This window comes from Chiloscyllium punctatum, chromosome 6 (genome assembly GCF_047496795.1).
Source record: "Chiloscyllium punctatum isolate Juve2018m chromosome 6, sChiPun1.3, whole genome shotgun sequence".
Lineage (NCBI taxonomy): Eukaryota > Metazoa > Chordata > Chondrichthyes > Orectolobiformes > Hemiscylliidae > Chiloscyllium > Chiloscyllium punctatum.
Window position 1 is genome coordinate 34,912,512 of NC_092744.1, and position 72,089 is coordinate 34,984,600.

General features: G+C 40.8%; 2 protein-coding genes across 4 annotated transcripts in view; both read left to right on the forward strand.

The window, feature by feature from the left end:
• The first annotated feature begins 3,375 nt into the window (after window positions 1-3,375).
• Window positions 3,376-57,319, forward strand: chrnd (cholinergic receptor, nicotinic, delta (muscle)). 2 transcript variants are annotated; one of them, XM_072572406.1, is made up of 12 exons: window positions 3,376-3,498; window positions 7,455-7,600; window positions 12,221-12,265; window positions 14,971-15,080; window positions 27,649-27,804; window positions 31,210-31,319; window positions 33,767-33,967; window positions 39,758-39,869; window positions 41,666-41,780; window positions 47,958-48,174; window positions 48,800-48,924; window positions 54,274-57,319. In XM_072572406.1, exons 1-12 carry the CDS (start codon window positions 3,423-3,425, stop codon window positions 54,454-54,456), a joined length of 1,596 nt encoding a protein of 531 aa, XP_072428507.1. In that variant the 5' UTR covers window positions 3,376-3,422; the 3' UTR covers window positions 54,457-57,319. The 2 variants fall into 2 exon arrangements, with proteins under 2 accessions (XP_072428507.1, XP_072428508.1); XM_072572407.1 differs by lacking the exons at window positions 3,376-3,498; window positions 14,971-15,080 and having other exon boundaries at window positions 7,460-7,600.
• A 12,020-nt stretch (window positions 57,320-69,339) lies between these two features.
• LOC140478866 (phospholipid scramblase family member 5) overlaps window positions 69,340-72,089 on the forward strand; it is a 15,035-nt gene continuing 12,285 nt past the window's right edge. For both annotated transcript variants that reach the window (XM_072572409.1, XM_072572408.1), the window contains exons 1-3: window positions 69,340-69,445; window positions 69,958-70,227; window positions 71,988-72,062. In XM_072572409.1, coding sequence (XP_072428510.1) covers window positions 69,421-69,445; window positions 69,958-70,227; window positions 71,988-72,062 — 370 coding nt within the window. In that variant the 5' untranslated portion in view covers window positions 69,340-69,420. The remainder of the gene's footprint in view (window positions 69,446-69,957; window positions 70,228-71,987; window positions 72,063-72,089) is intronic.

Genomic DNA, 72,089 nt, shown 5'->3' on the forward strand with positions numbered 1-72,089 from the left:
TTCTCCCTGTATTCCACGAGGTCTAACCTTGCTACCCAGTCTCCCTAGTTGCTAATGGTAAAATTATTGGTAAGTGTAGATGAGCAGAGAGATCTCAGCCTCCATGTACATAGATCCCTGAAATTTGCCATCCAGGTTGATAGGGTTTTTAAGAAGGCATACAGCGTGTTAGTTTTTATTAGTAGAGGGATTGAGTTTCGGAGCCACGAAGTCATGCTGCAGCTGTACAAATTCTGGTGCAGTCACACTTGGAGTATTGCATACAGTTCTGGTCACCACATTTAGGAAGGATGTGGAAGCTTTGGAAAGGGTTCAGCGGAGATTTACTGGGATGTTGCCTGGTATGAAGGGAAGATCTTATGAGGAAAGGCTGAGGGATATGAGGCTGTTTTCGACAGAGAGAAGGTTGAGAAGTGACTTAATTGAGATGTATAAGATAATCAGAGGGTTAGATAGGGTGAACAGAGAGTCTTTTTTCTCGGATGGTGATGGCTAGCACAAGGGGTCTTAACTTTAAATTGAGGGATAGATATAGGACAGATGTCAGAGATAGTTTCTTTACTCAGAGAGTAGTAGGGGCATGTAACACACTGCCTGTAACAGTAGTAGACTCGCCAACTTTCAGGGCATTTAAATGGTCATTGGATAAACATATAGATGAAAATGGAATAGTGTAGGATAAATAGGCTTCAGACATGGTTGACATGGCCAATGCAACATTGAGGACTGAAGGGCCTATACTGTGCTGTAATGTTCTGTGTTCTCTCATGAGGAACCTTGTCGAATGCCTTACTGAAGCAAATCAGTTAGCACCATCCAGACCTTCGGCAAAATCTTCAGCTGTGTTCCCTTATATTACAATCAACAAGTACACTTGTGCACTCTCTAATTACTGATTTACTGGAATATAAAAATGCAATGATTTGCTATTTTCCCAATGTAAATGTCATAAGCAGGCATATTCTTTAGTGGTACTGTCTGAATATTTATTTAGAGTGCACATTACATTTAACCAAACCTAAGTGAGACTGCTTTCCACTTTTAGCTACTTCACCTGAAACTCAAGCATAAGTGGTTAGGCCTAGATCCCTGGGATTGCATTCCTGCCAACAACTGGCGAGGTTGAAGTTCATGCATACAAAGAGAATAACTGTCTCCTTCCCCATCATCCCACACTATTTCTGTTAGTCAGAAAAGTCAGCTGTTAAAGCAGAGAACCATTGGCAGGATCATCCGTGGTTTTTTCCTGCAGTCCAGCTTCCTGAGAAGATTGTCCCAAGATTTGACAATCCCCACAATGATTATCATTCTCGCAGGAATGCGGATGACTCCCACTTAATTTAGACAGTCATTTGCTACTATTCTCCTACTATTATCAAATTAAACTATCATTTAGCCCCTTTCATTCAGAAATGCTTTCATAGCCATCCCCTGAAGCTAAGTATGTTGCACCTGTATGGTCCTGGGGAAATCAGAGTCAGGAAATTGTCTGCGTAATGATTCCCCAGGATTAGGGCATTTACATTTACATTATCTCCAAGGATGATCTCATTCTACCATTATACCCAGGGTAACAAGTAATTATGGGGGAGGAGTGGCCAGAGTATCTGTGAGCATTACAACTGACCTATATAAAGGGGATGTGTTTTCTTTGTTCAGGAACCTTTTTTGACTTGACATTGCACGTCTGTGAGGTGGGTCAAGGGCAGGTGGGTCAATGGCGGGTGGTTGTCAGGCTTTATTAAACTGTTTGCAGAAGTTGGTGTGTGTGAGTTGCATCTTGTGTGTGAAACCTCAGGCATTGTGTGTTCACTGCAAAATGATTAGAGCCTAAAACGTTGGGACTATTCATGCAGGAGTTCAGGAATTGCATTAATTAAGTTGCTCCTTAACCTTTGGGAACTTAACTAAAATCAAAGGAAAGCTAACTTAGTTAAACTTACACATTTTCAGAGTCTCCAGACCTATAAAGGATCAAGGCTGATCAGTATCAATTCCCCACCTGGCAATTTCCTCATCTCAATTCATCACATGGATAGTTTCTGATTTTAATTCATTACACACTGACCTCTGATCTCAGCCATGCTGACCAAGTGTCAGACAAACAACAGGTTAAAAACTTATCCAAGCAACAACCTGGAGTGTAATCTTGCACTCACCAATTGGGGAAGATAAATGAACGTGGGATATTTAATCTCAGCATATAGTGGTGCTTGCCAGAGATACATATTGGGAAAAGTAGGTACAACCTATGATTTTCTGTTTACAAAAAGCACTGTAGAAAGTTCTGGACATGTGCATAGAACCTTTTTCCTCCTGACAAGAGATACCCCATAATGAAAAGAGCTAAATTAAAAGTAATACAATAAAGTTATGCAAAAGAACACAATAGAAGGGATGCATCTTCAAAATTTGTAACAATATGTGACTATTCTGTGCACTGGCTGCTGAAATCTAAACAAAATAAAGTTAAAATTGCAGGCTTTTCCTTGCCATCCAAACTTTAAGAAAGATTTTCTGTTTTAAAGTTCGGTAGTTAAGGTATGAAGTCAAACTAGAAATTATAGCAATGCTTGAAAATGCAACTTTGTTTGATTTGCGATGAAAAACCTGACATCTTCAGTGCAAAGGGAGAGGAGGTGCTGAAGGAGATTTTCAACTAACCTTCAAACTCTATTTCTTACCATCTGTTGTGATTGATTATGAGATATTTGCAAACAGTTCAGATCTAAATATTGAAATAGCATGTTTTGCCATGCTGCAATAATGGCTGTGTTTTCAACTGTATACACCCCAGATTCTGGAATTTCCACTCTAACTCTCTCCTCTCCATCCCTCTGACATATTTTAAGATGGTTTTAAAACCTTTTCTCTTTTTCCAAACTTTTGGTCATCTGTCCAAATATCACTGTATGTGATTTGGTGTCAGATTTTGTTCCTATGAAGTACCTTGCAATGTTTAATTATATTAACAATGTTAAAAGAATATTAGTTTTTGTTGAGTCAAATCAAATGAAGCTTTGTTTCATAGCTTCTTATAAAAAGTTGCTTTTACATTTTGTGGAGAATATTACATCCCTTAGTTATTTTTGAAGTTGTTCTTATTACTTTGAGGAACTCACAAAGATGACAAAATTGCAGTATGGATTTCTTAGTGTCATGAGCAAGTTACTGGTAGTCTGTTCCCATAAACCATGAAGTGAATGCCGGAATTGATTTGTGTAATCGGAGATGGCCTTCAGACAAAATATGCATCACAACAGATACCAGACACATGCTGTGAGATTTGAGATCTCTTGCATGGAAGTGAGTCTATTCTAATTCTAGCCATGCCAGCTGTTTCTGTCTGTTTCACCCTGAACTAGATTTCAGATTCTTTGTGCCCTTGCTGTTACAAACTGCCAAACGCACAAGTAGCGTTGATGTTCAGAATCATTCTTAACCAAATGTGGAACATTCACACCATTCATCTTCTCATTATCTGTCTGTTTTATACAGGTAAGCTAAGCCTTGTTACTGAAGAAAGTTTCTATTCAGGTTTTCAGTGATAATGATAAACATTTGAATTTACTTAGCATTGTTCTCTGACCTGGACATTAAAAATACTTTTAAAAAATCTATTTAAATAGAAATGTACTTTTAATCATAAGAGCTTATGGGTAATCAAGCTAGAAGTTTTTCTACTAAATGATCTGGCCAGAAACTTAGATAAATAGTTGAAACTGCATTTTTAAAAACTGGAACTTGTGATATTGGTAGAATGACACAACACACAAAATCTGGTGAATCTAAGTCTTGCTCCAATCCACTCCAGTAGTCCTTAGACGTCTAATAGTTATAACATTAATGACATCTACATTTCATTAATGTTCAGGAGTTGATGTTAACCAACTTGAGAAGTCCAGTCAAGCATTCACCTAGTGCCTTCCTAAGTATACTTCTCAACAACCTGAAAAGGCATAACTGCAGAGAAGTCACAAAAAAGGAAATTGTGTGCCCCAGCTGGTTTTTTAAAGCACGAGTTTAGGATGATCTTAGCTTTCTGTTAAACTGTGTTTATTTATTAAGTAATGAATACTATTTTTTGAAAGTGATCACAAAACAAATTCATATATTTAGGATGTAAATATTATATATACATTTATAAATAATAGACAGAAAATGAACATAAAGGTAAGATTCTAACAGCAGGAATGATGAGTCAGGGAAATAAACTAAATACAACCAATCAAGTCAATATAAATCCCTGAAGATTCTTGAGACAAGTGCAGCAGGAAAAGATTCCAGCTGACCAGAAATATCAATACACTATCCAGAAATTTTTACCCTGTGGAGAGCATTGAAGTACAGGCAGCTGAACTTAGCTATCTGCATAAAAGTAAATATTGAAATTGGAAGATTAAAAACAGATCTTATTTCTGTATCAAAGGCATCAAAAGGGTCTTACAACAGGCCATTCCAATCAGAAAGGTGTTGTGAAACTTGAAAGCGTTCAGAAAAGATTTACAGGCATGTTGCCAGGGTTGGGGGATTTGAGCTATGGGGAGAGGCTGAAAAGGCTGGGTCTGTTTTCCCTGGAGTGTCAGAGGCTGAGGGTTTATAGAGGTTTACAAAATTATGAGGGACATGGAGAAGTTGGACCAAAGGGTCTGTTTCCATGCTGTACATCTCTATGATAATGTCTTATCAGACCACTGTTGGAATGCAGCATTTCAGAGGTCAGTGCAGGCAGGACCCTAACAACATTGCAGCATTAGCTAGAACTAAGAATGGGCCAAAACCATGACAGGAGCTCAGAGACAGGCTGTGAACAGCAGGCCAGGACAGGCAAGCAGCAGGAGCATGCCAATAGATTGGAATAGGATGGAGTGTTGCAACAGAAGTGAATCATTATGTAGATCAGTTCCTTGAAAAGAGACTGGAGCTTAGTAACAGGTAGGTGTCATACAGACCAGAACTGACAACATGCTGGGAATGGTGATAGTTTGGAGCCTGGTAAAAGAGTGGAATCCAACAACTGGCCAGAGGAGATAGTTGGGTATTATATTAATGTGTTGTTGAAACATTTTTAGGTTTATCTATGCTGTTTCTCAATTACGAAAATGATAAACAGCAAGAAAAATACAACAAAGATCCAACACAATGACGGCATTGCTGAAGGTCCTAAATCAACTTCAAGCAGAATGCTTGTGTTTGTATGACATCTCATGGTGACTCAAATATAGAAACAATGGTAATCAATATTGGAAGAAAACACATTTTGCTGGTTCCCTAATGTATTGTCACCTCGAGTTTCCTTGGGTTGGTGATGTCATTTCCTGTGGTGACATCATTTCCCATGGTGATGTCATTTACTTTTCTTTTCCTTAGGGGGTGGTAAATGGGTTCCAAGGCAATGTGTTTGTTGATAGAGTTCTGATTAGAATGTCATGTTTCTTGGAATTCTTGTGCGTGTCTCTGTTTGCCTTGTCCTAGGATGGATGCAGTGTCCTTTCTCATCCATATGTAAGGATACTAGTGAGAGTGGGTCATGTCATTTTGTGGCTAGTTGATGTTCATGAATCCTGGTGGCTAGTTTTCTGCCTGTTTATCCAATATAGTGTTTGTTACAGTTCCTGCAAGTTATTTTGCAAATGGCACTCATTTTGCTTGTTGTCTGTATAGGGTCTTTCAAGTTCATTAGCTGCTGTTTTAGTGTGTTGGTGGGCTACCATGATGTCAAGGAGTCTGAGTAGTCTGGCAGTCATTTCTGAGATGTCTTTACTGTAGGGGAGAGTGGCTAGGATTTCTGGATATGTTCTGTCCAGAGACACACACATGAGAATTCCTAGAAGCATGGCATTTCTATCAACAAACACATTGACTTGAATCCCATTTACCACCCCTCAAAAAGAACAGGAAATGACACTATAGGAAATGATGTCACCACAGGAAGGGACATCACCAACCCTAGGAAACTCAAACATATAAATAGAAAGCGGGTTATGCCACCAGTACTTTATCACTGAAGATGTTACCTAGTATGGTAACAAAATGTCTGAAAATGAACATTCCACCTCAGTGAGCATCCAGAACCTCAACTTGAGCTACAAATCTTCTCAAAACTTGCTAATAATCAAAGTTGCCAATCAGCAGCAAATATTTAGGGCAATGCAGTGTTGCTAGTGGCGTGGGGTTTATGCTGCATCAGAACCTGGGTTATTTCTAGGAGATGGCACACAGTAATCAGTAATCCTTTCAAGGGGTGTAAACATTACTGGCTCATCCAGCATGTGTTGTCCAGACTTAATTGCTCTTGAGAAGGAGGTGCACACATGTATAGCAAAGTAAATCTTGTGACTGGATCAGACAACGAACCATAACCACACAGCATTGAAGATTTGTCCATCATTTTGTACCCACATAAACAGTCGTTCTCTACAAGGCAGAGGTAGCTTATTTTCTCAAAATGGACACTTGCAGATTAACATTTTGATCTTTCACCCTTCCCTGGTCTGCTTGCCTCTCTTGGCCAGGCAGATGTCCCTCTTGACCAGCTTCCTTGGTCTATGCCCATTATAATCCAGCCTGTTTCCATTAGTCATCCACCATGCTCTATGCAACCCAGACTACTGCCAACTGATTTCAATCACTGGTGAGCTAGCCTTTTAATAAGCAAGTATGATGAGCAAATTAATGCAAAAGAGCTTTGCATTGCTTATCATTATAAGGGTAGGTATGTTATTCCTTGTAATACATTATACTTTGTCCTGCTGTTTAAGTTTGAACTATATCCCATTAAAGTTTTAATTGTTGTTAAGTAAACATGTCTCAGTTCAATCAATAATTATCTGAAAGCATAAGGTTAATTAGAGCTGAATTGTTGCTGAATCTGGAAATTAGAGCCCAATATGAAATATGTTGGTGTTGTCTTTTTTTAAATGGGGGATTCCTAGTAGTTTCCTTTTAAGTCAAGCTACAGATGTTGTAAATATCATGTTTGGATATTTAAACTGTTGGGATGCATCCCAAATACAAAGGGGTCAGGTGGTGCAGTGGTAGTATCCCTACCTCTGGGCCTAGGTTCAAGTCCTACCTGTTCCAGGTGTGTACATTAGCACCTCCAAACAGGGTGGGTTAGAAGATTAGATTACTTACACAGTGTGGAAATAGGCCCTTTGGCCCAACAAGTCCACACTGACTCGCTGAAGTGCAACCCACCCAGACCCATTCCCCTAACGATATGGGCAATTTAGCATGGCCAATTCACCTAACCTGCACATTTTTGAACTGTGGGAGGAACCCAGAGGAAACCCACGCAGACACGGGGAGAATGTGCAAACTCCACATAGTCGCCTTAGGTGGGAATTGAATCCAGGTCTCTGGCGGTGTGTGGCAGTAGTGCTAACTTGCCACCCACCTGTGCCACTCATTTACATTCAAAGTTATTTGTTTCTTTCCCTTTTAATCTGCAGGTTGTTCTGGTAGGAATGACGAAGAGAGGTTGATTCATGATCTTTTTGAAGTCAGAAACTATAATAAAGATGTACGTCCAGTCCAGCAGAAGGATGAAGTGGTGAAGATTTCATTGGGCTTAACACTCTCCAATCTAATTTCATTGGTAAGTTAACACTAATTGAGGGGCATTGGCCCTTGAATACACACACACACACAATATATGTAAAAATAGTAAATTACTTCACTGAATTGGCAATATGATATTTCATTACATATTTGCATGATAAAGTGCTAATTTTTAAAAAGCAAGCTATTAGCACTCAAACAGTTTGCTAGTAATCTTCCACACATTGATTTCTCTCAATAGAATTCAAGATAACAAATAATATTAAATGAATATCTGGTACAATTAACCAGAATCTGTACCAGAGTAGAATAAAAGCTGGGCACAAAGGATGTTGTTCTGCATGGAAGCTTTTGAAAGAATATTATTTAATTTTTTTCGACTGTAAGTATGTTGGTCCATTGGCCTTTATTCCAAGAAGTTTGGATATCAGAGTAAAGATGTCTTACTTCAATTATGTCATCTTAGATAGACCACACCTTGAGTATTGTGTGCTGTTTTGGTCCCCTTGCCTACTAAAGGATATTGTTAAGTAGCAGGTGGTCAACCCCTCTTCTGATAACAAAAACTGAAGCACTCAGAGGGGCTCGGCTTGCCTCGATCTGGTAAAAGAAGTGTGAAATGTGGTATAACCTACCTGTTGCCCCCTCACCCCATTCTGTTACAAAAGAGTGGTTAAATGAAGTGAAATCCTTTCACTCACTATAATCAGCAAATGACTCCAATAGTGAACAAATTAACAGACCCACTAACAAACCAAACAATTCCTCTCTAACTACCAACTATTCCCAATTAAAACAATTCTAGTGGTATGCTGTTCCTATAAAATACAATAAAAATTTAGTCTCTCAAACTTTACAGCCAGGTTATGTCTTCTGGACCTTTGTGTTTTCTCCATTGATCTTTTAGGAATGCATCTCTCCACCAAATTCTGGTGTCAGGAATATGAGCTAAGAATGCTGTTGTACGTTCAATCAGATGATGGTTACTCTGAGAGCTGAAGGAGCTAATCACTTTGGATAGCAGATTGCTCTCTGATTTTCCAAATGTCCTCATCTCTTAGACTCTCGATGACCTATTAATTTCTTTAAATTCAAATTGGTTCTAGGTAGTTAAACCATCAGATTTAAATTTAATTGGTTTTTGATATTTAAGTTGACTGGCTAAATTAAAAAGAATTGTTGTCTTGGTAAAAGTGCTGCTTAGCTGTTCAATACATATGTTTCAATTGGAACAGTCTCTGTGCACCTGCACTTTAAATCGCTGTTCAGACATCCAATTTAGCTCTAAGCACTGAAAAAAAAATCTTTTAAAGGGACCACACAATGCTTTCCCCTATTTTACAATTTTACATACCAACTTCACAACAATATATTTGCCACTGTGTGAGTATAATGAAGATTCACTAAACTTTACTCCTGAGATAGAAGGATAGTCTTATGAGGAAATATTAAATAAATTGGGTCTTTATACTTTGGAGTTTAGAAGTAGAAGAGATGATCTCCTTCCAATATAAAATACATCTTACAGGAGTTTGTAGGGGAGTTTCAGGAAAGATATTTCTTCTGATGGGCGGGGTGGTCAGAACCAACATACACCGTCTCAGAGTAAGGGGCTACTTAGAATGGGCAAGCAGTAAATGTAGAACAGTTTATCAATACTTTGTGGAAAGCATACATGTGCCTTCTACTTGTTTCATTGGGTTTTCTTTCTATGACAGACTCTGTAAAATTTGCTTTTCTTCTTCACACCTCTTTCTAAGTCAATAATAATGACAGCAATAAAAGGTCCTGCAAGTGTAATGCATTCAGTTGATTTCTGGGATGAGATAATTGGACAATGAAGAGAGATTGCATAAACAGGGCCTGTACTTTCTGGAGTTTGAAGAATGAGAGGTGATTTTTCTGAAAGATAGGAGACTTTAAGACAATTTGACAGAGTAAATGTTGAGAGACTGTTGTAATCACAGATCAGTCTCAAGGTAAGAAGATGATCATTCAGATGGAGATGAGGAGAAATACCTTCACTCAAAGGTTTGTAAATGTTTAGAATTCTTGATTTCAATTGGTTTTGAATGGTTTTGATGAGGCTAAAGCTGAGACTTGTAGAATTTTAGACTCAAAGGGCATCATGGGATTTGGGCATCAAGAGAGAAAGCAGAGATCAAGGATCAACTGTGATTTTATTCAATGGTCAACAAGTCTCAAGGGTCCTATATTTAAAATTTTTAATTACAGAGTGCTGAAACTGAGTACTATTGCCAGTACCCACCAAACAACGGATAACATTCTATGACACTAGACTTCCCATAAAATTCTATTTCATGTACTTATATTGAGTTTGTTCTCCTTTGTTTATGAATCTGTCACTTTTTTTTTACAGCAGAGATTCCCTACAAGGTAGACAAGCAGAAGGCTGGAAGAACACAGCAAGCCAGGCAGCATCAGGAGGTAGAGTAGTCAATGTTTCAGTCCTGAAGAAGGGCTACACCTGAAATGTTGACTTCCCCACCTCCTAATGCTATCTTGTTTGCTGTGTTCTTCCAGCCTCCTGCTTGTCTACCTTGGATTCCAGCCTCTGCAGTTTCTTTGTCTCGAACTAGGTTCCCCACAGTGCAGCTAGAGGCTATTCAGCTCATTGCGTCTGCACTGACCCTGCAGCATCCCATCCTAGCCCATTAACTCCACATTTACTGTGGCAAAACTACCTAGCCTGCACATCCCTGGACACTACAGAGCAACTTAGCATAGCCAACCCACTTAATCTGCCCATCTTTGGATTCTGGGAAGAAACTAGAGTACCCATGGAAACCCACATAATCACAGGAAGAATGTGCAAACTCCACACAGACAGTCAGCCAAAGCTGGAACTGAAGCCAGGTCCCTGGTGCTGTGAAGCAGCAGCCCTAACCACTATGCTACCCTGGTACCCATGCTTTGAGCCTACTTTGTTTGGGTCAATATGCGTGGAGATGACCGTGTCGAATTGGGGTGGACAAGCTCAGAAGTCACATGACATCAGGTTATAATCCAACAGGTATATTTGAAATCCCAAGCTTTTGAAGTGCTGCCCCTTTGTATTTGTCACCTGACTTAAGACCTGGGTCAGTGTGAGCAGATATTCTAGCTATGGTAATTAGTTGACTTTACAAAAATACACAACATTAGATATCATGTAACCTTGTTGGTCTTGGTAAAATGCTATAAAGTTGAGAGAGACAGAAATTGTCCCACTGTAGAATACAGTTCTTTCAGCATTATAAGGCATTTACCATTTTTCAGTTTAACTGCCTGCTTATGATTATGATATGTTTAGTGAATTCTATTTCTCATGCAATCATTCTACAGCTCCATACTAGAACTTGCATTTCTATAGCACATATACCACATAAACCAATCCAAGGTAATTCACAGGATCATTATAAAGTAGCTTTTCATTTTAGCCACATGAGGAAATGTTATGACAAATCATCAAAAGGAGGTAAGCTTTAAGAAACATCGTAAAAGGATGAAGCAGGATTGAGAAACTTAGGAAGAAATTCCTGAGCTTATGGTCTAAACAATGTATAGACACCAATTAAGTCAGATCGCCATTGAGTATGAGAGGTCAGGATTGAAGGAATATCTATATCATAAGGGGTTCGAGGGCAGGAGAATATTACAGAAGTAGGGAGGAGTGAGGCCTTTGGGGGAAATTGAAGCATGAAAATGCAAATTTTAAAAGTGAGTTATTGCTTGGGTAAGTGAGCACAGAGCTGACAAGTGTTTGTACAAATTAGGATCCAATTAGAAAACTGGATGGCCTTACTTTCAAGAAGGTTTGAAGATGGGGAGGAGCCAGCAGTGAGCTGCAACAGCCAGGTGCATGTTCTGACTTTCATGTCAGGAATTGCCACCACATAACTTCTCTCCTCTCCATGGGAAAATAGAAAATTACATGTAATGAAGTGTAATTAGATACTAATGAGATGTAAATGCAGGTAAATTGGCTTCTTGCCACATACTACTGAGATGCTCATCTTGTTGTTCAAATCTTAACTGGAAAATCAGGCTTTTCTCTTGAGATTGAAAATCTAATTTTTCTGATGTGGCCACATCTTTCCAGTTGATTCATTATTGCCCAAATAGTCCAGGAACTAGGAAAATTCAGCCAAGTCCCAAATATTGAAGGAAGAGGGACTGATAACCAGGCCAAGAGTTGCATACAGTTTGAGAAGCACGAGGAGGATTATTTTATTGTTGTCACAATCATGTTATTTACTGCTTACATAAAAGCTTCTTCAGTTTTGTGGCAGGAACAGAAAATTGATTAGAGGATGAAGTTCTAGGAATGATGACCATGGTTTGGGAGACAACAGCAAGTTCAGTGACTTTAGAGAAGTTTGAAGATGAATTAGTAGTTTGCAAGGATGGAGTGATCAAAGTCAATATAAATATACATCTATCAAAGCACAAAAAACTATTGATGCTGATTGGCAAAGAAAATATCTCCTACATTGGAAAGGTTTTGTTTAAACCAAATAGAGTTTTGAGCAGCAACTGGAACTGGCAATGTGAAGTGCTAACATATGAAACTTGTTTTGGTGTTTTAAACTGAAAAATTATATATTTTTAATACATATCACCTCAAATGTATTTCTGTGTTCTCAATTCCTTATAGAAAGAAGTTGATGAGACACTGACTACAAATGTATGGATTGATCATGTGAGTAAAGGAATCAAGCATGTAGCATACATTTGAATTCTCTTTTTATTATGTTTATCTGGATATTAGATTTGCTTTAATATTGTCAGTTGTACCTAGGTACAGTGAAAAGTGGATAATGTCGCCACGTTCTGGTACCATCTTGGAGTACAGAATAAATTACTGAATAGGTTGTATAATATTGAATAAATTAATATTAAATTGATATTACTAATACTGAAACAGCTTCAAAGGTTCATCTTTCCCTCTCCATAGACTTCACCCTCTCTGCTCCTCCAGACAATCCCCAAAATTGAACATGTTCAAAAATGGCTGACTAAATTCACTAATCAAATTTTTTCCAAATTTTCGCATTGATGTCAGTGTATGAAATTTAATGATGTATATTTTTGTGAAAATATTAATATATTTGAGTAAGTAGTTAAATGTTATCATTAAAATACAAGAAAGGGAAATATTACAAAAATAACATTTTTATATTACAACTGGACAATGTGATTTCATCTCATTGATCTTTGAATGAAACCATAATGTAAGGATTATGTTCCAATCCTTATTTCCTGGGCAGCAATTAATTATTTCCTAATTAACATGTAGTTACAAAATCCCCCCAGCACAATACATTTTTCCAACTATATAAAGACGTCAACATTTAGGTGTCAACATAAATGTTAATTCTTCATTCAATAGTGTTAAGAGTTTGAGTGTGAAACTGGACTTGTTGTTTGGGTGCTACATGTACCATTTGGAGAGAAACATAGTGACTGACATCCATGCATTCATATTCTTACCAGAAACTATGCCAGATGCAGGGAAAGTGTAGTCAACATCCACCAGAAGTATACTGAGCAAATAGAACATGATGTTGTAACCTTGCATGGTTGAAAAAAATGTTAAGCAGCAAGGTCTATCAACACTACCAAATCCCCTCCTCCCCCACCGTCAGGCCTCATGACAAGGGGTCTTCTCAGCCTGGCGTAGCGGCCTCCAGTGGCAGCCTTTTGGCTTAAGACCATAAGACATAGGAGTGGAAGTAAGGCCATTTGGCCCAACGAGTCCACTCCGCCATTTAATCATGGCTGATGGGCATTTCAACTCCACTTACCCGCATTCTCCCAGTAGCCCTTAATTCCTTGTGTCATCAAGAATTTATCAATCTCTGCCTTGAAGACATTTAGCGTCCCGGCCTCCACTGCACTCCGCGGCAATGAAATCCACTGGCCCACCATTCTCTGGCTTGGTGCAGTGGCCTCCTGTCCTGGCATAGCAGACTCCAGGCTTGGAGTAGCAGACTCCGGGCCTGGTGTCACGGCTTCCCAGCTTGATGTGGTGGTCTTCTGGTGGTATGTGGTGGTCTCTCTGCCTGGCCTGGTCTCAGTATGGGCTCCTGGTCTTGGGCGATTCCAGAGCAATCGCCCAGCCTCATGAATGTCGAGGTGAAGCCTGGTGTGGTCTAGAGCCAAGGCCCAGTGCAGCCTAGAGGCTAGATTCTAGTATGGTCTGGGTTGGAAGATCATTGTTCGGAAGTTTCATTTCTGCAATGCTGGACTTTTTATTTCTCTAAGATTTTTCAAGGGGATTTTTCTAAGATCTTGTAACGGAAGAAGCTGTAACTAGATACAATTGTACCTAAAATGGTGCTGTCAGTGACGCCATATAAACTTGTCTCTATACTTATTTGAGTATATGTGACAATAAAGCTAAGTCAATTCAATTTATCCACAAGATTAGAGTGGTGCTGGAAAAGCACAGCAGGTCAGGCAGCATCCGAGGAGCAGGAAAATCGAAGTTACTATCAAAAGGTCTTCCTGATGAAAGGCTTTTACCTGAAACATCAATTTTCCTGTTCTTCAGATGTTGCCTGACCTGCTGTGCTTTTCTCGCACCACTCTAATCTTGACTCTAATTTCCAGCATCTGCAGTACCCACTTCTGCCTACTCAATTTATCCCCAACTTACCCCAATGTTCTCGAGAAGGAATTATCCTTTACTTACAGGTTAATTGCTAGTTGATTTCTTTTGGCTGTTGCTATGGTTGTTCAACATTTGGTGTTTTCCAAAATTTCAAAAGTCTCGCCAGTGTGGTGTGTCCAGTGTTGAAAGATTCTATCCCAAACAGACCATGCTATACTCAAAGTGATTGCTGCATGTCCCTGGTTAATTGCAACAGAGAAGCAGTTTGTCCCATATTTCACAGTTTTAAATTTTGTGCATAAACACTAAGCTGTACTCCCTTCTCCCGATTTTCAGTGAGGCCACAAATCCCCACTAACCAAAAGTGCTAAGAGATGTTGAATAGGCCCCATCAAGTTGCTGGGCCGGGTATGAGATGTCAAGGGGAAGACTAATTGAGTTATATGGCCTAGGATTATTTCTTTAATGGCCAAAAACTACCAGCCCACTCAGCTAAAGCTTAGCATAGGTCTCTGTCCACAGTGTTGTAGCTAAAAGACTGATGTGGTTGGATAAGCACTCCAGTAGACATTAATTGCAATTTAAGGACCTCAATAAGCTCAAGGACAGGCCGACTGTTCAATAGCTCCACCCCCATAATAGAGTGGTAAATCAGTCAGGAGTGGACAGACCACACACTTTATCGTACAAACTGGCAGGGACTGTAAAATTCTACTCAATTATCCGATTTTTCACTCTAGCTCCCAATTCAGTTGATGATCAGGTCCACTTTCATTTGTTTTTTGTTCTAGGGATGGTATGATAAACGACTCACTTGGAATGTGTCAGAATATAGTGGAATTGAAATAATCCGTCTACCCCCCTATTTGGTGTGGATACCGGACATTGTCCTAGAAAACAAGTACGTTACTTTGTTACATCGCTCTTTTTTGGGAGAAGTGGATGGTTCCTGCTATCAGCTATCGTATATGTTACACTGCGAAATACAGAGCTACATTTATAGAGAATTTTTTTTTCTATTGTTTAGACCATATCTGGACTACTGTGTACAATACTGGTCACTGCGCGTATACAAGGATGTTATTGCATTGGAAGCAATTTAGAGAATGTTTATTAGACTAATACCTGGAATGAGCAGATTGCTTTGAGGAAAGGATAGACAAGCTGGACCTGTATCCTCTGAAGTTTTGAATAGTCAGAGGTGACTTAATTGACATATATAGGATCCTGACAGGACTTCACTGGGTTGATGTTGAAAGGACGTTTCCTCTTGTGTGAGAATCTAGAGCTGAGAGTCATAATTTAAAAATTAAATGTTGACCATTTAAGATAGAGACGAGGGCTTATTTTTTCCTCACAGAGGGTTATGAGTCTTCACAATTCCCCTCCTCAAAAGACCGTATTGTAGAATCTTCAAATATTTTTTAAGGCACATCCAGATAGATTCTTGACTACCAAGGGGATGAAAGATAATTGGGGATATGCAGGAAGGTAGGATTGAGGTTAAAGTCTGATCAGCCATCATCTTATTGAATAGTGAAGGAAGCTCAGAGTCAAATGGCCTGCTCCTATTCCTTGTTCACATGTTCTTAAGACTTCAGCATCACCAGCACAGCCTTCCATGTAAGATAGGGCTTTATAGAATAATGCAAGTCAGCTGTCTGAAATTCTCAATCAGCTGATTTCCATTGGAAGTGAAGTTGTGGGCCGTGGTTTTGGTGATGGGTCTCAGCAAATTTCACCATGCTCCATTGAGGGATTAAACAGAGGCTCTTCTGTCCTCCCAGAGCATTGTTTGGAAAAACCGTGTCGGAGTTTTCCTTATGTCTTTTTCAACAGCTTAGTCAGAAGCAACACCTATAAAACAGATGATCCAAACAATATTGCATGATATTGATGTTACCTTCCTAGGGGAGAATGAACCTCTTGGTTTCCTGCAGTTCTACAGTGATTACAATTCAGAAATACATCTTTGGATATAAAGCTCTTTCAGGAAACTATAAGGTCGTGGAAGCTGCTACATAACTGCAAAATGTCTTTCTTCTTGCTTGCCTCCCTCATGCTATTAGGCTGTTCAAAGACCATCTTGGTACCTTCTGCACTAAGTATGAAAGTATGAAGGAGTTTGTTTTCAGACCATCTGGTCTCGTCTCACAAGGCAGAAGCACTCTGCAGTCCTCTTTAAAGAACATGCTCATCTCCAGGAATATTGCAAGCCTGTTCTCACAGATGAGTCACTATCACCAGCCTTTGAAGCTTTGGTGGAAAGTTAAACATCTCTTAAAAGATTATAAGAAATACGAACTAAACTAGATCAGACAGCTTCTGGAGCTGAGGTCATGGCTCATCTTTGACCTACATTTCACTTTCATACCTGATCGTCCAAGCCTTAAAATCCCAAAACGTATTAAACTGAGCATTGAATATATACACTGAACTTACACAGGTCTTTTAGGAGTAGACTAGCCAAAGATTCACAGCCTTCTTAGTAAAGATATTTCTCCTCATCATGTTAAACTATTGACTCTTTTTATTCTTAGATGTGGTCTCCTACTTCTAGATTCTCGAGGTAGGGGTCAGCTTCTCAGCACCTATCCTGACTTTTAGTGGATTTGATGAAATTAAGAAAATATAAGAAATAAAAAAGTAAGAGAACTTTAGTTGATTTGATGAAATTGCCTCTCGTTCATACTTTAGAGAGTATTGATCTATTAGACACACCTCTTTTCATAGGACAACCCTTTCACTGTGGAGATAATTCTAATTAACCTTCCATGTTGAGTCTCTAGGGCAAGTATATCCATCTTTATGGAAGGAGATTAAAACCATACACAGGTTCCAGTCAGGACTAGTCTCTCAAAAGCACCGTACGTCTTTAGCAAGACTTTCCTATTCCTGTCCAGCAGCCCCTAGCTATAAAAATAACATAGCACCTGTCTTCCTTGCTTTTCCTACTTGTTAACTTTGTGCAAGAACATACCAACTTCCTTGCATAGCAAAATTTAAAATTTATTTTTCACCATTTAAAATATACTATGGTATTCTATTTCTCCAAGCAAAGTGAATAACCTTACATTTTTCTACATCGTACTCCATCTATAACCTTATTGTCCATTCACTCAATTTGCAGGTCTGAATTTGTGTTCTCCATACTGCTTACATTCCATCTAAATTTTTTCCATCACCAAATGTATATTGCAAATAGCAGAGGGCCCATCACTGAGACATTGGTTACAACCTGTCAATTTGAAAAAGTCTCTTTTACCCAACTGTCTGCTGCTATTACTCCAAACCCATGAGCTTACCTTGACCATGCTACCGCAATGATTGCCTTTTGAAAACACAAATATACTACATCCATTGATTCCCTTTATCTATTCTGCTAGTTACATCCTCCGAAGAAAACTATTTGCCAAACACAATTTCTCTTTCATAAACAATGTTATAGAGTCATAGAGATGTACAGCATGGAAACAGACCCTTCAGTCCAACCCGACCATGCCGACCAGATATCCCAACCCAATATAGTCCCCCCTGCCAGCACCCGGCCTATATCCCTCCAAACCCTTCCTATTCATATACCCATCCAAATGCCTCTTAAATGTTGCAATTGTACCAGCCTCCACCACTTCCTCTGGCAGCTCATTCCATACATGTACCATCCTCTGTGTGAAAACGTTGCCTCGTAGGTTTCTTTTATATCTTTCCCCTCTCACCCTAAACCTATGCCCTCACGTTCTGGACTCCCCAAACCCAGGGAAAAGACTTAGTCTATTTACCCTATCCATGCCCCTCATAATTTTATAAACCTTTATGAGGTTACCACTCACCCTCCGACATTCCCAGGAAAAGCAGTCCTAGTCTATTCAACTTCTCCCGAAAGCTCAAATCCTCCAACCCTGGCAACGTCCTTGTAAATGTTTTCAAATTTCACAACATCTTTCCGATAGGAAGGAGACCAGAATTGCACGCAATATTCCAACAGTAGCCTAACCAATGTCCTGTACAGCTGCAACACGACCTCCCAGCTCTTGTACTCAATACTCTGACCAATAAAAGAAAGCATACCAAACACCACCTTCACTATCCTATCTACCTGCGACTCCACTTTCAAGGAGCTATGAACCTGCACTCCAAGGTCCCTTTGTTCAGCAACACTCCTAGAACCTTACCATTAAGTGTAAAAGTCTTGCTAAGATGTGCTTTCCCAAAATTCAGCACCTCGCATTTATTTGAATTATACTCCATCTGCCACTTCTCAGCTCACTGGCCCATCTGGTCAAGATCCTGTTGTAATCTGAGGTAATATTGACTATAATCTTCGCTGTCCACTACACCTGCAATTTTGACTGCATAATAATTTGGTTTTCTATGTGCATAGTTGTACTTCATTGTAATTGAGTCCTATATTTTCCCAACCAAACGCAGAAGTTGCTGGAAAAGCTCAGCAGGTCTGGCAGCATCTGTGAAGAGAAATCAGAGTTAACATTTCAGGTCCAGTAATTCATTCCTCAAAACAGTTCTGAGGAAGGATCACTGGACCCAAAACATTTCTGATTTACAATATTCACAGTTCTTTTTTTTAATTTCCTATATTTTCCCAATAACTGATGTCAGGATAACTGCCCTGTAGTTTCTTGTTTACTCACCATGCAGTCTTTTGGCACCACTTTGGAGGTGTTTTTAACTTGGATGTATAGGTGGAGATAAGGGCTTTCAAATATTTACTTGCAAAATCAGAACATGATCTTTTGGGGTATATCAAAGATGGACTTTCACAAAAGATTGAATAAGTGATGACTGTTCCACGTGATTCCACAATTTAATTAACATCTGAGTATATCTCTGAGAATGAACTCTTTGTACATTATATCAAAAACATAATAGAAATAAACAATTCCAGGTCAATGATGTGAAAGCCATGAAATGTTTTAGCAAATAAAAATAACAACAGATCTTCTTAACTGAAACTGGCAAAGATCAATGTTGCAGCAGTGAGCAAAGGTTACTTAATATTTTGTGAGCTAGATTCAAACCAAATTTGCAATGAAAGTTTTCTGATACAGTGTAGATAATCAGGATTCAGATTTTCTGCCCTTTCTCTCAGCTAATATGATAGGTAATATTTTAGGCCTCCCAACAGCCAGTGGGAGACAGAGGATCAGACACGGAGGCAGATTATGGAAAGATGTAAAAACAACAGGGTCATTGTAGAGGGGGGTTTTAACTTCCTCAATATTAACTGGAACTCTCTTAGTACCAGAGGCTTAGATGGAGCAGAATTTGTTAGGTGCATTCAGGAGGGCTTCTTGAAGCAATATATAGATAGTCCAATTAGGGAAGAGGCCATACTAGACATTGTACTGGGGAATGAGCCTGGCCAGGTATCAAAGTTTCAGTGATGGAGCATTTTGGGAACAATGGTCATAATTCCATAAATTTTAAGTTGTGGGGAGGCATTAGACTATTAATTCGGAAACTCAGCCAATAATTGGGAAACAGGTTTGAATCCTGCCATGGCTGATGGTGGAATTTGAATTCACAAGAAATTCAGGAATTAGGAGCTTACTGATCATCATGAAACAATTTTCAATTATTGGAAAAACACATATGCCATATTAATGTCCTTCAGGGAAGGAAATCTTTCATCTTCACCTGGTCTGGACTACACGTGACTCCAGACCCACAGCAATATGGTTGATTCTCAACTGCCCTCTGAAATGGCCTAGCAAGCCACTCAGTTGTATCAGTTGCTGTAAAGTCTCAACAAAGAAATGAAACTGAATGGATCCCCTGGCATCAACCTAAGCACTCGAAAAGACAATGGCATCAACAAACCTGTCGACCCTGCAAAGTCCTCCTCATTAACATCTGGGGACGAGTGTCTCACAGATTAGTCAAGCAACAGCCTGACATAGTCATACTCACAGAATTATACCTTTCAGACAATGTCCCAGACACCATCATCACCATCCCTGGACAGACCCAGCTGAGGTGGAGGCAACAGTGGTGTACTGTTGGGCGGGATTTCTCCTGAGTGTCCTCAACATTGACTCTAGACCCCATGACATCTCAAGGTTAAGCTTTGGCAAGGAAACCTATTGATTACCAAATACCATCCTCCCTTGGCCAACAAATTAGTACTCCTCTACGTTGAACAACATTTGGAGGAAGCACTGAGAATGGCAAAATGTACACTGGGTGGGTGGTTTCCATGTCCACCATCAAGAGTGGCTTAGCAGCAATACTATTGATTGAGCTGGTTGGGTCCTAAAGGACATAGTTGCTAGCCTGGGTCTGCTACTGATGGTGAGGGAGCCAACTAAAAGGAAACACTTGACCTCATCTTTACCAATTTGCTAATTACAGATGCATCTGACCATGATGGTATTGCTAAGAGGGACCACCACACAGTGCTTGCAGAAACAAAGTTTCAGCCCTCATTTTGACAATAACCTCCATCATGTTGTGTGGCACTCTCGCTGTGCTAAATGGGACAGACTTCAAACAGATCTCGCAACTCGAGACTGGGTATCCATTGGGCACTGTGGGCCATCAACAACAGCAGAACTGTACACCAGCACAATCTATAAGCTCATGGCCTGGCATATCCCAACTAAACTATTACCATCAAGCCAAGGGAACAACCCTGCTTCAATGGAGAGTGCAGGAGGGCATGCCAGGAGCAGCACCAGTCATACCTGAAAATGAAATGACAACCTGGTAAAACTATTAAACAGGGCTACTTGCATGGCAAACAACATTAGCAGCAAGTGATAGACAGAAATAAGCGATCCCACAACCAACACATCAGATCTAAGATCTGCAGTCCTATCACATCTAGTCATGAATGGTGGTGGACAATTAAACAACTCACTGGAGAAGAAGGTTACGCAAGTATGCCCATCCTCAATGATGGAAGAGTGCAACGCATCAATGCACAAGGTAAGGCTGATGCTTTTGCAGCAATCTTCAGCCAGAAGTGCCAAATGAATGATCATTCTCAGCCTCCTCCAGTGGTCCCCAACATTACAGATACCAGCCTTCAGCCAATTTGATTCATATGATACTGATAAAAAGTTGGAAACACTGGATGCTGCAAAGGCTGTGGTCCCTGACAACATTCTGGCAATTGTACTGAAGACTTGTGCTCCAGAACATGCCATTCCCCGAACCAAGTTGTTCCAGTACAGTTACAACACTGACATCTACCCAACAATGTGGAAAATTGCCCAGGTATGTCCTGTGCATAAAAAACAGGACAATTCTAACCCGGCCAACTACCATCCCATCCGTCTACTCTGGCTCAACAGTAAAGTGATGGAACAGCAACAGTGCTATCAAGCAACACCTGATCAGCAATAAGCTACTCACCGGTGCCAGTTTTGGGTTCTGACAGAACCTCATTACAGCCTTTATTCAAACATGGACAAAAGAGTTGAATTCCAGAGATGAGCTGAGAGTGACAGCCCTTGACATCAAGGCAACATTTGAGCAGGTGTGGCATCAAGGAGTCCTAGCAAAACTGGAATTAATGGCTATTGTGCCAAGCAGTCTGATAGTTAGAGCCATTCCTGACAGATGGTTATAGTTGTTGGAGGTCAATAGTCCCAGTTCCACGACATCTCTGCAGGAGTTCCTCAGGGTAGTGTCCTAGGCCAAATCATCTTCAGCTGTTTCATCAACAATAGACAATAGACAATAGGTACAGGAGTAGGCCATTCTGCCCTTCGAGCCTGCACCACCATTCAATATAATCATGGCTGATCATCCTTAATCAGTATCCTGTTCCTGCCTTATCTCCATAACCCTTGATTCCACTACCCTTGAGAACTCTATCCAACTCTTTCTTAAATGAATCCAGAGACTGGGCCTCCACTGCCCTCTGGGGCAGAGCATTCCACACAGCCACCACTCTCTGGGTGAAGAAGTTTCTCCTCCTCTCTGTCCTAAATGGTCTACCCCGTATTTTTAAGCTGTGTCCTCTGGTTCGGCACTCACCCATCAGCGGAAACATGTTTCCTGCTGCCAGCGTGTCCAATCCTTTTAATAATCTTATATGTCTCAATCAGATCCCCTCTCAGTCTTCTAAACTCAAGGGTATACAAGCCCAGTCGCTCCAGTCTTTCAGCGTAAGGTAGTCCCGCCATTCCAGGAATGGACCTCGTGAACCTACGCTGCACTCCCTCAATAGCCAGAATGTCTTTCCTCAAATTTGGACACCTGAACTGCACACAGTACTCCAGGTGTGATCTCACCAGGGCCCTGTACAGCTGCAGAAGAACCTCTTTGCTTATATACTCAATCCGTCTTGTTATGAAGGCCAGCATACTATTAGCCTTCTTCACTACCTGCTGTACCTGCATGCTTACCTTCATTGACTGGTGTACAAGAACACCCAGATCTCTTTGTACTGCTCCTTTACCTAAATTGATTCCATTTAGATAGTAATCTGCCTTCCTGTTCTTGCCACCAAAGTGGATAACCATACATTTATCTACATTAAACTGCATCTGCCATGCATCTGATGACTCACCTAACCTGTCCAGGTCACCCTGTAATCTCGGAACATCCTCCTCACATTTCACCCTACCACCCAGCTTAGTATCATCAGCAAATTTGCTAATGTTACAATTAATAACATCTTCTATATCATTAATATATATTGTAAAAAGCTGCGGTCCCAGCACTGATCCCTGCGGTACCCCACTGGTCACTGCCTGCCATTCCGAAATGGAGCCGTTTATCACTACTCTTTGTTTCCTATCAGCCAACGAACTTTCAATCCAAGTTAGCACTTTGCCCCCAATACCATCCGCCCTAATTTTGCTCACTAACCTCCTACATGGGACTTTAACAAAAGCTTTCTGAAAGCCCAGGTACACTACATCTACTGGATCTCCCCCGTCCATCTTCAGAGTTACATCCTCAAAAAATTCCAGAAGATTAGTCAAACATGATTTCCCCTTCATAAATCCATGCTGACTCTGACCTATCCTCCCTCCATCATAAGGTCAGACGTGGGGATGCTCTCCAATGATTGCACAATGTTCAGTAACTTTCGCAACTCCTCAGATACTGAGGTAGGCAAGTAGGAGGCTGGAAGAACACAGCAAGCCAGGTGGCATCAGTAGACAGAGAATTCAACATTTTAGGTATAACCCTTCATCAGGATTGGGGATGGGTGAAAGTGGAGTTGCAGATAAAGTGGGTGGGGGGCAGGGTGGTGAGGTGGGGGGTAGATGAACACACGTAGAGGCTGCGACCTGATTGGTCAGTGGGAGGGAAGAATCCGGTTGCTGGCTGGGAGGAAGGATCAATGAGAGGAATGGAAGGGAAAGGGGAGCAACTTGGAAGGGAGTTGGGTGATGGCAAAGGATATTATTTGAAATTGGAAAAATCAATGTTGGGTCCTCTAGGTTGTAGGCTACCCAAGCTTAATAAAAGGTGTTATTCTTCCAATTTGTGCTTTAATTCATTGTGGCAACAGAGAAGGCCAAGGATGGTCTCAGATACTGAAGCAGCCCATCTTCAAATGAACAAGATCTGGACCATATCCAGCTAAGGGCAGCATGGTGGCTCAGTGGTTAGCACTGCTGCCTCACAGCACTAGGGCTAGCTTTGGGTGAGTGTGTGGAGTTTGCACATTCTCCTCATGCCTGTGTGAGTTTACGTTGGGTGCTCCAGTTTCCTCCCATAGTCCAAAAATGTGCAGGTTAAGTGGATTGTCCATCGTAAATACAAGGATTGGGGGGGCTGGGGGTGGGGGGTGCTGGGGGTGGGGGGAGCCCTGTGTCTGGTTGGGATGCCCTTTGTAGGTTGGATGGGCTGTATGGCCTTGTTCTGTACTGTAGCAATTCTGTGAGCATCCTTATTGTGCAATGCCAGACAAAATTCATTTCCAATAATAGACAATCTAACCATCGTCTCTTGATGTTCACTGGTGTTAACCTCAATGGTGTTGAAATCTACTCCCCATCAGCATCCTTGAGTTTATCATTGACCAGAAACTCAACTGGGCTCACCAAATAAAGTGGCTACAAGGGCAGGTCAAAGACTAGGAATACTGCAGTGACAAGCTCACCTCCTGTCTCCCCATAGCCTGTCAACCATCTACAAGGCACAAGTTATGTCTTGGAACACTCCACACTTGCCTGGGTGGGTGCAGCTCCAACAACATTCAAGAAGCTTGACTCCATCCAGGACAAAGTAATCCACTGAATTGGCTTGACACCCACAAGCATCCACTCCCTCCACCACTGACGCTTAGTAGCTGCAGTGTGTAGCATCTTCAAGATGCACTGTAGAAATTTACGAAAGATCCTTAGGCAGCAAACACGTCCATTTGGAAGGTCAAGCGAAGTAAATGCATGGGAACATTACCACCTGTAAGTTCCGTTCCAAGCCATTCACCATCCTGACTCACCATTCCTTCATTGTCGCTGTGTCAAAATCTTGGAATTCCTTCCCTGAGGCATTGTGGACCAGCCTACAGCACATGAACTACAGTGGTTCAAGAAGGCAGCTCACCACACCTTCTCAAGGTCAACTAGAGACAGGCAATAAATGCTGGCCGGCCAGCCAGCCAGACCCACATCCTGTGAAAAATGAAAAATATAGTTATGGATGAGGGTAAGACTGGCCCTTGGTGAAAGTACTAGATGGAGGGAATGCCAATTACAAACATATTAGGCAGGAATTGGAGAAATTAGATTGGGGTGGCCATTTGGGGGTAAATTCGTTGGTGTCACGAAAAAAATGAAGATAAGTACCCAACACTTGAGGGGATCTACCCCAGGATACTGAGGGAGGCAAGGGTGGAGATTGCTGAAGCCTTGACAGAGATCCTTGTATCCTCTTTAGCCAAAGGTTTATGTACCAGAATACTCGAGAATAGCCAATACTGTTCTTTTGTTTATGAAGGGCAATATGGATAATCTAGGAAATATTAAGATGATGAGCCTTACATCAGTGGTAGGGAAATTATAGGGCAAGATTTTTAGGGACAGGATATACTCACATTTAGAAAAGAATGGACTTATTAGGGATAGTCAACAAGGCTTCGTGTAGTGGAGGTCTTGTCTCACATATTTGATTGAGTTTTTTGAGTAAGTGACGAAGATGATTGACAAGGTATGGCAGTGGATGTTGTCTACATAGATTTTACTGAAGCATTTGACAAGGTCCCTCATATTAGACTAGTCAAGAAGGTTAAGCCATACAGAGTCTATGATAAGTTGGTAAGTTGTATACAGAATTGGTTTGATCATAGAAAACAGATGATAGTTTGGAGGGGTGTTTTTCTGACTGGAAGTGTGCGACCAGTGGTGTTCTGCAAGGACTAGCAGTGGTAGACTCTTTGTTATTTGTAAAATATATAATTGATGTAGATGAAAATGTGGTAGTCTGATTAGTTAGTTTGTAGATGACATAAATTGGTGGAGTTGTGGATAGTGAGGAAGGTTGTCAAAAGATACAGCAGGATATGGATCAATTGGAAAGTTGGACAGAGAAATGGCAGATGGGGTTTATTCCAGACAAATGTGAGAAGATTTTGGAAGGTCAAATGCAAACAAAAGTATACATTTCATGGCAGGGCCCTCAGGAGCATTGATATACAGAAGGATCTTGGGTTCTACAGCTCCCTGACAGTGGCAACGCAAGTGGCTAAGGCAGTAAAGAAGCATACAGCATGCTTGCCTTCATCAGTCAGGGCACTGAGTATAAACATTGATATATCGTTTTGCAGCTGTATAAGACTTTAGTTAAGCCACATTTGCAGTATTGTGTGCAGTTCTAGTTGCCACAACATAGGAAGGATATGGAGACTTTGGAGAGAGTGCAAAAGATACTTACCAAGATGTTGAAACAAATTACTGTAGATGCTGGAATCTGTACTAAAAATAACAAATGCTGGAGATCACAACAGATCAGACAGCATCCCAGGAGAGAGAGTCCTTTGAAGACTCATTTAGACTCACAACATTAGCTTTGCTCTCTCTCCATGGATGCTGAGTGACCCGCTGTGATCTCCAGCATTTGTTTTCTTTCCCAAGATGTTGCCTGGATTGAACATATTAGCAATAAGGAGAGGTTGGACAAATTTGGATTGTTTTCACTACAGTTTCGGAGGCTTAGGGGTGACCTTATAGAAGTACAGTCTACATGTTGAATAAACACTATAATGTGTGTTTATTCAACATGAATTGGCTTTAATGCGATTGAAGAATTTAGGCCATTATTTGTCAAAAGTAAACTTTTCCTACCTGTATTAGCTGTAACGTGATTCTGGCCTCATTAGTTTAAATGGTGCGGTTGTGGTGTAATTTTCTTACAATGCGAGATTGCACGAGAATGGAACGATCATGTTATATCAGAATCAACCGTACATAAAATTACGAGTCTCAGAGATAGGGTGGATTGTTGGAGTCTTTTCCTAAGATGAAAATGTCAAATACCAGGGTTCATAGGTTTAAGGTGAGAGAGGGAAGGTTTAAAGGAGATGTGCAAAGCAAGATTTTACAATGAGAGTGCTGGACGTCTGAAATGCCCTGCCAGGGGAGGTGATAGAAGCAGATACAAAAACACCAATTAAGAGTCATTTTGACAGACACATCTACAGGCAGGGACTAGAGAGATATAGATCATGTGCAGGCAGATGAGATTAATTTAGAATGGCATCATGGTTGGCACAGACAAGGTGGGCCAAAGGGCGTGTTCCTGTGCTGTACTGTTCTATGCTCTAATTTCTCACTGATGAAATGACTGTAGCCTAACCTAGTCCAATATTATCCATCCAGAGTGCTATAGGACATAAACCTAACAAAATAAAAGATCATTATTGTGAAATAGATGGTATCATATTCTCACAGATCAGAAAGATTTTTCATCATTTTCAGGAAAACAAAATCCGAGATCTGTGAGTCAGTTGTATGAAATGTGAACTTCAAGGTTTGATGGTCAGGTAAATTAGATACTTTTCCTTCATTTCTAGATTTAGTCCAGATTGATGAGAGTGACATCTCTGTTGGCTTGGCTGAAAATCATGTTTTGAATAATTTAAGTTCAGTCGTAAGAGAATGTGTCCAGAGCCTGTAGCTGCCCCAGTTTGATGCTATTAACATTTTTCACTTCTAAGTCACAAAATGACTGAAGAAAATAGAAACAGCGTCTCGTGGGAATGGGATTAGATGCTTTTCTGTGTCTGAAGTCAAAGTGCATTGTCAGGATAAAATGTGAAGTTATACCTGATTTTGTAGGGTAGTTGAGATCTGCCCTAGCCTGAATGCCTGAAATGATAAGTGTTCAATTCCCCATCAATAATATCCCTCACTTTGGTGAGCAAAAGAAAATTAAAAATGAGCAGGTTTATAGACACGGGGCCAATGATTAACCATATTGCCTGAACCAGTAGAAAGTGTTAGCATTACTTATAAGAAATCTTTCCTATTCTGTAATTTATTCAATAGCAATGATGGACAACACGAAGTGGCCTTTTTCTGCAATTTGCTGGTCCGAGCAAATGGATTTGTTACATGGCTTCCCCCAGCAATATTCAGAAGTGCCTGTCCCATCAACACTCTTTACTTTCCTTTTGATTGGCAGAACTGCTCCCTGAAATTTATGTAAGTACAAATTGCATTTTTTGAATATATAGAAATGTTGTTTCTAAATGCTAATTGAAAGAAAATGGCAAATGGGAAGGAGGGGCACAACTTCCTTTGTGTAACCTATGTCACCTACCCAGTAACATTGCCAAAAGGTCCAATCGATCTTGGTGCTCCTGCTTCGTTACCAGGCAGGAGGTGAGCTGTCAGTGCTAACTGCACAGTTTAAAGAACAACTGATGTGCCCTTGTGGTGCATTGGTAGTGCCCCTACATGTGAGGCTATGAGGCCTGAGTTCAAATCCACATACTCCACAGCTGTGTAGTTGGTTAGAAAAAGCAATGTCTACATAAAGACAGATATTTTGGTGGGAAAAGTATTGAACAAAATACATGCAAGCAGTTTTGCAGGAGCACCATGCGAGGGAAGGAAAGTTTGGATCCTTATTGGAAACAATATGTTTTACTGACAGGAACATTGTTAAAAATGAACAGCAGTAAGGTGATAAAAGTTTTCAAGTTTCAAAACTGTCCAAAATGTTAAAGTAAATGAATGTCAGATGTGCTATCTGCTTTCTCTTACTGCCACTAATGGCAGTGATATCTATAGTACTGTTTGACATAAGAGTTGAGTTTGGTATCCTGCCATCAGTTAACCCCTAATTGAATGTGACTAGGAGAAAGTGAGTACTGCAGATGCTGGAGATCAGTGTGGTTCTGGGAAAACACACCCGGTCAGGCAGCATCCGAGGAGCAGGAGAGTCGACGTTGCGAGCTTAAGCTCTTCATCTGGAATGTGGGGGCGATCCAAGGGGGCTGAGAGATAAATGGGAGGGGGGGTGGGGCTGGGGGAAGTTAGCTAGGAAGATAATAGGTAGATGAAGGTGGGGGTGAAGATAAGTCGGAGCAGAAGGTGGAGCAGATAGGTGGGAAAGAAGATGAACACTTCAAGAGGGCAGTGCAAAGTTGGAGGTTTGGATCTGAGATAAGGTGTGGGGAGTTGAGATGAGGAAATTGGTGAAATTGATATTGACTTCATGTTGTTGTGGTTCTGTTCGCTGAGCTGTGAATTTGTCTTGCAAACGTTTCGTCCTCTGTCTAGGTGACATCCTCAGTGCTTGGGAGCTTCACAGGAGGCTCCCAAGCACTGAGGATGTCACCTAGATAGGGGACGAAACGTTTGCAAGACAAATTCCCAGCTCGGCGAACAGAACCACAACAACGAGCACCCGAGCTACAAATCTTCTCCCAAACTTTGACTTCATGTGTTTAGAGGGTCCCAGGCTGAAAATGAGGTGTTCTTCCTCCAGTCATCAGGTAGTGAGGTTTTGGTGGTGGAGGAGGTCCAGGACTTGCATGTCCTTGACGGAATGGTAAGGGAAATTGAAGAGCTTGGCCACAGGGCAGTGGGGTTGTTTAGTGTATGTGTCCCAGAGAAGTTCTCTGAAACGTTCCACAAGTTGGCGTCCTGTCTCCCCAGTGTAGAAGAGGCCACATCGAGAGCAATGGACACAGTAGATGAAGTGTTTAGATGTGCAGGAAAATCTCTGCCAGATGTGGAAGGATCCTTTGAGGTCTTGGATAGAAGTAAAGGGGGAGGTGTGGGCGCAGGCTTTACACCTTTTGCAGTGGCAAGGGTAGGTGTCTGGAGTGGGCGGTGGCTTGGTGGGGTCGTTGACCTAATGAGGGAGTCACGGAGGGAGTGGTCTCTGCAGAATGCTGAAAGGGATGGGGAGGGAAATATATCTCTGGTGGTGAAGTCTGACTGTAGGTGATGGAAATGGCAGACGATGATGCGTTGTATCTGGAGATTGGTGGGGTGGAAGTTGAGGACTGGGGGTGAGGTTTATCCATGTTGCAGTTGGAGGGGTGGGGTTCAAGGGCATAGGTGCAGGAAGTGGAGGAGGTGCGCTGAAGGGCATTGTTGGCCACGTGAGAGGGGAAATTGTGGCCCTTGAAGTTGGAGGCTATCTGGGATGTTCTGGAGTGGAATTGCTCCTCGGGAACAGATACGGCGGAGGCAGAGGAATTGGGCGTAAGGGATAGCGTTTTTACGAGGGGATGGTGGAGGTGTAGACCAGGTGGCAGTGGGAGTCAATAAAAACGCCATCCCTTACGCCCAATTCCTTCGCCTCTGCTGTATATATTGCACATACAGGGACCAATGAAAAGTAGGGCTAGTAAAAATGCTTTATGAAACATCGGTGCAAGTTGGTAGAGGAAATGAGGATATCCTTTAAAGTGCTTTAAATAAATACCAATACCAATCTTGTATCATCTTCTAGAATTAAAGTATTATATTCCATATATGTATATTATGGCGGTTATAAATTTTAACTGCTGAAGTTGGTCAGACCTTGCACATAAGCTCCATCCACCACAAACGTGATATGCTGCAGGATTTCAAACTCTCCCTGCTGTTAGAGTTCTTGCTATTTGGACCAACGTACACCTAGAACAGGTTGACTTGTTGTTAGTACTGGTGAAACAACAGTTCTTCAAATCATTACCTACAGAAACTGTTTTGATTGATTTGCTCGATTGAATCTTCCAAAATTGGGCTTTGGGACACTGACATTAAGCCTAAATAAGATTCCATAGCCCACACTTGTCATCAGTAATGCTGACAATGTGATCCACCTAAAGGCTACCTCCATGCAGAAGGATGGAAGTGAGCTCCCAATGCTGCAGGCTCAATCAGAGGGCTGGAAGCTCCATTATGGTGAAAGTGGGTACTGCAGATGCTGGAGACTAGAGTCAAGATTAGAGTGGTGCTGGAAAAGCACAACAGGTCAGGCAGCATCCGAGGAGCATGAAAATCGACATTTCGGGCAAAATTCCTGATGAAGGGCTTTTGCCCAAAATGTCAATTTTCTTGCTCGTCAGATGCTGCCTGACTGCTGTGCTTTTCCAGCATCACCTTAATCTGGAAGCTCCATTATATTGGTATGTTGGGGACCGTTAAGGAGATGCCACGCCATCAGGGTACAGCTCCAACTTCAAGCATGATTAAAGCTGGAGCTGTTAAGTCCCTCAGAGAGGAGTGGAAACTACTCCATTACTGGAGCAAGAAGATTTCGCCTCCAATAGACCCCTGGCCTGCAGCTGGGATACTCCTCTATTGAACTGACAGACTTGACATGTGGCTGCAAGATGTTGGCAAAGTCGTAAAATCATCCCTAATTGGAGCCTTCCCCATGTTAGTTGGCTGCTCACCTCTGTGGAGCAAACACCAAATCCCAATCAAAGCACACCCCCAGGGTAAGTTTCCAGCAACAGTAAAGTGTTGATCAGTCATTCTGATGTAATAAGCCTGTAGTTCCCCAACTCCCTGTCTCCAAGCTCACTATCATTATTGATACTTCTGCTACTAATCCTAACCACTGACAGAAATTCAGTTTTTTGACTTTTTTATATTTTAAAGGTCTTTTAACTACAATGCAGAGGAGATAAATTTGGAACTGCAAACAGATTTTCAAAATGGCAAAGAGTTTCCTATTGAATGGATTAACATTGACCCTGAAGCCTTCACAGGTAAACTTTATCGATGCACTCTCTATTTGCCAAACAATAAAACCCTAATTTAGTCAGAGTACCAAATTATCTAATTCATTAATAGAGTACTGATTTTAATGAGATCATATACAGAAAAAAACAAAGCACAGGATTAAGATCCTTCTACAGGAATAAAAAGAATCCCATGAATTTGTTACAGAGAACATCAATTTAGCATTAGATAGAGAATCAAATACATCAGCTGATGCCTGTTCAATCTGTTGGGGGAGGAGATGGCCTGGTGGGATTATCACTAGCCCTGTTCGTCCAGAGAGCCAGGTAATATGCTGGGGACTTAAGTTCAAATCTAGTCATGGTGGAATGGGGGTTCAAAGTATTGTTTTAAAAGATCTGGAAGTAAGTGTCTAATGTTGACAATGAAACTGTTGCTGATTGTCAGGGGAAGTCCCATCTGGTTCTTTAATGTCTTTTCGGGAAGGAAACTGCTGATCTGGTCTATGTGTGACTCCAGATCCACAGCAATGTGGCTTCCCTCAACTGCCTTCTGAGCAATTAGCAATTGACATTAAACTGTTGACCTGGTCAGCAATGCCTACATTCCATGAATTAATTAATAAAAAAAGTCAGCATGGCCCTATGCTATAATTCCAAGACACAGTTTTTGGTTTGCAAAGATCAGTACTACCAATTGACTGAGCACAGGTCTCGTTATGGCAGCATGCACTAATTTCAGCAGAAACAGAAAGTTTAAGGTTCTTCAAATGTGTATGTTTCTTTAAACATATATATGTAATTGTATAATGTAGTACAATCAAGGAAATATGTCCAACAGCAGTATAACATGCTACTTTTCATCTCATTATTTTTGCAAAAACCATACAAAATTTTTAAACTATGCATGGTGCACAGGGTCACCCAGTGAAGCATCTATTATTCCTCTTTATTTACTAATCAGAACTGCAATTTACCAGCCTGGTTTCTCTGTGTGATTAATTACTGATGTATCAGAAGACATTGGCATAAACAATTGGTCAGTCAATAGTAAACTTATCATAGGACTTTAAATCAGTTATTATTGAGACTTTTCTTGCCAAGATTGGGTTGACTTGCCAGTGTGGATTTTGAGAGAGGCTTTGCTGATGGTAAGCTGTCTTTTTGCAATGTTATTTGCAGATTCTGGTTTTGGTATACAGATCCCTTTGCTATAACGCACATTTCATCAATGTGAATTCACAGTAACGTGATTGATGAATTGTGGACGTTGTTTCTAAAACTCAAATTCTTAAAATGCGTGTTGACTGCAATGTGATTAGATTGCCAACACTTTAAATGTTGTTTCTAAAGTGTATGATTTCTATAATGTGGGGTTGCACAAGAATGCAACCATCACATTTGAGTTGGACCAAAGGGTCTGATTCCATGCTGTGCATCTCTATGAATCTATAACTGACTGTATTCTACTCATGTTGGACTTCCATTCTTTTCTAATGTAGAGGTGTAAAGATTAATCTTCAAGTAACATTTCATGAAAATGCATTTCTTCTGTTACAATGTCATGCAAGTGACATGCGTTCAATTTGTTTTAACACGTTCCTAGATATGTAATGGAGGGTTTTCATTAAGATAGAATTTTCTTAATAATATATTGCTGCAAATGATTTTGCACTTTAGAAGTAAAGTCCATGACACAGATAAGATTGAATGAGTGAATAAAACTAAATTGACTCAATTTAAAAGTATTCTTGTTTTGTTCAAGGCATGTAACAAAGCCAACATATATTGAGCATCTATGATTGCCCTTGAGAAGATGGTAATGATCCACCTCTTCTTGAAACCCTCAAGTCTATATGGTATAGGTTTACCTAAAGTGCTGTTAGGTGGGAGTTTCAGGATTTTGGCCCAACAATAATGAAGGAAGGGAGATATATTTCAAAGTCAGAGTGATGCATGAATAGGGAGGTACTTACAGATGGTTGTGTTGTCATGTACTTGCTGCCATTGTTCTTCTAGCTGGTAGAGATCACAGGTTTCCAAGGTGCACTCAAAGAAGCCTTACTCTGACTTCTTTGGATTATAAGGACCAAAATGAAAGTCACTAGCTAAAATTACAGTATGTAAAAGAAAGGTACAGTACAAAATTATTTTGAAGTGGAGGAGCAGTTTTTATCTGTATCAGTGTCATTGCATTCTTCAAAATATTTACTAATGTTACTTCAAATTTCAATTAAAACAAATACCAGGGAAAATAGCAATACCACAATTAAAAATAAGAAATTACTTATCTGAAAACATTGCAATTTTAACTGGATTTGTAGATGATCAAATGGGCAAAGAGAAAGAAAACACTAGATCACCTCCGCTACGTGGATTTGTATATCATAATATGCTTGGGAATGCTACATGAAGGAAAATTAGACATGAAATTTCTTAACTGTCGCTGACATCTTTATTTATCATTTTTACAGAAAATGGTGAATGGGAAATTATTCACAAGCCTGCGAAAAAGAACATACATATAGATGTTCCTCGGAATAGCACCAAATACCAGGATGTAACATTCTACCTCATTATTCGACGCAAGCCACTATTTTATCTCATCAACATCATTACTCCTTGCATTCTCATTTCCTTTCTGGCCTCATTAGCTTTTTATCTTCCTGCCAACAGTAAGTGTTCTTCTGCATGATTGTATAATTATGCATGAGTAGACATATCATCACAGCAATAAAGCTTTAGGTGAAAGAAAACATAAATACTTAATTTTTGTAGAATATTAGATGAACTTACATATACCAAAGAATAAAGTTATGTAATGATTAGAAAAGGGCCCTCTTGGCTGTGCAGTGGTAGTGTCCTATCTCTGGACCAAGACACTTGGGTTCAAGTTCCACTGGCTCCAGAGATGTACAATAACATCTCTGGATGAAAAATAGACTAAAGAAACATGATTGGGGAATGTTGTTGACTTTGAACCTCCAACAAAGCTTTACACCATTAAGGCTTTTCTCGCTTCCTAATCAGGTTAGCTGAAGAGTAATTAATAGAGATAAAGGCAATAGAAGAAAATTGTACTTACAACTGGTACCTTACATGCATTGATACCAGCTGTGTTGAGAATGAAAAATTTTGATTTATAGGCAGTTCACAAAAATAATGTATACCAAATCATTTAAAGCTAATAGATTACAGTTTAAGTACTTTTAAAGCAAACCCCAGGTTCCTTGGAATAAAAATGGAAATATCAGACATAATTGAAAGATGGAGCAGACTTGTTGGGCTGAATAGCATAACTCTGCTTTTATGTCGTTTCGTCTTATAGTTTTATAGGAAATGCTACAATTCTCAGAGACGCTATGGAGAGAGAAGCAGTTTCAGGCCTGTGAACTTTCATCAGAATCTTGTTGCCTACATCAATTGAGTATTGCCATTATATTGTTTTTATTTCAGATCTCCCTTCCACAGTATTTCGTATTTGGAACTCTGTTTTCTTGAAATAGTTTCTTGGAAGTCTTTGTCAAGAAATAATAATAATGCTCCAGTGATATTGTGCATCCACTGTGTACTCAGCGTCTTGATTCATGTTGTCAAGGGCAACTGTAGATGGAAAATAACTGCAGCCCTAGCCAGAGACATTCACATCCCACAAGTGAATTAAAAACAAAACAGCACTGCCATGGAAATGAACGATAAAGTTCTTGCATGCATTTATTTGAGACAAGAACATTTCATTTACTTGGCAAATTGTTTGACATTCTCAGTATAATAAATCTGATTCACAAGCTAGAGAACATTCAGCTCTCCACTGAAAGGTCAACTCTACCTATAATCTCACAATGAGATACCAAAAGGATAAACACATTGATTTGTTGTTTCAGATATCAGAGTACTGTTCAGTTTCAGAATAATTGCTTCAACTTGTTTGACACCAGGAAACATAACAGTAAACGTTTTATTATTGAAGCATGTAAACTATTTGTAGATGTTTGATATTATGGTACCATCAGAATGGTCTGAAACTTGACAAGATTTGTCAAATTTATCTGAGCCAGTTAGGCCCTAGTCAGCCTTCTTTTGATCATCAAAGTGATGGAAGGCACTAAAAACAGTGCTATGAAGAAGGGGTTGCTCAATAATAACCTGCTCACTGACGCTCAATTTGTGTTCCAGCAGAGCCATTCGGCTCCTGGCCTCATTACAACCATAGTCCAAACACAGAGAAAGGATCTGAACTCCAGAGATGAGGGAAGAATGACCTTCTTTGACATCAAGTCAACATTTGACTGAGTGTGGTAACAACGAGATCAGCAAAACTGCAGTCATTGGGAATTGGGAGGAAAGTATTTGCTCGTTTGATTCATACGGGGCTCAAAGGAAGATGTTTGTGGTCATTGGCAGTCAGTCACCTCAGTTTTGGAACATCGCGACAGGAGTTCTGCAGTGTAGAGAGGCCCAAGTGTTTGTAGATATGTTGTGAATACCCTTTCTTCCATTATAAGGTCAGAAGTGGGATGTTTGAAGATAGCTGCAAATGTTTAGCATTATTCATGGCTGCTTAGATATTGAAGCAGTTGTTTCTATATGCAGCAAGATCTGGACAACATCCAGGCTTCAGCTGATAAATGGCTAATAGCATTCATGCCATATAATTACCAAGCAATGACGCTGTCCAACAAAAGAGAATCTAACTATTGCCTCTCAACATTAAATTCATCACCGAATCCCCCATTACCAACATCTTGGACATCACGATTGACCAGAAGATGAATTGGATTAGGCATACAAATGTTGTGGCAGCTCAGAGACCATAATTTGACAATCAGTAACTCCTATCCTCTTCTCAAATCCTGTCTAACATTTACAAAGCACAAGTCTATTTCAAGACTAGGAGGCATTTTTTTAAGGTGAGAGGAGAAAAAATTTAAAAAGACATGAGGGGCAATTTCTTTTGAGCAGGGAGTCGTTTGTGTGTGGAATGAACTTTCAGAGAAAGTGATGGATACAGGTACAGTTACAAAATTTAAAAGACATTTAGGTAAGTACATGAATAAAAAATATTTAGAGGGATGTGGGCCAAACGCAGGCAGGTGGGATGAGTTTACTTTGAGATTATGATCGGTATGACTGGTTAGACTGAGGGGGTCTATTTCCATGCTATTTGACTCTATGACTCTATAAGTCAGGTATGTGATGAAGTACTGTGTACTAGCCTGGAAGAGTGCAACTCGAACAACATTCAAGAAGCTTTCTCCATCCAGGACAAGGCAACACACTTGATTAGCACCACATCCACTATATCAACCTTCACTCCCTCTGCTACTGAAACAGAATGGTAGCAATGAACACCATCTATAAGATTCATTGTAACAACTATCCAAGGCTCCTTTGACAGCACCATCCAAATCTGCAATTTGTACTGCCTAGGTGACAAGGGTAGCAGTTGTATGGAGCACCATCACTTGCAAGTTTTTTTCCAAGGCATACATCTTCTTTACTCTCTTGCCATTCCTGGGTCAAAGTCCTAGGACTCCCTTCCCACTGGTACTGTGAGTGTCCCTGCATTCCAAGAACTGAAATGGATCACAAAGCTCACCACCTCTTTCTCAAAGGCTGTTAGAGATGGATAACAATGGTCGTCTAGCCAGTGAAATCCATATCCAGTCATAGAGTCATAGAGATGTACAGCATGGAAACAGACCCTTCGGTCCAACCTGCCCATGCCGACCAGATATCCCAACCCAATCTAGTCCCACCTGCCAGTACCGGCCCATATCCCTCCAAACCCTTTCTATTCATCTACCCATCCAAATGCCTGTTAAGTGTGAATGAAAGGAAATCTCAAGATTGATTATTGCCAATGAAGCTGAAAATGTGTTGCTGGAAAAGCGCAGCAGGTCAGGCAGCATCCAAGGGGCAGGAGAATCGACAGTTTGGGCATGAGCCCTTCTTCAGGAATGAGGAGAGTGTGCCAAGCAGGCTAAAATAAAAGGTAGGGAGGAGGGACTTGGGGGAGGGGCGTTGGAAATGCGATAGGTGGAAGGAGGTTAAGGTGAGGGTGATAGGCCAGAGTGGGGGTGGGGGTGGAGAGTTCAGGAAGGAGATTGCAGGTTAGGAAGATGGTGCTGAGTTCGAGGGTTGGGACTGAGACAAGGTGGGGGGAGGGGAAATGAGGAAACTGGAGAAATCTGAGTTCATCCCTCGTGGTTGGAGGGTTCCTAGGCAGAAAATGAGGCACTCTTCCTCCAGCCGTCGTATTGCTATGGTCTGACGATGGAGGAATCCAAGGACCTGCATGTCCTTGGTGGAGTGGGAGGGGGAGTTGAAGTGTTGAGCCACGGGGTGGTTGGGTTGGTTGGTCCGGGTGTCCCAGAGGTGTTCTCTGAAATGTTCCGCAAGTAGGCGGCCTGTCTCCAGCAACACATTCTCAGCTCTGATCTCCACATCTGCAGTCCTCACTTTCTCCCTATTGCCAATGAAGTACTTTTGAATTGTTATGTATCAATTAGTGTGTGGTAAATAACAAATAAGACAAATAGCTTTTTTTGGCATTGGTTGAAAGGTGAATGTTGACCAAGGTTAGGTAATGTTTAGGGATCTGTAATATTTATCTGCTCAAGAAGACAAAACTCCACTTTAACAGTTCTTTTAAAAAAAATGGCCTTGGGCCAATTCAGTATGGCTTCAATACTGCAACAAAATGTTAGCCTAGAACACTACAAAACTCTTGAAGTCAGGATTGAATTCACAATCTTCTGATTCAAAAGCTAACAAGTGAGAAAAACCCATAACATAATTGCTTCCCAAGATAAAGCAACACCCACTACAAAATCATGAGAAACTCCCCAGAATTTCTTTATCGTAATGTCAAAAAATATGATACTTTTAACATTATTTCAGTGTTCATTCTCAGAAACACATACAAACTATGGAAATACTTTCAAAATTTAGATTCTTTTTTTCTTTTTGGCTTTGGCAAAATTCATTTCATCATACCTGAAGAGGATATCTTTGATGTTAGATTGATGTCACAACTGCCATTTGGCTTTTGGATCTGGATCTCAGTTCTGTCTTTGATCCCATTTTTAGTCATGCTACACCATGTTTAAGATTGAACCTTCATTCCCAAGTAGCATTCCAAGAACGCATTGCTCAAGAATGCCCAAAATTTAGACATTTTCCTTTATCAAATGCTTGTTTCAAGACAGTTGTTTGATGTCACAACTGTACTGTACATTTGTTTTGCAAGAAATCCTGCACCCTTGAAGCAGGCAAACCATTCCATATTTCTGCCATTTATCTTATTCATTTGGCTGTAAAGAGTTAATGTAAGTTGAATTAAAGATAACTTGGTTCTCTTGACAAGTAACATTCATTTAGTGTTGAAAATGTGGTGCTGGAAAAGCACAGAGGTCAGGCAGCATCCGAGGAGCAGGAGAATTGACGTTTCAGGCATTAACCCTTCATCAGGAATGAGGGTTGTGGGCTGGAGGGCTGATTGAAAAATGGGATGAGGTTGAGGTTGAGGGGGAAGGTAGCTGAGAATGTCATTGGTAGATGAAGGTGAGGGAGAAAGTGAAATGTCCAAGAGGAGAGTGGAGCAGATAGATGGGAGAGGCGATGGACAGATGAAGAGGGAGTTGCTGAGTTGGAGGCTTGTGACTGGGATAATTTGGGGAGAGGGGAAATGAGGAAACTGATGACATCCACATTAATCCCGTGTGATTGCAGGGTCCCAAGGTGGAAGATGAGGTGTTCTTCCTCCAGGTATTGGGTGATCTGGGTTTGGCGATGGAGGAGCCTCAGGACCTGCATGTTCTTGGTGGAGTGGGAGGGGGAGTTGAAGTGTTCTCTGAAACAATAATTTCCCCATTTCCCCTCCTCTCACATTATCCCAGTCCCAAGGCTCCAACTCGGCACCACCATCTTGACCTATCCACCGCCTTTCCCATCTATTTGCTTCCACCCTCCTCTCCGATATATCACCTTTTCCTTATTGCATTCTCAGCTACCTTGCTCCAACCCCACCTCACCCCCCTCCCATTTATCTCTCAGCCCCCCAGCCCACAATCCTCATTTATGATGAAAAGCTTATGTCTAAAACATCAATTCTCCTGTTCCTCAGATGCTGCCTGACCGGCTGTGTTTTCCCAGCAGCACACTCTTGACTCTCCAACATCTGGAGTCCTCACTTTCTCCTCGGCATTCATTTAGTGTCTCATTTAAATTATATGACCAGATGTGGAAATTTTTTCAGGGAATTAAGAGATAGTAAAGTTTCAAGTTCAAGCCCGTGACTTTAGCTTCCATGCTACAGTATGCGTGCTAGAGTAACAACCAAAAAAAAGTTTTCCACATGACATCAAAATATGCAGATTATCCAGCAAGGTAGAATAACTTAATTAAATACAAGCCTTCAAGTTTACTTATTTATTGACATTCTTTTCTCCATTGTTTTTCAGGCGGTGAGAAAATGACCATGTCTATTTCTGTTTTACTTGCTCAGTCTGTCTTCCTGCTGCTGATTTCTCAAAGATTGCCAGAGACAGCTCTAGCTGTTCCACTAATTGGCAAGTGAGTGAATGTAAACTGCTGCATGAAAAAATTCCAAACCAGTCGTTGTCCAAAATTAGTTGCAGACGTACTGCATGAGACCATGATAATGTCCAGGGATGGTGAAAAATATCAGGCCAGCACCTTCTTGGATTTTTAAATGTACACACAATAATTTAACTCTACTAACTGACATCTGAGGCAAAAAGACAACCCTTACTGAAATGCTCACAGGTAAAAGGTAAAGTCACCTTAGTCTCATCATAGGCTGCTCTCTCATTAGAGAGTAGTTTAATCTGAGGGTCACCACACATAAGGCAAGGGAAAGGTCGAAAAGGAGAGCCCTTTGTGGTAACCTCAGCCAGTGTGACAATTGAACCCACATTGTTGACATCAGTCTACATTACAAACCAGCAGTCCAACCAACTGAGCTAATGGGCCCCCTCCCTCGTGCGCTCAACATTTAAAGAGCAGCATTTTGGATAATCCAAGTTATATGGAATCATACAGCACAGAAGAGACCCTTTGGCTGATCAGGTCTGTACTGCCAAATTACACTAAATCTGCACAAGTCCCATGTTTCCTGCACTAGGGCCATAGCCTTAAATGTTATGACATTACAAGTGCTCATCTGAGTAATTTTTAACGGTTGGGAGGTTTCCTACCTCAACCATCCTCCCATGTACTGTATTCCAGGCCTCCACCAGCCTCTGAATGAAAAACGTTTTCCTTGAATCCCCTATAAACGTCCTGCCTTTCACCTTAAAATTAAACGCTTGTTATTGACCCTTCAACAATATATACGTAACAAGTGTATGTGTAAAATGGTGGGGGTGGGGGTGGGAATGATTTCCCTGATTGTTAATGTACTGAAACACTTTACAAATGGTGCAGGATTTGTTGTGTTTGACATTTCCATCAAAACACTGCTTTCCTGGATTTTCACTTTTTCAACCCTCAGAATTTCAATATGTCAAAGCAGGAGCCAGTGAGGTAGCAGCTTCAAGTTTCCTGTCCTCACATTCTTAATGCTCCATAGTTGACGGAAATTAATACCAGGGTCATCAGAAGTGTTGAGTTTCTAAGTTCAATGAGTCTGGAGAGCAATTTCTACAGTGATAAATATCTTCTTTAATGTAAATGTTCACATTCTTATTTTTGAATAATCGGAAGTTGTTTCCAATAGGATCAAGCTTACAAGAAAGCTTTTTTTGTGCTTTCTCCCCAACCATCCCTCCCACAGAAAGAGATTCTTGGGAACAGGTACACAGTCTCCTTGGGAATGCCATTGTCATAGAGTAAGTGGGAAGTATTTCAAGATGGAGCAAAGTATATTTGCAGTATTTAATGAGGATGCAGTCTGCTAGATGTCACATGACTTCCATAGACTATACTTGTATTTGTGTGAGGAATTGTGCATTATAACAGTACACTTTTAGTGTAAAAGCAACACGGTAACTCTGTTATGTACTGTTATGTACTATCTCTGTTATGGGGAGCTACTGACGTTCTTGTCTTATGAAACAGCTCTCATTGTCGTCGCCAAGGTGACCGCTGCACATAACTTAGGAATGACATGGATAATGATTCCACAAACAGCACCAGAGCATTAGTTTCACATGTTCATCTCAGTGGTAAAAATGAGACGTTAATCCACAAAATACATCTAAGAGTAATGGGCAACTTTTAGATTTGAGAATGGCAAATAGCAAAAAAACCATCAGCAAATCAGCCTCCATTTGTATAATTTAGATGACAATGAAAGGTCTTATTTTGATGTGAAAACTTTAATCAACCTCGTTTGTTTTATTTTTCAGATACTTGATGTTCATAATGATTCTGGTCACCATTGTGATAGTGAGCTGTGTCATTGTATTAAACTTCCATTTCCGAACTCCCAACACTCATGTTCTCTCATCCCGGACTAAATGGGTACAGTAATGTCTTTGTGCGGTGTTCAATTTTTCCCTTTAACTAACAAAGAAGTATCACATTCCTCAATGCAGAAAAGGTGGAATTCTCTAGAATACCCAAACTGATTCTGGGTAATCCAAAATGGAGGATGGGAAAAATTTCTGGCTGTAACAGGCTGCTCCTTCTTTGAGGTATTTTAGGTGTTGGAGATGATTTCCTCAAATTCCAGGTGTAGCAATTACCATTTTATATGCTGTTGCATAGTTTTGGAACTTTGGAGAAAAAGAAAAGACAAAGCAATGGCACTTTTAAAAGGGAGAGGAACAGACAAAGGAAGCACAATGTGACGTCAGTGCAGGAGAGAGAGAGAGAGAGAGAGAGAGAGAGAAAGAGAGAGAGAGAGAAAGAAAAACCCATACTGCTACCTGACACAGCAATGAACCTACACAGTTACTAACTTTGCTGTTTGAATTCATGTATCTCTGGACATCCGAGTGTGTCTGGGAAAATTAACAAACAGCGAAATTCACAACTAATCTTGAAGGTACCTGTTTGGGAGAGGTCACAGCACAGAAACAGATAAGTGAATATTTTAAGCATGGTCATACAATAAGTCTGCAGTAGTGAGTAGAGTGGGTTATTTCTTGCTTATATGTTATATTGACATATGTCTTTTGATTAAACTGAAAAATAAAAGCCATAAGTGTTAATTTAACCTGGAGCAGAGTTTTGTAGAGGAATAAGACCATGCTATTTTCTGGGTCTGTAGACTGAAAGAAGCAAAAATGGCCTTTAGTAGAATGATATGCTCTTCTTGTCGGATGTGGGAGTTTAGGGAGAATTTGTGTTACTGAGGATTATATCTGCAATAAATGCCATTTTTTGCAAATCCTGTCAGATTGAATGGATCGGTTGGAGAGACAGTTGGAGGCAATGAGGAATTTACAAGAGGAAAGGGATGTGATGGATGACAGTTATAGGAAAGGGGAAAAGTCACAGATACAGACACATAGATGGGTTAACTCCAGGAAAGGTAAGAGAGGTAGGCAGGTAATGCAGGAGTCTTCTGTGGCTATCCCCATTTCAAACAAGTATGCTGTTTTGGAAAATGTAGGGGGTGATGGATTCTCAGGGGAATGTAGTACGAACAGCCAAGTTTCTGATATTGATACTGGATCTAATGTGATGAGGGGGAAGTCGAGTTCCAAGAGATTGATTGTGTTAGGGGACTCTCTAGTCCGAGGTACAGACAGAGATTTCTGTGACCAGCAACAAAAAGCCAGAATGGTGTGTTGTTTCCCTGGTGCCAGGATCAAGGATGAACTCAGGGAATGGTTAGGAACATGGGACTGGGATATCATAGCAATTATAGAAAAATGGCTCAGGGATGGACAGGACTGGCGGCTTAATGTTCCAGGATACAAATGTTACAGGAAGGATAGCATTACAGCTGTACTGAATGTTCTCAAAGGGGGAGAGGGGCCAGCAGGAGGTCATTGTACACATTGGAACCAACAATATCGGAAGGGAAAAGGTTGAGATTCTGAAAGGAGATTACAGAGAGTTCAGCAGGAATTTAAAAAGGAGGTCCTCGAGAGTAGTAATATCTGGATTAGTCCCGGTGCTACGAGCTAGTGAGAGCAGGAATAGGAGGATAGAGCAGATGAATGCATGGCTGAGGAACTGATGTATGGGAGAAAGAATCACATTTTTGGATCATTGGAATCTCCTTTGGGGTAGAAGTGACCTGTACAAGAAGGACGGATTGCACCGAAATTGGAAAGGTAATATATACTGGCAGAGAGATTTGCTAGAGCTGCCCGGGAGGATTTAAACTAATAAGGTAGGGAGGTGGGACCCAGGGAGATAGTGAGGAAAGAGATCAATCTGAGACTGATACAGTTGAGAACAGAAGCGAGTCAAAAAGTCAAGGCAGGCAGGGACAAAGCTGAAAACAAGGTGGGACTGATAAATTAAACTGCATTTATTTCAAGGCAAGGGGCCTAGCAGATGAACTCAGGGAATGGTTAGGAACATGGGACTGGGATATCATAGCAATTATAGAAACATGGCTCAGGGATGGAGAGGACTGGCGGCTTAATGTTCCAGGATACAAATGTTACAGGAAGGATAGCATTACAGCTGTACTGAGGGAGGGCATTCCCAGAAATACATCCAGGGAAGTTATTTGGGTGGAACTGAGAAATAAAAAAGGGATAGTCACCTTATTGGGATTGTATTATAGACCCCCTAATAGTCAGAGGGAAATTGAGAAACAAATTTGTAAGAAGATCTCAGTTATCTGTAAGAATAATAGAGTGGTTGTGGTCAGGGATTTTAACTTTCCAAACATAGACTGGGACTGCCATAGTGATTAGGGTTTAGATGGAGAGGAATTTGTTAAGTGTGTGCAAGACAATTTTCTGATTCAGTATGTGGATGTACCTACTAGAGAAGGTGCAAAACTTGACCTATTCTTGGAAAATAAGGCAGAGCAGGTGACTGAGGTGTCAGTGGGGAAGCACTTTGGGGCCAGCGACCATAATTCTATTAGATTTTTAAAAAGTGATGGAAAAGGATAGACCAGATCTAAAAGTTGAAGTTCTAAATTGGAGAAAGGCCAATTTTGACGGTATAAGACAAGAACTTTCGAAAGCTGATCGGGTGCAGATGTTCGCAAGTAAAGGGGCGGCTGGAAAATAGGAACCCTTCAGAAATGAGATAACGAGAGTCCAGAGAATGTATATTCCTGTCAGGGTGAAAGGGAAGGCTGGTAGGTATAGGGAATGCTGGATGACTAAGGAAATTGAGGGTATGGTTGAGAAAAAAAAGGAAGCATATGTCAGGTATAGACAGGGTAGATCAAGTGAATCCTTAGAAGATTATAAAAACAATAGGAGTATATTTAAGGGGGAAATCAGGAGGGCAAAAAGGGGACATGAGATGGCTTTGGCAAATAGAGTTAAGGAGAATCCAAAGGGTTTTTACAAATATATTAAGGACAAAAGGGTAACTAGGGAGAGAATAGGGCCCCTCAAAGGTCAGCAAGGCAGCCTTTGTATGGTGCTGCAGGAAATGGGAAGATACTAAACGAGTATTTTGCATCAGTATTTACTGTGGAAAAGGATATGGAAGATAGAGAATATATGGAAATAGATGGTGACATCTTGAAAAAAATGTCCAGATTACAGAGGATGTCTTGAAATGCATAAAAGGTGGATAAATCCCCAGGACCTGATCAGGTGTACCCCAGAACTCTGTGGTAAGCTAGAGAAGTGATTGCTGGGTCTCTTGCTGAGATATTTGCATCATCGATAGTCACAAGTGAGGTGCCAGAAGACTGGGGGTTGGCAAACGTGGTGCCACTGTTTAAGAAAGGTGTCAAAGTACAAGCCAGGGAATTGTCTGTGCTTTCTGTTAGAAAGGAAATCAGAATTGCACACAGTATTCCAACAGTGGCCTAACCAATGTCCTGTACAGCCGCAACATGACCTCCCAACTCCTGTACTCAATATTCTGACCAATAAAGGAAAGCATACCAAACACCACCTTCACTATCCTAACTACCTGGGACGAGTGAGCCTGATGTCGGTGGTGGGCAAATTGTTGGAGAGAATCCTGAGGGACAGGATGTACATGTATTTGGAAAGGCAAGGATGGATTTGGGATAGTCAACATGGCTTTGTGCGTGGGAAATCATGTCTCACAAACTTGATTGAGTTTTTTGAAGAAGTAACAAAGAAGATTGATGAGGGCAGAGCAGTAGATGTGATCTATGTGGACTTCAGTAAGGCGTTCGACAAGGTTCCCCATGGGAGACTGATTAGCAAGGCTAGATCTCATGGTATACAGGGAGAACTAGCCATTTGGATACAGAACTGGCTCAAAGGTAGAAGACAGAGAGTGGTAGTGGAGGGTTGTTTTTCAGACTGGCGGTCTGTGACCAGTGGAGTGCCACAAGGATCGGTGCTGGGTGCTCTACTTTTACATAAATAAATAAATGATGCGAGCATAAGAGGTACAGTTAGTAAGTTTGCAGATGACACCAAAATTGGAGGTGTAGTGGACAGCGAAGAGGGTTAACTCAGATTACAACAGAATCTGCACCAGATGGACCAATGGACTGAGAAGTGGCAGATGGAGTTTAATTCAGATAAATGTGAGGTGCTGCATTTTGGGAACACAAATCTTAGCAGGACTTGTACGCTTAATGGTAAGGTCCTAGGGAGTGTTGCTGAACAAAGAGACCTTGGAGTGGAGGTTCATAGCTCCTTGAAAGTGGAGTTGCAGGTAGTTAGGATAGTGAAGAAGGTGTTTGATATGCTTCCCTTTATTGGTCAGAGTATTGAGTACAGGAGTTGGGATGTCATGTTGCGGCTGTACAGGACATTGGTTAGGCCACTGTTGGAATATTGTGTGCAATTCTGATTTCCTTCCTATCAGAAAGATGTTGTCAAACTTGAAAGGGTTCAGAAAAGGTTTATAAGGATTTTGCCGGGGTTGGAGGATTTGAGCTATAAGCAGAGGTTGAATAGGCTGGGGCTGTTTTCTCTAAAGCATCGGAGGCTGAGGGGTGACCTTATAGAGGTTTATAAAATCATGAGGGGCATGGATAGGATAAATAGACAAGGTCGTTTCCCTGGGGTGAGAGAGTCCAGAACTAGAGGGCATAGGTTTAGGGTGAGAGGGGAAAGATATAAATGAAATTTAAGGGGCAATGTTTTCACGCAGAGGGTGGTGCATGTATGGAATGAGCTGCCAGAGGAAGTGGTGGAGGCTTGTACAATTACAGCATTTAAAAGGTAACTGGATGAGTATATGAATAGGAAGGGTTTGGAGGGATATGGGCTGGATGCTGGCAGGTGGGACTAGATTGGGTTGGGATTTCTGGTCAGCATGGACAAATTGGACCGTAGGGTCTGATCCTGTGCTGTACATTTCTATGACTCTATGACTCCTTGCTTCAGTTTGAAAAAAATGATTTAAAATGGAACACTAAAAACTTTGACATCAACAGAACTATTAAAACAATGTCCATATGAAACTATTTTGTAAAGTAGAAACGTACAGGTCAGAATTCCTCAATCTGATATTAAAGTGGCACAGGAGAAACCAATCAGGATTAGGATGGACTCAGGTGGATTCAATAATTCTGTTTGACCCAGTACAGAATGGAAATATCTTGGTCAACCCACTGGAGGGAAAGAAGCAGAAAATGTAATGCTGAGAAGCTACACTGAGGTCTTCAGTACCACCGAGCCTTGAATTGTATCTGTCGTACTAACTGATTTCACTGGAATCTGTTTTGAACCTTCTGAGGCGTATAACCCCAAAAGGAGGAGTTGAGTTTTTATTACTCCATTGATTGTCCTCTCCTCAAAACAATAGGTCTCTCCTTGGTATTAGCTCCGAGGGCTCCAATGGCCTTTGCGCTGCCAAGCAAATGGCCATTTTTCAGTTTCACAGGCAACAGAGAGGGCAGGCTTCTACAGGGCATATCCAGTCCTGTTTTCACCTATCAACTTTCCAATGGAGCTCCTGGCTCACAACTGGGTGAGATTTAAGGACCACATTTTCCCCACTTAAACTCAATATGAATGAGGTCAACTGCCTCTTTCTGCTCAGATCAAACATAAATTGGGAACTAAACTTGGAATATTTTGTCCCGTAGAAGTCATTGCTCATTGTATACTCTCAGTTGTCCATCAAGGAAAGCCTTGGTCGAAAATTTCAAGTTGAAATCATTTTTATTTTGCTTTTATGCTTCATTTCCCAACAAAGAGATTGTCAGTGTGTCTATTTCCAGGCTTATGGTAGGATTTCTCTTGAACCAGTCACTCAAAGCATGCTGCAGTGGCATAATGCTCAATTGATTTTCTCTCCTGTCTTTTCTGTGCGGAAATATTTATCTTTAACTTCCTTCTAACCCAGGAAGTCCAGCCTTTAGAATTTGCAGGATGGAAAATTCTGATGTAAAACTGGTACCTTTCAACTGGAAAGCAAAGTACACTAAAGCATCAATATGCATTGTCAGTATACCTTGGTGAACATTAAAATTAGTCAGAGATCAGTAAATGTAATATACAGGTTAAATAAATTTGCACCTTACATTGCATGTGATAACATGTTTATCATTTCAATCAAGTGATTTCAGTTAAAAACAGTTATCTGTATAATTCTACTTTGATTTTCTAGCTGTTTTTGGAAAAGCTCCCACGGATCCTGCTCATGTCCCAACCCAATGACAGTGTCTCGCCTCCATGGGAGAACGGTGTGTTGCAGCGACGCAGCAGCTCCCTTGGATACATTATCAAAGCACAAGAATATTTCACTATCAAATCCAGGAGTGAACTTATGTTCGAGAAACAATCTGAACGACATGGCTTGAAGACACGGGCCACTCCAGCTATTAGTGAGCATCCCCAGTATTGAAATTACATGGATAAATGAATCAGATTCCACCCCATTCTAATTAAATAAACCGTCAAAGGTTTACATGATTCTGTAAAGTTTAGCTCTTTGACACTTTCAGACATCAGAGATTTCCTTGGTTGAGTTTCTGCCTTGAACAGAGAAAACAAAAATTGGCATAGAATATATAATCAAAACATCAAAAACTAATTTGCACTGTCAATTTGAATCCTTTGAATTTCAATTTCAAAACATGGATTTTGATTCTGAATTAACTGCTTTGCAACTTTGATAAAAAAAATTGCCAGTTATTTTGTTTACTTACAGAATTGTAGAAAGATTATGAGCTGATAAGAATGAAGCATAATGTTCCTAGTTATAAGATCCAGCTTTCAAATTAAAATAAGAAGTTGTAATTTATGAAAATATTTAAAAATGAATTTGACTAATGTCAGAAAGGTTCTCTTAAATTTAAACTTCCCTGTCTTCAACTTAATTATCAGGGTAAATGGGAGAGGCTGGATTTGATTTTCTTACGTGTTTTGTGTATGAATTAGCCTAACTAAGAGAAATGAATTTTATTTAGAAATCCTTTCCAACAACAAAAAAATTCATTTTTAAACCAGGTCTAAAAAGCAGTCATAATGATAATGAAAACATTCCAGACCAGCTGTATGCCGAGCTCAAGTCAGGCATCGATGGGGCGAACTTCATCGTGAAACACATTAAGGAAAAGAATGACTATGATGAGGTAAGGTCTGATGAACTAGAAAATCATGCAGTAATCAACCTTTTCTTCAATTGATCTCTCTTGCACTTAAAAGTGAAATTTTAATAATATTCTCACCGATGGGAATTGATTTTAAAGGCATTACAGGATGATGGGAAACAGTGAATAAATGGAGAGAGAGAATGGGGATACATAATAAAAAAGGTGTAAAGGTCACTCAACTTGAAATATTAACTCTGATTTCTCTCCACACATGCTGCCAGAACTGCTGAGCTTTTCCAGAAATTTCTGTTTTTATTTCTGAAGTTTGAAGATGCCTTTGAAAGAGAAAGGATTAACTACAATATACACCAAATTCAATTATCATAGCAAAAAAAAACACATTTCTGAAATCTGAAATGTGAACAGAAAATGGTAGAAAAGTTCTGAAGTTCGGGCAATATCTATGGAAAAAGGAACAGAATTAACATTTGACTTTGACAATCTTTTGTTATTTATTTGAATCATTATTTGTTGTGGGACCAATATCTATTCACTGAAGAAAAAGTGATGCCCAGCGAATAATAAAAGTTTATTGTAATGATCTACAGGAAAAACCATAACAATGGATTAAAGTGCACAGAGCAATGTTTCGGGGATTGTGTTTGCCATATTAATAATATTGGCTTAAGAATCAGCGATTAGTTTATTCCATGGCAAGTTAATTTAAAATAATAAAATACAGACTGTATCTTCTGACATCCCTGAAAGGTTCATATTTGCATATGTGGAATGTTCTGCACATGTACACTTTGTAAAACACTCTGCCAGTAAAATAATATGGTGGCACCCAAATATTCACAATAAATATTAGTGAAGTCAGTACTGGCAGGGGTACTGTGCATTCACATTTTGCATATGTACTGAGAGCATTTTGGGGGTGCCATCAACATTCTCTAAATTACAAGTTATAAAATGATCCTTATAGTTTCAGTCCTGACGCATACTCAGTCAAACTGGCTGGTAGGGGAGTAGCACAGCACCTGGAGTCCTTTCGACATAAAATCTTTGAAAGGCAAGGAAATATATTCAACATCTCCTTGCTTTATAAAAGAAAGTGTAACTATTTACAATAAGTGAGCTATAAGTCTCAATCGTGTGTAGGTAGTTTACTGACATGTCCAGATCTAGCAATGGCGCCTTTGCCTGGCGGTGATATTCATTTCAGTAGTTACCTATAATAATTTCTATTGTTCCTATTTGTCAAGATTTTTTCCTTGGAATCCTCACCTCTTCCATTTGTTGCTTCAGTTGTTTTTTGGTTTCACCAATGCCCCACTTGAGTCCTTTCACTAGACCATCACTACTGGCATATATTTCGGAACTATTAGGAGTAGAAGTAGTCCTTTCAGCCTTTTGAGCCTGCTCCGCCATTCAGTATGATCATAGCTGCTCATCCAACTCTGCTTTCTAACATAATCATTGGTTCCTTTAGCTCTAAGAACTATATCTAACTCCCTCAATGTTTTGGCCTCCACCACTTTCTGTGGCAGAGAATTCCACAGGCTCATCACTCTCTGGGTGAAGAAATTTCTCCTCATCTCAGTCCTAAATGGCCTACATTACATCCTTAGACTATGATCCCTGGTTCTGGACTCCTTGCTTATCAGAAACTCCCTTCCTGTATTACCCATCCAATCCTGATAGAGTTCTACAGTTTCCATGAGATCCCTTCCTGCCTGTCAGTCTCCGAGATGTTTTGCAGCTCCTTGCTTGTGCTGTAAATCTCCACCTGTTCTGCAAGTCTGCAACTTCATCTAGCATTGTTTTATCTCAAGCCAATGTTTTGGTATCTGCCTGTAGAAAGCCTGATTTGCCTAGTATGCACTTTTGTCCAGATCTTTCCAAAAACTGATTGCCTTGTAATGCTGGTAGTTCACCTTGTATTCCTTCTTATTCTTTCACCTCTTCATTCATCCTACTGAGCTGAAAGGCTTCATCTCCGTGATGTTATTCTCAAATTTAGATTTCTCCTGAGCTATTGTTCAGCCTTTTGTTCCTGAATTTTTAATTCGTATGCAGATTTTTCCTTTATTTTAAATTAAAAAAGAAAAGCTGCTGCACTTTTAAATTGTTTGAAGGCTTAAATGTCTTCAACTTAGGAAATTGTCACAATAAAGCTCTTGATTATTCTCAAGGCTTTTAATCTCCTCATTCATCTTATCTCTATGACTCTAAACAGCAGAGAACTATCCTTCTTACTTTCTCTTTAACTTGAAACAAAGTGACACATTCACACCTTTTTCCATTTTAATATCACAAGCTTCCTTAGATTCGGAAAATGTTCCATCAGGTTGGAAAATACTGAGTGTAACTGCTCCATTATAGAATCTGAAGAGACAGAAAGCAGAGAATTGCAGGCCAGTTAGCCTAACGTCTGTTGTAGGGAATTTATTATTTATTATTTATTGTTAGAAAGATTATTAGTAGGACACTTTGAAAATCTTGAAACAAACAGGCAAACACGATGCGATTATATGAGAGGAAAATCATGTTTGAGAAATTTGTTGGAGTTCTGTGTGAAAGTGACAAGAAATGTGGATAAAGAGGAACTTATGTATGTAGTGTACTTCAATTTCCACTTGAAAATTTGCCAAAACAAAAATTACTGTGCAAACTACGAGCTCATATTGCAGGGAGTAACATACTAATAAGTATAGGTGATTAGTTGGTTAACAGGAGTCAAAGAGTAGGTATAAATGAATTATTTTCAAATTAGTGAGATATAATTAATGCTATGGATCCAACTATTTATATTCCACATCAGTGACTTGTATGAAGCCACCAAATGTACGGCTGTTAAATTTCTGGATGACAAAGATAGGCAAGTAAGTAAGTTGTGAAGAGGATTGAAATACTGTCAAGAGGCCTAGAAAAAAGTTCACAGACAGAATACAGAAAAATATGAACTTGTCCACCTTGGCAAAAAGAATAGGAAAAAAATCATATTTTTTAGGTGTGAAAAGGTTGTCAAACTCTGAGTATAGAGGATCTTGGTGTCCTCATACATAAATCACAAAAACGTTTGAATGTTGGTACAGCATGTGATTAGGAAAGCAAATTGAATGTCATATATTGCACGAGAAATGCAATTTAGAGCTAATTAATATAGTTAATAGTATATTGCTATTTGTGGGAATTTGTTGCATATAGTTTTGTTATCCTATTTCCTACAATACTAAAGTGACATTGAATGCTTCATTTTTTGATTTTAATTTTTAGTTGTTTTGATTTGGAATTGTGAACTTCAAACTAGGAGCTGAAGGTGACCTTAGGACTGTGAACAGCATCTTATTTTAATAAAAAGACAACAAATGATTATATGTTCATTAGGTCAAGCCTATAAATTAATTGCAAGTTGCTTTTTGTTCAAAGTACTCATAAGACATTTGGTTCCAGACAAGCATTATGTTCAAACAGATATCAGCTGTCTGAATATTAACTGGGGCATCATAGGGAGTTATAGTGCCAACCAGTCTAATAAACAGAATGAGGAACAAACAGAAAGAAAAACCAAAGTTTGAACTCACTTTTGAGCTGTGTTTAAATCAAAAATATTGCACCTGTGCATGTTGGAGGATGGAAGTTTGATTCTTCCCTGGTGGTTCTCCCATTGTTAATTTACTGAACGTTTGATGAATTGAATCGCAGTTTTAATTATTAAGTGAATATTCCTTGGAGCCCACTGGAAGCTTGTTGCATGCATTGTCATCTTCATAAACCAAGCGAGATGCAATTCCATGTGATGTTATGGATTGTGGAGTCTGCTTAACTGGCCTGTTAAATCTCATTTAATTTTTCTTTTGATGAATCTCTTAATTGTGTTTGTTTATACGTCCGTCTTTGTGTGAATGGGGTCTAGAATAAAAAATGATTGGGTTTAAATCATAGACATTAATTAGATTACTTTGTTGTTTAACTTTATTCTGCTAAAGTTGCAGTATTATTAATTAATTGTTAATTATTTTGTTCAATTGAACTGAATTGAATTGAATTTATTGTCACGTGTACTGAGGCACAGTAAAAAGCTTTCTCTTGCAAACAGTTATTCACAAAGTCTAGTACTAGTTATTTAAAAAATTGTTTGTAATCATTGGGGGAAAAGTTTAAGGGTCATTCAAAGTTTTAATTTTACAGTGTTGCAAATACAGATATAGGGAAGCTGATTTAATTTTGCTGTCTTCATGTTGTAACACTGATGATAGTTCAATATTTATGACACTGACAATTTCAGAACTAATTAATTAGCTGTAAATGACTTTAAGACATATGGTGCCTTTCTTTTTATGGGTAGATGACAATTTTTGTTTGATCACTCTCTATAGAGCCCCTTGGAATGCTTTCCATATTAAAAGCATGTGCGGCCAATGTCAACAATAGTTTATGCAAAAAATCAGAATATTACTTCTAAATTCACATCCAATAGCAAAGTGATATTTATCAAACAAATCATCTAATTCTACATTTGATCTAGAAATAACTAGTATTCGTTCCACAGTTAAAAGGAATCAAGTCAACGTGAATAACTGATCATACCTGATAAGATCCTTGAAGAAGAAGTTAATATTAAAGTTGATTTTATCTGTGTTTTGCAAAATTATGAGTAGGCCAAGCAATAGCCAGCTGCAACAAAGTAATTATTTTAAATTTAATCCCAATTTAAGAGTCCTGGAGCAGCGACTTCTGATGGTCAGTGCACATTGTGCTTTAGCCACTATTAGTAATGATGTTACATTGGTCTAGAGCTACCTTTGGCATATCTCACCTGTAACCAGACATAATGGACTTAAGATAAAGTAAAATACTACTTGTGGTTTTCAACTTTCTAAAAGTGCATTAAGAACTTTTACACTAATGGAATGACATCACGGTGCAACTGTGCACATACAGATGGATCATGGTAGGTTTCTTTAATGGTGGCATTAGGAGCATACATAATATATAGGAACAGAACTTGCTGTTGATTAATGAAGTAGATTTTTAGGAAATTCAATCAGTTCAAAGTTTATTCACAATGGACAATTACATGCAAATAGTGAATCAAATTTAGATTTGAAATTCCTTGACATTATTATTTCATAAAATTATATACATGTTGGTGGCACTGTGAGAATGTTTGCTTTCATTATGTTTCATTTATGGAAATGACAATAACACATCAGATAAAATGTAATTTATTGCTTGAATATTTTAGCTTTTAACATATTTTAACTGAAATATGCTTTGAGAATAATGTGATCGTTTGATTCACTCACACAGAATGATACATTAGCACACAGAGAAACTTCAAAAAATGCTCTAGACTTGAAACATTTTGTCTTTGTGTTTCAGGAAGTTGACAACTGGAATCGAGTGGCCCACACATTAGACAGGCTCTGTATGTTCATCATAACTCCAATCATGATTTGTGCAACATTTACCATATTTTTGATGGGAAACCTTAATCACCCTCCCCCATTACCATTTGAAGGTGATCCCTTTGAATATTCAGCAGATCGCCCACGATGTTTGTAGCTTTCAAGTGTCCATGAACTACAGGATATCACAGAAGATACTACTCCATTTACCCCCATTGGTCATTATCCACTCACTCTTCCCATCCCCATTATACACATACAAGCCATGGTAATGTACACAAAGTTGGAAAACATAACATACAAATCTATATATATATAAACATGAAATAAATGTATAAAATGCAATTGTGTATGCATACTATAATGCATACAGATATACATTGATGTTCTCACAGACAGATGGTGAGTTTTAAAAGTAAATTTCTCTCCCTGTTCTCACTACCTGTCTGTAAGCAGATTGTGATTTTTCCTCCCTTTTTCATACAGTGGTGGTATATTTCCCTGACTCCTGCTATTTGTAGATTCTGACTTTGTAAGGACTGCAGCAATTCTAATGTAAAGTCAACCCGGTTTATATCACACATAATTTGGAGATGCCGGTGATGGACTGGGGTGTATGAAGTTAAAAATCACACAACACCAGGTTATGGTCCAACAGGTTTAATTGGAAGCACACTAGCTTTCGGAGCGGCGCTCCTTCATCAGGTGATAGTGGAGTGCCCAATCCTAACACACAGAATTTATAGCAAAAATTTACAGTGTGATATAACTGAAATTACATATTGAAAAATTGATTGTCTGCTAAGCCTTTCATCTGTTAGAATACAGTAATAGTTTCACTTCTTTCATGTGTAAATCACAAAACCTTTTTTAAAAAAATTTGCATTCTCGGGTTAGCTGTTAGCAATGGTGATAGCTAGACAATATGTTGAAGGTGTTGGCCCCTTGTGTTCTCTGTCTATGCCATGATGTTTAGATTGATTCTAATCTAAAAAGTGAGATAACGGAGTTTTACATAAATTCATGCAGTTTTTGAGCTCAGAGTTCTACATGAATGCGTGCAGTTTTTGAGCAAAGTACAATGTAACTCTTACACAAAGGGCAGGTAAGGTGGTGGTGGGAAGGTTTGTAATAATTCACAATATATGCTTTGAGTCATATAATGGGAGATATTGAATTGAAGAGGATGAATACATTCATTCGATTAGCAATAAATTCAATATAAAATAGAGACATATTAATTTATCAATGGCCTTGCTTTTGAGATAGAATCCAAAAAATCAAAGTTGTAATTAGCAGTCTGGAATTCCTTTGTGGTTGATTGGCTTGCTGTTGGTCAGGACTTCTGGGAAGTTTCTTTTCTTTAAAAAAGTATAGCTTTTCAGAAACATTATGAAAACATAACTTGTTCTCCATTGTTTAGATGAAAGAAAGTTGATTGCTTGCAGAGAGACACCACAAGTTGCAGACGTTTTATAGGAGAGAAGTTCTTTTCGCTATGTAACCCAGAGTTGAGAGCTTTGATATTGTCAGTAGATGTTGTATGGAGTAGCACTAACACCTTAATTGGTTGCTATTTCAAAATTGTAATATTAAAAAGCAGTTGGGTTCAGCTGATGGAAGTTATCTGACCAATCTGCCTGGGAATTGGGGAGTAAACAGTTACTATTCAGACAAAAGCTTGCATTACAGATAAGCAAGTCTCTATGGCCCATCTCAGAGGTTAAGTGTAAAGTCCTTTTACATTCTGTTACAGAGTAGGTGCAACTTCCAATTCTACTGTGCAGGGATCTTTTTTTTCATGGAGAAAATTATCACTGTAGCAGGTTATAAGGAAACTGCTAGCATTCCCATTCCATCAAGAAGTGCATGGACTTCATTGTCTGGCTGACATCAACTTCTGGGAAGCTTCTGGAAGGTTCTGCTGGGTCCTGATTAGAATAGCCATCCTTGTTAGACTTTTTTTTAAATTAACTAGTCATTAAATATATATATGGATATCTATTAAAGTTAGTTTTAATCTGTTTGTGATATAATAAATGAGAATGATGAAAATGATGGAAAACGTTGAAATCAGCTGTTTATTTTCTGACCAGCCTATAATATTAATGTTGCTGAATCTTTGGCTATAATAATAATCTATTGTAATGTACAGCTGCAGTTCCATAGTTATGCATTGGGCTGCAAATAATTTCCAATAGGCAGAAATTGAGGTTTGCATGTACAAGATATCTTATTCCAGACATAAGAATATAGCTGTGAGCATTGCTTTCTCAGAACATTTAAAATGAAAATGTCTGCTTATGTTTTTAAAGTGCCCTGGATTGCACAGTATTTAAAGTTGCTGGTTTGACATTATTCCACAATTATTATCCCCAGATATGTCAACAGTTGCAGTGTACTTGACCATGTGTACAACATGCAATACATTTATCAATATGAACAAATTCACATATGTACAAGATTAGATTAGATTACTTACAGTGTGGAAACAGGCCCTTCGGCCCAACAAGTCCACACCGACCCGCCAAAGAGCGACCTACCCAGGCCCATTCCCCTACATTTACCCCTTCACCTAACACTACGGGCAATTTAGCATGGCCAATTCACCTAACCTGCACATTTTTGGATTGTGGGAGGAAACCGGAGCACCCGGAGGAAACTCACGCAGACACGGGGAGAATGTGCAAACTCCACACACAGAGTCGCCAGAGGCAGGAATTGAACCCGGGTCTCTGGCACTGTGAGGCAGCAGCCACCATGCCACCCACGAAGATGTGAGAAGTATTTTTATGATATTCACTCCAGCCAAAGTAAACACTGTATTCCACAAATTCCAATCCCTCGAAGTGAATCAAATAGCTGATACTGGGCTATTTCATAATCTGTACACAGTATTATCATTAGTTTTGAAAACTTCTTGTATAATTATGCATTAATAATTTCTGTTTTGCATTGTATAAATGTTTGCTTCAGTTGTATTACACATAATATTAAATTATGCATTATTCCTTGCTTAATCATGTTACCTTTTATTTCAAATATATGTTAAGAATAATGTTATAATTTGATTAAACCAGTTGTACAGAATAAAATTCTTTAAAAAGTAGCCTACTTTTTATTAGTCCCAGGCAGGTGTCTTGACATCTGCTCAGAAGAGTAAGTTAAAACTGAAATGCAGGATCTGGAGCAGATAGTATTGGAAAGTTTTCTGATTAATTGCATCTACATGTTTTCCACAAGTAGGACTGAAACTGTTCTCCTGAACCCAAATGGGTGCATTTTTCTGTGCTGTGTTTTTCAGCATTCATCTTCATTGTGATTCCAAATAGTACTTTACGTGGTTATGTTAATAGTAGAAGTATACGTGCTTATCCATTATTAGGTAAACATGCATGTTCTTAATAGTTGAACTGAATTTGAAAATAAAGCATATTAAAACACAAATGAATTTACTGAATAGCTACAGATGTGAGATTATTCAAAATACCTTTACAGGGTCAATATCTCTTTCTCTGCTGTTCAGAATGTATTGCACAATTGGCTGAGATACATTCAATTACACTATGATAAGGTGCAGCATAATGTGTATTCCAATGATGAAGATCCCAATCATAAAGATCCTGTTTGAGGGGAAATAGTGAGAAAGGAAACATCTGGGTAGTTCATCTTTGCACCTCCTAGCATCTGGTTACTATGGACGTGGGACCAGGTGCTTTGCCAAGTTTACCACATGCAGATGAAGGAGGAGAATATAACTCTTAAATAAAAGAAACAAATATTCTGTTACACAGTGAGATTACGAGAAACCTAGTATTTGAACCTAGCTTTTCTTCTTCAAACAGCAACATAACTTTGAGATATTAAAAATCTTGAAACTTCTACTTAGTTGTTCTGTTCGTTCAGTTCAGTTCAGTTGTTTGGGTGAGGGAAGAGCAAACTATTGTTGTGAGTTTAAGGTTCTTCACTTCTTTGATGCATTTTCTTCAGTATGTCCAGTACACAATAAGATCTATGCTGCCTAGCATCATCATCATCATCATAAGGAGCTTATACTTTCCAGAATCTAGAGTATGATACACTCATTCTCTTGTGAGGGATGTGTATGATTACCTGGAAGTGTTGGAGTTCTGTAGTTGTGATTAGTTGCATTCTTGTAAGATATACTGTAACATTTCACTGAAAATCAACTTTGGAATTTCATTATTTATTTTTAAGGTTTAGTTAAAGATTTTAAATATTCCTCTTACTGTGGTTAGGATTTAATTTTGTATTGAGATATTTTTGGGAGAATCATGGATTGGTCATGGAAATATGTTAGAAGTTATTGTGAAATTCATGGACTATTACAAGCAGACACTGTTAAGTGAATCCAGATAATATTGATACATTAAGGCATTAATTTGACATTCATATTATTCTTTTACAATCCTTTTTTTCTAATGGAACCAAATTAGTTCTCCATAATTTAAATCCTTATTCCCAGAATCAACACAGTTTCTCTTCTTTGTACTACCTTTTCTGAAATAATAGCAACCTGCCAATAAGAGAAAAAGTGGATGAACTCATAAGTTGAAATACCATGTTTTTGGCAACATACCCAACACCTGTTCACCCAGGCCATGATTTTACAGGTAGCAAGGGAGGCATTGGGTGTAACACCTTCTTAATGAGGCCCTGAAGTAGGCAATTAAATTTCAATTAAGAACCTTAGCCAATACTGCTCCAATTTAATAGAGCTGCACTCAATGTATAGCTTGGTAGCCGTGGGCTGTAGGCCAATGAACATGGGAATCAGAGGCAAGGGTTCTTCTTCCCTGGGCACCTATGCCAATCAGAAGCCTCCCCACCTTTGCTCCCCAACTCCCCCCACCCCACCCCACCCTGTTTTCCTCCACTGCATTGATCCTTGTCTTGTCCAACATGCATTTCCACCCCTCTTGTGGGGGCCTGAGAACCCAACTCTTGCAAGATCCCAGACTCAATTGGGGTTGAGGACATCCACGGTTCCTCTTTCTCTTTGGCATTCTGTAAGACTGGCGTGGCCATTAATCCTGGTGTGGCATGGAGCTGCCAGCCTCCATGGCCTGCAGATCCATGAGGTGGGGCATCTTCCTGGCAGCAGTCTTGCTTTATATGCCCTGCCTGAGAATAAGCAAAAAGCTTTTGTCCAAAACATTGGAGTGAGCCAGCCATGCTCAAATGGACTTGTCACCAAACATTAAAATGTGTACAGAGAGATTGCCCTTAGATTGCAATCCAGCTGGAAGGGCTACAGACCTTGCATATCTCATTTGGAAACAGATATTGGAAAATGAATTATTAGACTTTTTTTTAATCAACTCAAAGAAAGGGGAGCTGTGTGGTGTTCCTTGCTGGAACTGAACTTGATCATCTTGTGCCAGTATCTGGTATCTTTTGGGAAAAACAGTAACTGTCCAGCAACAGGGTTTGGATTAGTTTAAAATAGCAACTTGACACTGAACTGAGAGGAGAGAAAGCAGTTGGAATAGTTACAGAGCCGGCAAAGCTCAAGAAGATGCTTTGGCCCATCAAGTCTGTGCCAGTCAAAACAAACTATTCTAATCTAATTTCTAGTACCTGGCACAAAGCCTTGTAAGCCTTTGCATCACAAATGCACATCTAAATAATTTTTAACTCCTATGAGGGCTTATGCCTCTACGACTCTTAGAGGCAGTGAGTTCCAGATACCCAACATCCTCTGAGTGGAACACATTTTCCTCACATTCCCTATAAATGTCCTGCCCCTTACTTTAAATCTATGTCCCCAGTTAATGATCCCTCCACACAGGGGAAAGTTCCTTTCTGTTTACCCTGTCTATGTCTCTCATAATTTTATACATCTCAATCATGTCCGCCCTCAGTCTCCGCTGCTTCAAGGGAAACAATCCTAGTCAATCCAATCCCCCTTCATAACTGAAAGTCTCCAGGCAATGCCCTGATAAATCTCCTCTGCACCTTCTCGAGTGCAAACACATTCCTCCTGTAATGTGAATTCCTGAACTTCATACAATACACTAGCTGTGGTCTAACCAACATTTTATACAGTTTCCACATAACCTCTATGCCTCGGCTAATAGAGGAAATATTCCATAGGTCTTCTTAACCACTTTAACTCCTGTTCCACTATCTTAACAGATTGCAGGACATGCCTTGTTTGTCCTGTCCATGTGCTTATCAGATTGAATTCCACTTGCCACTGATCAGTCAATTTGACTAGATTGTTTATATCCTCCTGTAATCTAAGGTTTCCATCCTCAATATCTACCACCTCACTGATTTTCTTATCATCCACGAACTTATTGTGGGACCTTTTCAAAAACCTTGCCGAAATCCAAGTAGGCTACATCAAATACATTGCCTTCATCCATACATCTGGTTACCTCTTTCAAAAATTTAAAACCATGCTGAATATTCTCCCTTAATCTCTGCCTGTCCAAGTCCAGGTTAATTCTGTCCCTCAAGTTGCTTTCCAATAGTTTCCGCACCACGGAGGTTAGACTTACTGGCTTGTAGTTTCCTAGCTTATCCCTTGCTCACGCTGGCTGTCCTTCAATCATCCAGCACCTCTCCTGTGGCCAGAGAGGAATTGAACACTTTTTGCAAACGCCCATTATTTCCTCCTTTGCCTCACTCAATAGCCTGGGACAGACTTCAAAAAAGGCATAGAAAGCTAATCCTTTCTGTCTTTCTTTTAAATTGGAAAAGGAACAACCATCAAAAACTTTGCAAAAAGAAGGAAAACTTCTAATTCAAGCCAAGACTTAAGTTTAACTGACTGACTACCAAATTGATGATTGCCACAGTTAACAATGTAATACCTTTGCCAAAACCAAAGAAAAAGTGAGAGAAGTCACCACTTGTCCTCTTTATAGTTCCAGCTTGGATCCATAGACTATGTGCCTATTTGTCAATAAATTTCCTACTCACTATATTCCTAAATACCTTACCCATTTGGATACAGAATTGGCTCAAAGGTAGACCTGGCACAAAGCCTTGTAAGCCTTTGCTTTGTGGTGGTGGAGGGTTGTTTTTCAGACTGGAGGTCTGTGACCAGTGGAGTGTCACAAGGATCGGTGCTGTGTCCACTACTTTTCCTCATTTATATAAATGATTTGGATGCGAGCATAAGAGGTATAGTTAGTAAGTTTGCAGGTGACACCAAAATTGGAGGTGTAGCGGACAGTGAAGAAGGTTACCTCAGACTACAACAGGATATTGATTAGATGGGCCAATGGGCTGAGAAGTGGCAGATGGAGTTTAATTTAGATAAATGTGAGGTGCTGCATTTTGGGAAAGTAAATCTTAGCAGGACTTACACACTTAATGGTAAGGTCCTAGGGAGTGCTGCTGAACAAAGACACCTTGGAATACAGGTTCATAGCTCCTTGTAAGTGGAGTTGCAGGTAGGTAGGATAGTGAAGAAGGCTTTTGTTATGCTTTCCTTTATTGAGTACAGGAATTGGGAGGTTATGTTGTGGCTGTACAGGACATTGGTTTGGCCACTGTTGGAATATTGCGTGCAATTCTGGTCTCCTTCCTATTGGAAAGATGTTGTGAAACTTGAAAGGGTTCAGAAAAGATTTATAAGGATTTTGCCAGGGTTGGAGAATTTGAGCTATAAGGAGAGGTTGAATAGGCTGGGGCTGTTTTCTCTGGAGCATCGGAGGCTGAGGGGTGACCTTATAGAGGTTTATAAAATCATGAGGGGCATGGACAGGATAAATAGACAAGGTCTTTTCCCTGGGGTGAGGGAGCCCAAACTAGAGGGCATAGGTTTAGAGTGACAGTGGACAGATTTCCAGTGTATTATTCCCACCAGGATCCTGACACTAGTGCAATGCCCTTTTTAAGACAAATCACCCAAAGCTGCTGTATCTCAAATACTGGTGATCAAACAATCACAGGTCCAAAATTGGACATTTCAAATTGACCCACAGTTGGATAAATCAGGCCTAAGGGAAAATTGGCCAGACTAAGTTAAATAACAGCCAGTAGCTATCAGCTACAGAGAACAGTGGAAACCAAGATCAAAAAGGTTACGAGGGTTCAAGGTGAATCAGTTACAACCAGCCCGAGAGTTGTGCATTGGAAAAGTGTTGATCAGGTGTTCTGGTATCTTCTAGGAGATAGTGAGGACTGCAGATGCTGGAGATCAGAGCTGAAAATGTGTTGCTGGAAAAGCGCAGCAGGTCAGGCAGCATCCAAGGAGCTGGAGAATCGACGTTTCGGGCATGAGCCCTTCTTCAGGAATGAGGAAAGTGTGTCCAGCAGGCTAAGATAAAAGGTAGGGAGGAGGGACTTGGGGGAGGGGCGTTGGAAATGCAATAGGTGGAAGGAGGTTAAGGTGAGGGTGATAGGCCGGAGAGGGGATTGGGGGTGAGAGCTCAGTAAGAAGATTGCAGGTTAGGAAGATGGTGCTGAGTTCGAGGGTTGGGACTGAGACAAGGTGGGGGGAGGGGAAAAGAGGAAACTGGAGAAATCTGAGTTCATCCTTTGTGGTTGGAGGGTTCCTAGGCAGAAGATGAGGCGCTCTTCCTCCAGGCGTCATGTTGCAATGGTCTGGCGATGGAGGAGTCCAAGGACCTGCATGTCCTTGGTGGAGTGGGAGAGGAAGTTGAATTGTTGAGCCATAGGGTGGTTGGGTTGGTTGGTCCGGGTGTCCCAGAGGTGTTCTCTGAAACGTTCCACAAGTAGGCGGTCTGTCTCCCCAATATAGAGAAGGCCACATCAGGTGCAGTGGATGCAGTAAATGATGTGTGTGGAGGTGCAGGTGAATTGTGGCAGATATGGAAGGATCCCTTAGGGCCTTGGAGGGAAGTGAGGGGGGGGGGGGGGGGGGGGGGGGGGGTGTGGGCACAAGTTTTGCATTTCTTGCGGTTGCACGGGAAGGTGCCGGGAGTGGAGGTTGGGTTGGTGGGGGTTATGGACCTGACAAGGGAGTCACGGAGGGAGTGGTCTTTTCGGAACGCTGATAGGGGAGGGGAGGGAAATATATCCCTGGTGGTGGGGTCCGTTTGGAGTTGGCGGAAATGACGAAAGATGATACGATGTATATGGAGGTTGGTGGGATGGTAGGTGAGGACCAGTGGGGTTCTGTCCTGGTGGTGATTGGAGGGGTGGGACTCAAGGGCAGAGGAGCGGGAAGGGGAGGAGATGCGGTGGAGAGCATCGTCGATCACTTCTGGGGGGAAATTGCAGTCTTTGAAGAAGGACGCCATCTGGGTTGTTCGGTATTGGAACTGGTCCTCCTGGGAGCAGATGCGGTGGAGATGAAGGAATTTGGAATATGGGGATGGCATTTTTACAGGGGGCAGGGTGGGACGAGGTGTCGTCTAGGTAGCTATGGGAGTCGGTCGGTTTATAGTAAATGTCCGTGTTGATTCAGACGCCCGAGATGGAAATGGAGAGGTCTAGGAAGGGGAGGGAGGAGTCTGAGACGGCCCAGGTAAATTTGAGGTCGAGGTGTAAGGTATTGGTAAAGTGGATGAACTGTTCAACCTCCTCGTGGGAGCAAGAGGCAGCGCCAATACAGTCATTGATGTAGCGGAGGAAAAGGTAGGGGGTGGTGCCAGTGTAGCTGCGGAAGATGGACTGTTCCACATATCCTACGAAGAGGCAGGCATAGCTGGGGCCCATGCAGGTTTCCATGGATACTCTTTTGGTTTGGAGGAAGTGGGAGGATTGGAAAGAGAAGTTGTTCAGAGTGAGGACCAGTTCAGTCAGTCAAAGGAGGGTGTCAGTGGAAGGGTACTGGTTGGTACGGCGGGAAAGGACGAAGCAGAAGGCTTTGAGTCCTTCATGATGGGGGATGGAGGTGTACAGGGACTGGATGTCCATGGTGAAGATAAGGCGTTGGGGACCGGGGAAGCGAAAATCATGGAGGAGGTGGAGGGTGTGGGTGGTGTCCCGAACATAGGTGGGGAGTTCTTGGACTAAGGGGGACAGGACCATGTCAAGGTATGCAGAGATGAGTTTGGTGGGACAGGAACAGGCTGAGACAATGGGTCAGCAGGTGGAAGTCAGTTTGTGGATTTTGGGCAGGAGGTAGAAATGGGCGGTGCGGGGCTGTGGGACTATGAGGTTGGAGGAGGTGGATGGGAGATCCCCTGAGGTGATGAGGTTATGGATGGTCTGGGAGCTGATGGTTTGGTTGTGGGAGGTGAAGTCATGGTCAAGGGGGCAGTAGGAGGAGGTGTCCGCGAGCTGGCGTTTAGCCTCAGCGGTGTAAATGTCGGTGTGCCAAACTACTACCGCGCCTCCCTTGTCTGCCGGTTTGATAGTGAGGTTGGGGTTGGAACGGAGGGAGTGGAGGGCTGTACGTTCCGAGGGTGAGAGGTTGGAGTGGGTGAGAGGGGTGGAGAGGTTGAGACGGTTAATGTCGCGGCGGCAGTTGGCTATGAAGAGGGCGGGTAAGAGGCTAGCACAGGGTGTCCGGGTAGATGGGGTGTGTTGGAGGTGGGAGAAGAGGTCATCAGAGGGTGGGCAAGAATCCTGGTTGAAGAAGTAGGCGTGGAGGCGAAGGTGTCGGAAGAATTGTTCGATGTCTTACCGCGTGTTGAACTCGTTAATCTGCGAGCATAAGGGAATGAAGGTGAGGCCTCTGCTGAGGACTGATCTTTCATCCTCAGAGAGGGGTAGTTCTGGAGGGATGGTGAAAACACGGCAGAGCTGGGAGCTAGGACCAGGTGTGGGGCTGGAGCTGGGAGTGGGGGCAGGGTTAGGCGTGGGGGCGGGAATCGGGGCGGGGACGGAGATCAGGGTGGGGGTGGGGTTCGGCGTGGGGACAGAAATCAGCATGGGGGCGGGGTTAGGCGTATGAACGGAGATCGGCGTGGGGGCGGGTTTAGGCATGGTGACGGAGATCGGCGTGGGGGCGAGGTTAGGCGTGGTGACGGATATCGGCGTGGGGGCGGAGACGCATGCAGCGTGGTCCTTGTGCAGGTGAGTGATGTCACTGGGGGCGGAAGTGGCTGCGGCGATGGCAACCCAAGGGGCGGAAGTGGCTGTGGAGACGGCAGAAACGGTGTTGTTCCCGATAGTTGTGGACACCGCGGAGGCCGTGAATCTGTCAGTGATGGTCTTCCTGGCAATCATGGAGGCGGTTGTCTGGGCGGCGATCGCGGAGGCTGCAAGGTCGGTGGGGGTGGAAGTGACATCATGGTTCGCGGCGGCGGTTACTGCCGTGGGCGCTGCAGCGGCCGCATGGTTAATGGCGCCCGAGTGATTTCGGAGGCCGATGGAAGATTCTGGAACAGTTGAGGAACCCAGAGTGTGGGGGTAACTACATGAAAATTTTTGGTACTTACTGTCTTTAATTTCCAATATGGCTAGGAAGAACTGTTTGTTTAGTGTATGGATTCTTTTGTGGATGAAGCACAGTAGAGGTCCTTTGCCAGTCTGTGAGAGTGTTGTGCTGAGCTGGGGTAGGGCTAATTGCAGGGAATGCATGGCTGCAAGTGTGGAGCGGAGGATCCGGAGGGAGGTCTGTTGCTGGAGGCTTTGGATTTGTTGTAGGTACTGGTTGTCCTGGTTGCGTCCAAACTTTGTTGGTCTGAACGTAGTCCGGAGTCTGTGCGGGGTCAGTCGGTTCCATAGGCAGGTGCTGAGGAAGGAGATGTGGCTGTGGTAGCAAGTCAGATTTCTCCAGTTTCCTCATTTCCCCTCCCCCCACCTTGTCTCAGTCCCAACCCTCGAACTCAGCACCATCTTCCTAATCTGCAATCTTCTTCCTGACCTCTCCGCCCCCACCCCCACTCTGGCCTATCACCCTCACCTTAACCTCCTTCCACCTATCGCATTTCCAATGCCCCTCCCCCAAGACCCTCCTCCCTACCTTTTATCCCTGCTTGGCACACTTTCCTCATTCCTGAAGAAGGGATCATGCACGAAACGTCGATTCTCCTGCTCCTTGGATGCTGCCTGACCTGCTGCGCTTTTCCAGCAGCACATTTTCGTTTCTGTTCTGGTGTCTTGACTGCCTCAGCATGTACGCTTTATATGTGTAACTCCATTGGATAATTAGAATCCAGCTCATGACTCCATTTGCTAAAGACCACACAACATTCTGAAGGGTCTGCAGAGATGTGAGATATGAACACACATCTAGACACCACCCCTCAGAGGAGACTTAACCTGGCCCAGCAGCGGAGCTCTGATCACCTACAGAGAGAGGAGAGAGAGAGAGAGTGAGAGAAAGAGAGAGTGAGAGAAGACCTTGCGAGACCCACCTTTGTGAAAAAGAGCTGGTCCTATGTAAGAAAGGAAGGAGATTCCAGTGGCCCAGTTCAAACACATAAATTGTTACAGGTAATGTCCTTCAGATGGATACATAGGTAGATAGAGAGTAAATATTGGGGAATTTGGGAAATCCTTAATAAGGAATATTTTGTTAATAAAATCAAGTTGAACTGCAAATCAAATTCTGGATCCTTTTGTCCATCTAACCAAAAAGAGGACATGGGTAAAGTGCTTTTAATACGTAAATTGGTTGAAATATCCAAAGTACAGACTTCCTTCACTGTTGATTAGCTGTCCTTTCAGTTCAGCTTCTTCAATGTTTAGTACAAAACAATGTCTTTGAAGAGGCCAGGTATAATGTTGCTCATCATGAAATCAAGGGAACCTCATATTTTAGCATAGCCAGAATCTTTCCTGATTTTAAATTCTGTTGAGATAAAATTGTCTAGTTCTCAGTAGTTTGTTAAAAATTCATTTTCCCTTGACATTCAGGGTCACTTTAGTGTTGCTTAAATAAAATGAATTGTTTTCTGCCTTCTTGTTCAATATGAAATGTGTTCTGTGCAGGTTGTTTATTCAATTCGTACAGACTGAGAGGACTGGTTCTGGCCTGAATTATTAGATTTTTCATTTTTGTCCCAGGAGCAGCTAGATAAACCTTAGTCTGGATTAGTGGAAACTTTAGAACAACTCAACTGACTGGAGGATCCTTCCTTTACCTCTTGATCTAAAGTGCTTTTTTTAATTCTTGCATTCCACCTATTGTATTTTTCATTTATATGTCCTATGTTAATATTTCTATTGGATGCTTGGTGAATCTATGGGGAGTTTTAAATGGATGGGGTGAGTAGGTTTGAGACTGGATGGCAGATTTTAAAATTTGAAATTACCATGAACTGACCAATTTCCACCTTCAGCCTGAATGTGATCCACAGCCCCCCATCAGATAAGCAGGGCAGACAAATTCATCACAGCCCTTGATTTCTTTCCTGAAAATCTTTATCAACCAGAAACATTTTCACACTATCAAAGTTCAGCTAGTTGGCAAACGCTAAAAGGTTATCATGCACATATGGACTAGATTCCCAGGGAATTGCCACAATGGATCCATCCTGCAGCTGTCCAGCCTCCCTGATATGGGATCTGAGTTAGCGATTAACTTGCTGGAGACAAGGGCTACCTTCCAAAGATGTTGTTCGTGACATTTGTGTGCATCCAAATAATGATGTTCAGGAAAGATGAAGAAAAGTTTTCTGACTAGGATTGTTATCAATGTTATTTCACATTATTATACAGCAAATAGTCCTCATGATGACAATGTGATTCAGGTTTTTAGATTACATTACAGTATGGAAACAGGCCCTTCGGCCCAACAAGTCCACACCGACCCGCAACCCACCCATACCCCTACATTTACCCCTTACCTAACACTACGGGCAATTTAGCATGGCTAATTCACCTGCCCTGCACATCTTTGGACTGTGGGAGGAAACTGGAGCACCCGGAGGAAACCCACGCAGACACGGGGAGAACGTGCAAACTCCACACAGTCAGTCGCCTGAGGTGGGAATTGAACCCAGGTCTCTGGCGCTGTGAGGCAGCAGTGCTAACCACTGTGCCACTGTGTCGCATTTCTGGACAGGTATCTATCTTTATGTAGCAGACAGGGTTGTCAAAATGATACTGCTTTTACATGCCTACAAAATTAGTGCAGCAGCAAGAGTGGGATGTATAGGAGGAGGAACGTGATGTGGTGAGGCCACCAGTAGCACTGTGATTAGGCACTCAACTAAACTGAAGCAGTGTTTGCCACATGGGTCACAAATTCCAAACCTAGTGGTCTTCCAGGACAAGGGTCATCCTATAAACAACAATCCCTCCATTTCAGAGACATCTATTATTTGACATTAACTCTTGTCACATCATTTTTCACAAGATAGAAGGTGAATTGGCAGGTAACAGGCAAAGGTGGGCACGACAGGACAATGTAGTGGTGACATAAATGTGACAGTGCACAAACATGAAGATTATTGTAACGGAGCTAACACCCTTGTGCAACTTCAAATCCATTGCCTACACTTTTCTACTTCTCCAACACATGGTACAATCTCTGCTAGAAGCAAGCATTGGCCACCTGCACTGACTGCTCACATGCTTTTGGTCAACCTGAGAGGGTCCTGCTGTTCCACCTACACTCATGCAAGAGCAGACTCAGTTTCCCAGACAGGAGACAATATGTGGGGATTTGACTGAAGTGGAGCTGGGTACTGGGCAATGGCATAGAATGGAATCATTTTGAACAGGACCCCTAATTCTAGTTCTGTGTTTCTTTTCTTCATCATCCTTCTAACAGACCCCCTGCAGCCAAGCATTGGGGAGCACATTGTCGCAATAACAATGAAGCAGTAAATGCCAGGGCAATCCTGTTGAAAGTGACATTCTGAGCATGCAGTCAGTTGACCACTGAGAGTGACACTCTATATGCAATGCCAATTTTTCCATGTACACAGACACCAGGCAAAAGGCTCGAGACATAAAGGCAATCATGCTAGGAAATTTCTCATTAATTCTGCACGCGTAACTGAAAATGCTGATAGACTATCACATTTACTCTTGCTACTCCAGAATTGCCCTCTGTGCCAACAACTCCTGAGGGTCAGCATTGGTATCCGGCTGAATAGAGCTTGGAAAGTCCTTTACCTGCAGTAGGGTCTCTGTGCTGCTGGTCCTGACTCTATCACCTGATTTTGCCTATTTGTGATTCACAGTCACAAACCATCTCCCTGTCTGGGCGGCCCCAGTACATATTTGAGCTGAGGGAAATTGCGCATGAATGCTGTGACAGTGCAGCCCTAAAGTGATGACCAATTTTATGAATACTAAAGGTAAGCACAGAATACAGCTGATAGATTCTATCATTTAGGATTTCATAGAATCTTGTTGTCAATGTTTATTCTTAATTGCCCTATAACTAAATGTGCAAGCTTACTTTACCTCACAGACTTGTGAAATTGAACAGAACTTCTTGGGAATCTTTTCTCTGTCCCACAATTTATTCTAATATATTCAATGTTGTCTTTCTTTTCTAAAGGGCTTTGTTAACATTGCTGTTTGCCCTCCTGAAGAAGAGTTCGCCTTTTTGCTTGAGTGAGCCTTTTATTACAAAAACAATGAAAATCCAGTCTGTTGTGATGGTAACTCTGGTAATCTGATAGCGAGTTTGAGAGGTTTTCTTTAAACAAATGTGAAGAAGCAGGCAGAAACGGCTGCAGTAACCACACAACCTGCCCCTTTTGGATTTTTAGAAAGGAAAAACATATTGAAAATCTTTTAGGTAGACTAGAAAGAAAGAAAAATGAACAAACTGATGAACTATCGGATAATACTGTACTTTCAGATGCTACATGGCAACACTTTGACCCGAGCAGGATTAATTCAGAAAAATCAAGAGTATTGGATGAGAAAATTGTTGATGGAAATTTTGAGAACACAAATGAAGAGTGTTCCTTTCAGATGCAATTTAACGATTCCAAAACAGAAGAGTGTTTTCACACGTCTTCACTCCCGAAGGATGTAAAAGGATGTGGGACCATGCAGGAATTTCTTGGATTACAGCCACTCTTCAAACTCTATCAGCTTTGTATCACAGCAAAGGCTGAATACCAAGGCGCGTATAGAATTTTCTTAAATCAGTTACTTTGTGCAGCATGCATTTATAACATTAGTAACGTACAGTGTTTAAATAGTTTTAAACTATTGAGAAATATCAGATAGCTCTGGGTGCTCCGGTTTCCTCCCACAATCCAAAAATGTGCAGGTTAGGTGAATTGGCCATGCTAAATGGCCCGTAGCGTTAGGTGAAGGGGTAAATGTAGGGGAATGGGTCTGGGTGGGTTGCGTTTCAGTGGGTTGGTGTGGACTTGTTGGGCCGAAGGGCCTGTTTCCACACTGTAAGTAATCTAAAGTAAAGTAATCTAAAGCTCAATTGCAAATTGCATTCAGTTTTCTATATAGTAGTCTTCAAGATTATGAACAGTTTATACCTACCAAGCATCTTTAATGTAATGTGCAGAAAAGAAAGAAAACAAGTCAAGGTGTGATAGAAGAGTTAAGAAAAATTAGAGAAAGCATAGATTAAGAAGCAAAGCAAAAATTTTAGTCTTTTATTTAGCAGTGTTCGAAGGCAGATTTTTTTGAACAAGGGATTGGATGGCAATGGGATAACAAGGCTAGGAACATTCTGGCAGAGGAGACAGCCCAGACCTGCAGGATAAATCTGTACCTGGCAGTGGATAAAGATAGGGTGAGGCTCAGTATCTTCTCTCTGGGAGCAGAGGCAACTGGATCTTGGTAGACCTATCCAATCAGGGCTACTCAGCAACTAGGCTAAAAATCCAAGAGCCATATCATAGGAAAACCTGAGGTGCATTAGTTGGTGAGAAGCTACTTTTAGGGAGTGAGTTTAAATAGCTTAATACTAGAAAAAAGATCATTTTTCAAGAAGGAGTATTTACATAGATTTCAGTAAGGAAAACTATCAAATGGGAAGTAAAGTTAAATCAAGCCAAAGTTAAATAAAATAATAAGGGAAACCAAAGGAAAATTAAATTAACGTAGGCAAAATAAAGTTGTTACTAGTAAGACTTTAATCATATTTTTATATTTATACTTAGGGTACCAAGTAGTTTTTAGCATTACAGGATGACAGGTCAGCAGGGTCAAGTGGAATGTACATTCCATGGCATGTGTGAGGTCATGGACATACTATTTTCCATTGACAAACACATCTGTACAGTTTCACTGGCTTAAACACCTGGTCTTGGAACGTGAGCAGTGGCTGGAGTCTCAAACATGAATCCACGAGGCAAAGGACTGCGTGGATATCACATACAAGAAGATGGTCACCACAGGTTAGGAGCATGCCAGCAGAGAGGGAATGGGTGACCGCTACCCAGTCTAGGAGAACCAGGCAGGTTTTACAGGAATCTCCTCAGTCTCTCCTGCTTGCTGATTAGTACAACATTTTGGAAACTGGTGAGGGTACTGGTTTCTCCAGAAACAAGGCCATGGCACCACAGAAGCTTCATCTACAGATACAAGGTATACAATGGATTCCATAAGACGTAATCTTCTGGACCGGCTTACCATAAGGGGCCTTGTCAAATACTTTAGTAAGGTCTATGTATACAACATCTATTACCCTACCCTCATCCATGATCTTTGTCACTTCCTCAGAAAACTCAATCAAGTTTATGAGACAAGATCACCCCCACAAAATGCATATTGGGAATAAATACAAAAAGAGGTTGACTTACCTTCATTTACTATGTTTGATAATTTTTTAACTTAATTGTAATGTAGAAGCTCTGATGATATTTAGTCTGGAGCATTTGCTGATAAGGTATCATTGCTCCATTTCCATTTCAGGGCTTACCTGTGACCCTGGCAGGACATACATTATCACCTCTCAAAAAGGTGAACAACTGTACATGGCATCAGAAGGTAATGTTTTGGGTGAAACAACAATAG

Coding starts and splice junctions, on each gene's coding strand:
- chrnd (XM_072572406.1), top strand. CDS start 3,423: ATGTTCAGAATCATTCTTAACCAAATGTGGAACATTCACACCATTCAT. Junction 27,805..31,209: donor AACTGCTCCCTGAAATTTAT/GTAAGTACAAAT, acceptor TATATTTTAAAG/GTCTTTTAACTACAATGCAG. Junction 33,968..39,757: donor TTTTTATCTTCCTGCCAACA/GTAAGTGTTCTT, acceptor ATTGTTTTTCAG/GCGGTGAGAAAATGACCATG.